The sequence below is a fragment of the Molossus molossus genome, unplaced genomic scaffold (genome assembly GCF_014108415.1).
Source record: "Molossus molossus isolate mMolMol1 unplaced genomic scaffold, mMolMol1.p scaffold_m16_p_21, whole genome shotgun sequence".
Taxonomy (NCBI): domain Eukaryota; kingdom Metazoa; phylum Chordata; class Mammalia; order Chiroptera; family Molossidae; genus Molossus; species Molossus molossus.
Window position 1 is genome coordinate 15,248,962 of NW_023425357.1, and position 66,322 is coordinate 15,315,283.

Consider the following 66,322-nt stretch of genomic DNA (forward strand, 5'->3'; position numbering starts at 1 on the left):
GGTTCAAATCCCAGATCTGCCACTGAGCTGCTGAGTGACTTTGGGGAAATTATCCTTTCTCTGGGCCTCAGCTTCATTCCTCTAAAGGGGTGAGGGGGCTGATAGTACCTCATATGGCTGTTAGGAGGATTGAATGAGACAATACATGTAAAGGCTGTGGACAGTGCCTGGCACTTAGGTGCTTACTTTATTAAGTACTAGCTGTAATGATGGTAAGGATAATATGCATTCAACAGTTACTGTCCTGATTTCGTTTAGTCCTCATAGCGGACCCTACCTCCAATTTCTTCACCACTACCACCCTTCCTTGGCCTAGGTCTGGACGCCTCGCTCCTGGAAAGACTTCCTAGAAATTCTCAGACTGACCCTCAGCGTCCCCGGTCCCGCCCCCGCCCCAGGTCCCGCCTTTCTCAGCACCATTCCCAGGCCGGAACAGAACCGCTCAGCCGCCACGTGGGGGCAGCAACACACCGCTCAGGCGCTGCACGCGCAGTGCATTGTGGGCGCGTAGTCTCGCGGACGTGTTAAGTGGTAGTACCAGCCTGGCACGTGAACTGCATTTCCCAGAAGGCCAGGCGACACCCTCTGCCTCACCTTGCTCAGGTTTGGAAGCGGAGGCCTGGCCCTCTCTAGCGCGCCCCGAGAGCGGCGCGGGGACTTATGGGGAGGAGGGGCTGACCTCTGCGCCCGTAGGAGGGCGATGCTACGCAGGCGTGGGCGGCCTGTCGCGCCCGCTGAACCCTAGAAGGTGGTTCTGGCCCAGGAGGTGCAGCCGCCGGGCTGAAGTTAGGGCCGCGGCGGAGGCTCTGCAATCCTCTACTCCAGGAGGAGCGGGACCCCGCCACTGTGTATACCCTGGAGCCTGGTCAGCCGCCTTCTGGCTCTCCTGCATCTCCACCATCCCGTCAGCTCTCCAGCCTGTTCATGGAGCTCGTCTTAAAAGAAAAAAAAAAATCCCTTTCCCATCTTTCCTCTACACACACACCTTTTTAAAAACCTTATCATGGTAATGTTAAATCGTGCACAAAAACAGAATAGTATAATGATTCTCCAGGTACCCATCACTCTTTTTCAATAATTATCAACATGTGGCCAAGCTTGTTTTATTTTTTCTGCCTCATGCCCTCCTACCCCGGAATTAAATTTTTTTTTATAAGTTTTATTTTTTATTTTATTTTTTTATCCTCCCTCGAGGACATTTTTCCAATTTTTGTTCAGGTAGAGTAGGAGGGGGAGAGAGGAACAGAGAGAGAGAGAAACATCGACGTGAAGGGACACATCGAGTGGCTGCCACCCGCACGACTGACCAGAGCCGGGGACAAACTGCAACTGAGGTACATGCCCTTAGCGGGAACCGAACCCGGGTCTCTCGGGACCGCAGGCCGACGCTCTAACCGCTGAGCCAAACCGGCCAGGGCTTTTTTTAATGTTTCATTGATTTTTTTTTTTAGAGAGAGAGAAACATTGATCCGCTGCCTCCTGCACGCCCCCTACTGAGTATCCAACCTGCAACCCGGCCTGTGCCCTGACTGGGTATGGAACTGGTACCTTTCAGTCCATGGCACTGTGTTCAATCCACTGAGCCACACCAGCCAGCTCCCTCACCCACACCCACCCCCGCCCCTGCCCCCGAATTAATTTAAAGCAAGTCCCAGACATCATATGATTTCACCCATAAATACTTATATATGTATCTCTAAAATATGAAGGTCTTTAAAAAATAACACCTTTAGGCCTGGCTGGTATGGCTCAGTGGTTGAGCATTGACCCATGCACAAAGATGTTGCAGGTTGGATTCCTGGTCAGGGCACATGCCCAGGTTGTGGGCCAAATCTCCAGTGCAGGCAGCTAGTAGATGTTCTCTCTCATTGATGTTTCTATTTCTCCCTTTCCCTTTCTCTCTCTCTAAAATCAATAAAAAGGAAAACAAAATTTTTTAAATAAAAAATAACACCTTTATCATAGCTAAAAATGAATGGTTCCTTACTATTAACTAATATCCAGTCCATCTCCAAATTCCCTGATTGTCTTATAAGTGTGTTTAAATTATCAGCTTGTACAAGCCAGAGTATAAGTAGGATACATTCATTTTGTTGGTACCTCTTTAAGTGTTATTCTATGACAGTTTCCCATTCCCTCTCTTTCATCTCACAGTCTGATTTGGCTGTTTGTACTTCTTGGTGTCTTTTAATATGTTCTCCTGTCCCCTGTGTCCTGCAAACTGGTAGATCTAGGGGCTGGGTCAGACTGAGGTTCAATTTGCAGGAAGTACACTTCATGGGTGATGTCGAGTTCTTCTGTGGAGAAGGCACATAGTAATGTCTGCATGTTTCTTTTTTTGTAATGTTAATATCCAATGTTGGGTATCAGTGTTGTCAGACTGATCTATCCATTATAAAACCACAGCCAAACTTAAGGAAGGCAGTGACTACATGCTCTCCCCTCCACCTCTCTCCCTCTATTCTACAAAAACGATCCTGTGTATTGCTAAAGCCCTTGCATGTTGCTCAACTCAAGAGGCAATTCTCCATCCTCAACTGACTGGTCCTGCAATAACAGGCCTGTGCTGTGCTGTCCAATATGACAGCCACTAGCTACACAAGTGGCTAGTGAGGGCTTAACTAGTGATCACTGAGATGTGCTGTAAGTGCAAAATACACACTGGGATTCCGAAGACTTAGTAAAAGGAGAATGTAAAACACCTCAAAAATGTAAAAGATATCGATAACATGTAGAAATGATAGGATTTGAAATATATTAAAAATAAAATAGCCCTGGCCGGTTTGCTAAGTGGTTAGAGCATCAGCCTACGGACCAAAGAGTCCGGGATTTGCTTCTGGCCAAGGGCACGTACCTCAGTTGCAGTTGGTCCCCAGCCTCCGTTGGGGTCATGTGGGTGAATCCAGGTGAAGGGAGAGATTGGGGACTGTGGCCTGGATGTAGGACGAAACAGGAGGGTATGGAACAGGTCTTGGGGGCAAATACAGCCCAGAGCAGCCTAACGTGGTTTCCCAGTGCTTGGAAATGGGAAATGCTGAAGGATATGGGTGAGGTACCAACAGTGTCCCCTACATCCTGCTTCTAGGGATGGGTCCTCCCTCCTGCTTCATCGCAGTGTTCTCACAGATCCTGTCTTTTTTTAAAAGACTTCATCCCTGCCACAGGTAACATTGATTTGGGGATAGACAGGTAATCCATGCAGAACTAATCTTAGCCCTTTCCCAGGATGATGATGATCTTTTAAACCATGGGACCAGCACAAGCGAGCTATTGATGGCAGAAACTGTGCTTCCAAATGGAACAGAGAGGGCTGAACAAAGCTGGCCCAGAGAAGAGGCAAGCTATGGACAGAGAGTCCTGGAGTCAGTCCAGATCTGTCTGAAGGTCCATCACCCCCTTTCTGCTGATGTTTGGGTGCTTAGGTTTCCCTTAGAGAATGTGTGGATCAACCTCTGAACCCTTACCAACTTCACCCTCTGAACTCAGCTCGTATGACAGAGAGGATATAGATTTGGCTACAGTAAGAAAGTACCCCAAATAATAATACTGTTTATATTGTCTATTGCTTTGTAACAGACCATCCCCAAAAATGTAGTGGCTTAAAACAACGATGTGTTATTTCTCATGATTCTGTGAGCTGACTGGGTGGTTCTTCTGTTCCTACAGTGTTGCCTGGGGTCACTAAGTGGCTACATTTGGCTGGTGGCTGGCATGGCACAGACAATCCAAGATGACGACTTTCACCTGCCTGGAGCCTTGGCACTTGATATTGGCCGGAGGGCCTTGGTTCTCCTCCCCACGGCCTCTTCCTCCCCACCATGTCTCATTCTCTAGGGTCTCTCTGTGCAGCCTCACTGTCCAGGAAGGCAGGTGGACTTCCTTACAGCATGGCCGCTGAGTTCTACGAGAGTGAAAGCAAACGCTGTAAGGCTTCTTAAGGCTGCAGCTCGGAACTGGCACCGCATCACCTCCGCTGCATCCTAGTCAGAGCAAGTCACAGGTCAGCTCAGATTCAAGGGGAGGGAAAACGGACTCTCTACTTTTTGTTGTTGTTAATTGTCACTGGAGGATATTTTTAGGTTTTTTTTTTAGATAAGAGTGGAAGGGAGGGAGGGAGGGAGAGGGAGAGGGGAGAGAGAGAAAGAGAGAAACATCAATGCAAAAGAGACACATGGATTGGTTGCCTCCCACATGATCCCCACCAGGGCTGGGGATTAAACCTTCAACCCAGGTATGTGCCCTTGACCAGGAATCGAACCCCCGACCCCTTGGTCTGCGGGTCAATGCTCTAACCACTGAGAAAAACTGGCCAGGGCAGGACTCTCTACTTCTTTTTTTTTTTTTAACTTTTTTCCCTTTATTGACTTTTTTTTAGAGAGAAAGTAAGGAAGAGGGAGAGAGAGAGAAACATTGATAAGAGAGAACATCAATTGGCTGCCTCCTGCATGCCTCCCACTGGGGATCAGTCCCACAACCTGGGCATGTGCCCTGACTGGGAATCAAACTGGCAACCTCTTGGTGCATGGGTCGATGCTCAAACACTGAGCCACATTGACCAGACATCTACTCTAACCGCTGAGCCAAACTGGCCAAGGCCGGACATCTACTTCTTGATGTGAGTTTGGCATGTGCACATTGGAGGAAGAAATTCCTGGTGACCATCTTTGGAGACTACCTACCATGAGTGGCTTAAACAAAGTAGAGATTCTCTCACAGAACAGTCCAGGGCTGGTGTGCTCCTCCAAGATGATGGGCACTGAAGCTCCTTCTGTCTTGTTGCTCTTTCATCCTTAAGATGGTGCCCTCACCCACTTGTACCAAGATGACCCCTCCCACATTCAAAATCCAGCAAATGAGAAGACCAAAGGAAAGGAGTGGAATGTGCCCTTCCCAAAGGCTGTGACCTATAAATTGCTCACTCGCTGCCCAGGTTGCCCCTCCAGGAAACACAGTCTCTTTCCCAATTACAGTTGCCATTCAGTGTTATTCTGTATTAGTTTCTGATGCACAGCATAGTGGTTAGCAATTGATGTATTTTACGGGGTGGTCCCCCCAATATTCCCAGTATCCATCTGACACCATACATAATCACTAAATTATTGACTATATTCCCTACGCTGTAATGGATATTTCCGTGACTATTCTATAACTACTGATGTGTACTTCTTAATCCCTTCACCTTTTTCACCCAGCTCCCCAGCCCCTCTTCCTCTGTCACATGCAATATGTTCTCTGTATCTATGAGTTTGTAGGAAATACAGTCTCTAGTCTGGTGGCCAGATGCTCTATTAAAAATTCCATAGAAGGCCCTGGCTGGTTTGGCTCAGCAGTTAGAGCGTTGGCCCATTGAATTCCAGGTTCGATTTCAGTCAAGGGCACATATCTTGGTTGCGGTTCATCCCCAGCCCGGGTTGTGCGGGAGGCAACCAGTTGGTGGGTCTCTCTCACATCGATGTTTCTCTCTCTCCCTCTCTTTCCTTTCCTCCCACTCTACCTGATGATAAATGGAAAAATATCCTTGGGTGAGGATAAAAAAGAAATTCCATAGAAGGAGCAGGAGAATATTAGGGTCACTAGCATTCTTATCTGCCAAGTGATTAATTCAAGAATAACTGTGGACATATCTGCCACCTGCAGAGATGAAGAGCCTTGTTTAATCTCTCCTGTTATCGCTGGTGGCCATTCAGTCCTACAGCCAAAGAATGTTTATTGAGCATCTTACCATGTGTACTGGGGACACAGTAGTGAGTAAGATAGAAAGGTCCCTGTTCTCATAGATTTGGTATTCAAGAGAAAGTAGCGGATGGTAGAAATGGGAACACATAAATCAGAGAATTTCAGGTATGACAAATACAGGAAAAAAATAAAATCTGTGGTTGGAGTGACTGGAGCATTGGTGATCACACTCTGTGAGGGTGTGACATTTGAGCTGAAACCTGGAGAGTGAAAAGGGGCTGGTTCTACAGAGACTTTGGGAAAAGCATCATAGGCAGGGGGAACAGCAGGTACAAAGACCCTGAGGTGAGGATGAGCTTGACTTATTCAAGAAACAGCAAGGAGACCAGGGTAGCAAGAGTTGCGTAAGTGAGGGGGCGAGGTCGGAAGGAGGATAGAGAGATGGGCCGATCTTTATGTGAACATTTGTTTTTATTTCTCTTGGGTAAATACCTGCTTCTGTGGAATTGCTTAATTTCTACGTAGTTTAATCTTTTATCTTTATAAGAAACTACCAAACTTCTTTCCAAATTGGTGGTTGTAGTTTACATTTCCACCACCAGTGTATGAGATTTCCAGTTGCTCCTCACCTCTGCTGATAGATAGGGTCAGTCTTTAACTTGAGTCATTCTAGTGGGTGTTTAGTGGCATTTCATTGTGGCTTTCATTTCTATTTCCTTAGTGACTAATGGTTTTGAGCACTTTTTCACATGCTTATCGGCTATATGTACTTCTTTTGTGATGGGTGCTGACAAAAGTCATTTAAAAAATTGGGTTCTAGCCCTGGCCAGTTTGGCTCAGTGGTTAGAGCATCGCCCGAGGACCAAAGAGTCCCGGGTTAGAGTCCCACTAAGGGCACGTACCATGGTTGCGGTTCGTCCCTGGCCCCTATTGGGGTCGTGCGGGTGACAACCAGTCGATGTGTCTCTCTCACATCAATGTTTCTCTCTCTTTCTTCCTCCCTCTCTCCCTCCTGCTCTATCTGAAGATTAATGTAAAAAAATAAATTGGGTTCTATGATTTTTCAGAAAGGTTCTTCTGGTTACTATGGACAGAAATAGGAGGCAAAAATGAAAGCAGGGAGCGTAAGGAGGGCTGGCACTTCTACAGAGGCAGCTTGTCACATGCTCAGCACGTTGCCTGTCTTCCGGGAGTCAGCTTTGGCCTTCTCCAATGCTTGGGCTGCTGCCAGGAGAGACTGAGACACTTGCCTGGTTTCATGGAGAGAGGAAGGATAGCCCTGCTTCCTGGAGGCTGGTAGTGATGGGGGGCACGGGGGTGACACCCAGGCAGCTGAGTGCCCCTCCATCTTAACCTCTTTCTTTACCCAGTGGAGTGGAGATCATGGAGCAGAGATCAGCCCAGGCTGGCATTCTGTGGTCTGGACCATGACATCTAAACTGGTTGCTAATATATTGAGATACTTCTCTTTTGGTTGGCAAAAAGCCTCTACCCCACCTCCTACAGATATCTGTCACCTCCTCAGTCTGTTCCCTTGGGACACCTTGGACTTCCCCACATCTCAGCAACTAAAGGTGGGGGCTCAGGCCTGTTCTAATGGAATGGTAGTTGGGTGTGCCGGCTATTAGATTGAACTCTGGCCCTGGCTGATTTGACTCAGCGGTCATAGCGTCAGCTCATGGACCAAAGAGTTGTGGGTTCGATTCCAGCCAAGGGCACAGACCTCAGTTGTGGTTCATCCCCGGCCCTGGCTGGGGTCGTGTGGGAGGCAGTCAATCAATGTGTCTTTCTCACATGGATGTTTTTCTCTCTCTCTCTCTCTCTCCCTCCCTCCCACTCTATCCGAAGATAGTTGGAAAAATATCCTTGGGTGAGGATTAAAAAAAAGCCCTGGCCAGTGTGGCTCAGATGGTTGGAACATCGACCCACGCACCAAACGATCACAGGTTCAATTCCTGACCAGGGCACATAAACAGGTTGTGGGTTCAATCTCCAACTGAGGTGTGAGTGGGAGGCAACTGATAGATTGAACTCTGGGGATAGCCAGACCTGGCTGGAGCTGGGAGTATCAGACCAGGAGGCTGAGGCTGAGGCTGAGGGATTGAGGAAGGATTTCAACCAAGCTGAGCCCAGAACTGAAGACTTGAAGTACTATAACAACAATGATAATAGTTAACATTCATTGAACATATAGAGTATGCCAGGCAGGCATTATTCTGATAAACCTCACAAATCCTCCCAATAAACCAGAGCCTTGCAGTAGCCTGGCCCCCTGCTCCCCTCCCTGCACCCTAAAGTCTGCTCCCCACACCAAGCCAGAGGGAGCCAATAAACACTGAGTCACGTCGGGGTCCTCCTGGCTCAGAGCCTCCTCTGGTCTCCGACTGTCCCTGGCTGACTCTGCTCCAGCCACCTGGAGAGGTCTGGGGTACCAGCAGGGCCTGTTCTCTCCATGCTCACTCCAGACCCGCTGGTGGTGATGGTGGTGGGGGTGTTGGTTCTTTAGCAATAGGTCTCAGCCAGGCCTGGGCCATGGCAGCCATTAGCAGTGCTGAACAAAATACTTTCACGGCTGAAAGCTTTTCTGGAAGAAGGGTTTACTGAGCCAAATGCTAGCCAGAAAAGGAGCAGGTAATGGGGCGTGCGGTCTCAACCACCAGCAGCAGGGCAAGGTGGAGAAGACAGCAGGCCGGCCATCCCGGGGTTGATGGGGCTCATTTTTTTTATCCTCACCGGAGGACATTTTTGCATTTATCTTCAGATAGAGTGGCGGGGGGAGAAACACCGACGTGAGAGAGACACATTGACTGGTCACCACCCACACGACCTCAACCAGGGATGGGGACAAACTGCAACCGAGGTACGTGCCCTTAGCGGGAACCGAACCTGGGACTCTCTGGTCTGCAGGCCGACGCTCCAACCACTGAGCCAAACTGGCCAGGGCGATGGGGCTCTTTTATATGATGAGATTGGAGAAAATTGTAAGTTGTTGTTAGAGAATTTACATTCGTTACAGAGAAAGAGGGTGGTAGATGTTGAGGCAGGGCTAGTTCTGGGAGAGGAGCAGTGTCCTTCAGGAAGAAATATCTGTTCCTTTGGACTGGTTGTGGACAACAGTTCGAAAAGTTCATGTGTAAACAAGAAGCCGAGCCTGCTGGAAGTTCATTCAACATGTGTCCAGGAATGTAAGCAGTCTTTTGTTGCCTTTGCTGATTAACCTCTCTTGTCTCTCCCTTCCACCCATAGGCTTGCTGTATTTTAATTTAGGATGTCTCAGAATTTTCTCCTTGTCAGCAGCCAGTGTCGCCTGGGGCTGGGCCCCTACTCTCTTCTCCAGACTCAGAATCAACCCCCACATCCCCACACTCACTCCACTCCCTGCCCCAGCAACAGGTCACTCAGTCTGTCCCATGACCAGCATCCAGTTTCCCCTTTTCTCTCCTTAGCCCAGGCCCAGAGAGCTGTGGAGTGTGACGCTGAACTTGGGAGTGGGGCTTCCTGTAGCTGGCCCATCCCCCAGTGCCTAACCTCAGGTTCCTCCTTCCCCCAGCCCCAGCCCTCCTGCTGAGGGCTAGAAGTCCCTGTCTCTTCCTGAGTGGCCTCCCTGGTCCTTCCTCATTTGGGACAGCCCAGCCCAGCCCAGCCCAGTGGTCACCACCTTGTCTCCCACCTGCCTCCCCCCAACCCCCAGTCTTGTGTCTGTGATGTGTGCCTCTGTGTCACTGTTAGTTCCTCTCCCTCCTTCTCTGTCTTACCATCCTTTTCTCCTTCTCTTTAATCTGGGCTCTTTTTGTTTTCTTTCTAAGGGTCAAATATCTGTCTGGTTTCTGGATTCCGTTTCCACCTTTATTGCTATGTGACCTTGGGCAAGTACCTTTACTTTTCTGTAACATGGGGGTAATGAGAGCATCTCTGTCAGTAGGGTATTGTGGGGGTTAAGTGAGTTAGTGCCCGTATTCTGCTCTCTTTGAACACTGGGAACAGCACAAGGTTCTGATGATCGAATAATTACAGCCGGTGCTTATAAAAAGCTGACAAGTGTCAGTCCCTATTCTAGAAACACTGATCCCACAACTCCCGATGAAGTAGGTACCATTTTACTCCCCATTTTATAGATGAGGAAACTGAGGCCCAGAGAGACTGAGTGACTTGCTCAAGGTTGACCAGCCAAGAAGAGGCAGCGTAGGCTTCGATCATAGCCGGTCACTGATCCCGACTGGGGATGGAGGCCGAGGTGATATATGCACCCTTTACCCTTCATGTCCAGCCAGTGGGGCTATAGCATTGCCCCTGGGATGTCTGGGCCTGATTCTTTCTGTCCCTCCTCTTCTATTGTCCCCTCCCTTCTGCCACCACCCACCTCCGACTTCCTCCTTCAGTTGGTTGGCCACATCCCACTGGCCCCTGGACTGTAGTATCCAGCAGTGTCACCTGCGTCATGGGGGGCCTTGGACCCTCCAACAGGCTTCTGCTCCTGCCTCTCCTTCTGACTCTGGGTGGTGAGTTGGGGGCTTCTGCCGCTGCCCCCTGAGTCCCTGGGCTCACCTTGGGGCAAGGCAGGGAGCAGGGTGGAAAGAGAGAACCAAAGGGGAAGGTTGGGACAGGAGCAAGTGCCCAGCCCCCCAAGGCCTATGGGTCGCTCCCAGAACCCGAAACCCTGCTATTTGGCCTCTGGTTGAAACAGAGGAAAGGATCTCAAAGGGTGTCGTAACAGGGCTAGTCGGTGTGGAACTAGCACAGTCCAGTGGCCTTTATGCCGACCACAGGTCCTACCAGAGATTGCTCTCCACCCTTGCCCCCGGGCCGTCGGGACCCACCCTCGTCATAGCTCCACACCCCAGTTTACCCTCTTTTTCTCTCTTCAGGTCTCAGTCCTGTCCAGTCTCAGAGCGGTAGGCCTAGACCCTGAAATGCCCCTCCCTACTTGCGAAAGACCTCCCCATTTCTTCCCTCCCCGTTTCTTCCCAAACCTGCCCCTCCGACACCTCTGCCCGATTCCCAACTCCTACTGACCTCCCCTGACTCCTGTGCTGTGTACATTCCCAGAATGCAGCTGCCCTGCGGTGAATTCTGGGGTGCTGGCGGGTATTGTGCTGGGGGACCTGGTGCTCACCCTCCTCATCGCCCTGGCTGTGTACTCTCTGGGAAGGCTGGTACCCCGGAGGCGAGGGGTTGTGGACGGTGAGTGGGGCTGGAAGGGGATGGGATACTCTGAGGACCTGCCTGGAGGGGAGGGGTAAGCTCTCAAGTCACAGTCATCGAATGGGTTGGTGACGGAGAGGCTGGTTTTGCATCAACCAAATAATCCCAATTTACCACCTTGTCTGCCCCTGCACCCTGTGCCACCCTCAGCAGTGACCCGAAAACAGCACATCAATGAGACAGAGTCGCCTTATCAGGTGAGGAACCCAGCTGCTTCTCCTCCTCTATCTCACTCCTGCCCTATCTCTGTGCCCCAACCCACGTCCCTCTAGAACCTAGACCTTAAAGTCACTTTCTCACAGCAGCTCCTCAAACCCTTGAAGACCAATGGGGCATCTGTTCAAAATGAGTTTCATTCATCAATCATGACCTTACGCTCAGCTTAAAATGCGTGGAGAGAGACCTGGCCGGTTTGGCTCAGCGGTTAGAGCGTCGGCCTGCGGTCCGGAGAGACCCGGGTTCAGTTCCCGCTAAGGGCACGTACCTCGGTTGCAGTTTGTCCCCGGCCCTGGATGGGTCGTGTGGGTGGCAACCACTCGATGTGTCCCTTTCACATCGATGTTTCTCTCTCTCTCTCTCCCTCCCACTCTATCTGAACAAAAAATGGAAAAAATGTCCTCGGGTGAAGATAAAAAATACTTGCATCCCTTTGAAAAGTTGATGAAAGCTAGAGACTCCTCAGAAAAATCCACACGAAAAGTACAATATTATGGTTATAATCTAGGAGTGGTGCAAATATCCTTGAACCGTCCTTAAGAACCACGATAGAGATAGAGGCATCTTTCCATCTCCTGCCTCTGTCAACATTGTTCTTAACCCTTTGGGGGTCATGAGCTCTGTGAATCTAACGGAAGCCAAACAGACCCCTCCCCAAAAGATGTGCACATGTGATTTCAGGGGTTCTGTGTGACGCCTGCCTTTTGGGGCCATAGACCCTTCCTCTGCAACTGTGAGCCCTGTGAAATCAGTTTTACTTGTCCACAACCAGCTTTGCTTTGCCTCACTTGTGATAAAAAGTCTCTCTGTAAAGTGTGAGAATCTCGAGCCTAGCTCTGTGAGTCCAGAAGACTGAAAGGGCTTTCCAGTTCCTGGGGGCAGAGAAATGTTAGGGCAGAGAATTGCTCCAGTTTACTTGTTGAGCACCTATACGTACTACATACTGAGGGCTCAGCAGTAGAGCTTACGTCCTCACTGGGGAAACAGACTTAAAGCAAATGAACAAATAAGATCGGTTTGGGCCCTGGCCGGTTTGGCTCAGCGGTTAGAGCATCGGCCTGTGGTCCAGGGAGACCCCGGGTTCGGTTCCCGCTAAGGGCACGTACCTCGGTTGCAGTTTGTCTCCGGCCCTGGTTGGGTCGTGCGGGTGGGAACCACTTGATGTGTCCCTTTCACGTTGATGTTCTCTCTCTCTCTCCCTCCCACTCTATCTGAACAAAAAATGAAAAAATGTGCTCGGGTGAGGATTAAAAAAGAAAAAAAAAAAAAAAAGATCAGTTTGGAAGGCATCATGAAAGAACAGAGCAGGCTGATGTGACAGTGACTGGGGTGTGGTGGGGGGAAACTACAAATGGGGAAATCAAGAAATGCCTTCCTGAGGAAGTGACATGAGCTAAGACTTAAAGGGGGAGATGACACCATCCATGGGAATAATCAGAGGACTGGTGTTCCAAGCGGAGAGAACAGTATGTGCAAAGGCTCTGGGGCTGGGGCACAGTGATGCAGCAGAAGGAAAAGGGGAACTCTGAAGGTGCCTGAATAAAATCGAGATGTCTAACATGGCTATAAGGTAGAAGAAGCTTCCAGGGCCTTGCAGGCCACTAGGAGAAGGTTCGATTTTGTTTTAAGTTTACTGGGTGGACCCCTTCCACTGATGGTCCCCACCCTGTCCATCCCTTTAGGAGCTCCAAGGTCAGAGGTCAGATGTCTACAGTGACCTCAACACACAGAGGCAGTACTACAAATGAGCTCAAGCCATGGAGGTCAGCAACCTGATGCCTGGATCCAGCCATTCCTGATGCTTACCCAGCACCCTATCCTGACTCCCACCAAGATACAGATCTACAGAGTGTCCTCTCTGAGTTATCAGACTTTCCCCTACCCCTGTCCCCAAATAAACATGGAGCACAAAACACCGTTGAATTATTCCAGATCCCTGGGCTGAGGGGACGGGGATATATGGGGTTCTGGGAGGTGGGTCATGGACCAAGAAACAGCTAACTGGGAGGGAGGCTTTGGGGACTCTGGGTCCTTTGAGGAAGAACTAGAAGTAGAGGTATTTCAGCTGCTTTATTCCAAACCAGATGGGGAGTGGGCTTCCTGTGCCACTATACACAATCCAGGAGGAGAGGGTCGGGAGTGAAAGGTCCCAGTTACAGAGGTCAGCCCCTGCCAGGCATGTTGATGTAGACCTTGCCATCTTCTGAGGGTGAAGGAGAGAAAGCATGAAGCCTGACCACCCACCATCCACCCACAGGTCCACTTCTCTGGGGACCCCCTACTTCAGGGGTTTCCTCAGGGGTTCCCCTAGCAGTACCCCCAGGGCTTCCCCAGAAGCACCTCCAGGGCTTCCCCAGGGGGCCCCCTCCACGGGGACCTCTTCCCTAGGGACATCACCCCCACTCCAGGCCCTGCCCTGTCCCTGCCCTCACCTTGGGTGGCCCTGTCACGTGAGCTGGCACACACAAACACCGTTACCACGATTAGCAGAGACACCACAGCATCAGCCACCACAAGGCCTGCCAGGAGTGGCACCGGGAGGGGCCCACATCCGGAACAGGAACCTGGGGTGGGGGTGGCAAAACAAGAAGTCGGCTGAGGGGGCGTCCCAGGCTTTCAGGGCTGTGCTTTGGGCATATGGACAGAGGAAGTCCCTTAGGGGTGACCCAAATTCCCAGGGAGTTGCAGTTGGAGGATGAAAAGGGAGATGGAGATCTCGAGAGAGTCTGGGGTATCCCAACATAGTGAGACATTTGTGCTTTGGCCATAGTGAGTAATCCTAAAGAGAGGATGGGTGTTGGCCAAGTCCCTGGGGCTTCAGTTTGGTGAAGAGGGCAGTGAGATGGGGATCTGGAGAGGGCTGAAGAGCCTCTGGGGCTCCGATTTGGGATGAGAAGTGAAATGGTGACCTGGAGCCGCTGGGGGTATTCCAGGGTCTCAAGCTATACTCTAGAGATGGAAACAGTACCTGAAGTAGCATGACAGAGGGGAAGGAGTGTTGATTTCTCACCTGGGGTTATCTGAGCTGTAGCCACTGTGGAAAGAGAGGGAAGGTAATCAGTAGGGAGAGGTGGTTCCCAAAATAGAGTGCAGGGAAAGGTGATGTCCTGAGAAGTAAATACTCCAAAAGATCAAATGAGAAAGAGGGGCCAGATGGGAGGGGACCTCCCAGAGGAGCAGAGAGACACAGGAAATCAGAAGCAGCAGAGACCCAGCAGTGAGAGAGAAGTGGAGATTATTAGGTAGGCACTTCAGAACCCAGCTTCCTTCCCCAAAGAACCAGGCTCTAAAGCCAAATGGATCTCCAGGAAGGAAGGGAAGGGAAAGGGAGGAGAGCGGAGAAGCGGGCAGGGGAGAGAGGAGGGAAGGAACACTAGGAGAAGATCTGCCCTCAGCACTCCTCCCTTCAGTTGCCACCCAAGTCACCCTTTTCAAAAATACTCTATCTGCCACCCCCCCACCCCCACCCCCCCGCATAACTGCTGGCTTCACCTGGGAGTAAAAGTAGGAGCAGGATGTTGCCTGGAGGGATCATGGTAGTCTGGGGGCTGGAAGAGGTCCGGCAAAGGGCTTTGGTCCAGAGAGGTTCTGAGGAAGAGTCTGGGAGTAGAGATGTAGCAAAAGCGGATGTTACTCTGCAGGTGGTAAGGCTAACTGTTTCCTGTGTGTGTGGAGGGGAGGGTGGTGGGTCTCTGTGACTAACTTTGGGGACAAACTGTCTCCAAAAGAGTGGCTTGTCCAGGTGGCAGGTAACAGGTGGACCGGGGTGTGGGCACTGGGGAGATTCTGCAAAGATTTCGGAGGTAGAGCCAACAAAACTTGTTGATGGAGTAGATAAGGGTATGTATGAGAGGGAAGGATCCAAGATGACCAAAGCTATGGCCTAAGCAACTGAAAAGATGGAGCATCCTTTGACAGAATGGAGAAGGGGAAACAGATTTGGGGGCAGGGAAGTGGGGAGAAGGTTTGGGCCCACAGAGTTGGAAATGCCTGAGAGAGCTCCATGTGGAGAAGTTGAATGACCACAGCTGCCTCTATGAGGTCGGGGTTAAGTCTCATCTGGAGATGTAAATTTGGGGGTTGATGGCTTTTAAAATCACCAGACAGGATAAAATCACCAAGGAAGTAAGTACAGATGGAGAACACGCCCCCTCCCCCCCCAAAAAAATGGGTGAAAAGGAAGAAACAGCCGCGGAAATATAGAAGGAGCAGCAAATGAAGAAAGAACCAAGAGAGCATGGATTTTTAAAAGCAGGGGGAAAATAGTTGTCAGTGCTGTGGACAGTCACCCAGACGGGAAACTGAGGCCAGCCTCTCCCTGGAACGTCAGTCAGCTTGAGGGTGGGAATTCCTGCCTGCTTAGTTCACAGCTATAACCCAGCACCCAGTAAAGTGCTTCTCCTGCAGTAATACATTATTTTACATGAATCAACAAATGAGAACTGACCTCTGAAAAAAGAGGTGATGTGGAGAAAAGGGAGAAATTTGAGTCTACTTTTATCACTCTTACCTACAGACCTTTCCTCCCTGGAGACTAGAAAGTTCGAACCCCCAGGCCCCTCCTCCCCAGGACCCAACAATATTGCCCCCACTCCCAGCCCAGAGCCCAGGAGTCGAGGTCTCCAGTACCTTGGCCCCAGAAGTTCTGGCCCCCACTGCCTTCCTCCTTCAGGAGTCCAGTATCCCAGGCCCTTTTTTCTCAGACCAAAGGTGGGGAGACCCCCAGCTCTCCGTCTACACAGTGGAGTCGGGCGCCCAAGTGGGTCCAGCCCCTTCCGAGCCTGGGTTTGCTAGAGCGCGACTTGGGGACTCCCGCGCTGTGGGCGGGGCTCTACCCCGCGCGGGCGGGGCCAGGCCCCAGTTTAAAATCTCGCGGCTTGCGGGACCCAAGATCGGGGACCCGGCGGCGGCTCCGCGGGGTAACAGCGAGACTGGAGCAGCGCCGAGGCCGGGGCCCTGGGGGCCCGCAGTCCACGCAACGGAATCCCCGAGGTAAAGGAGGAGCGGTGGTGAGGCCTGCTCGGTCCCGGAGGGGTGAGGGGCTGGGGGTCAGGCTCTTGAGGCCCTGGGTCCTGAGACTGAGGGTCCCCAGTGTTTGTGGGGGAGACAGGGCTCGGATTCCGGGGTCGTTTTGGAGGAGCGGCTGTGATTCTGGACTCCTGCGTCCTGGGGTTAGGGGACTGGTATCGAAATCCTGGCTCCGGGGGTGAAAGGGTCGGGAGCCCGGACCCCTGGGTCCTGTGGGAGGAAGGCGCTGGCGACCCGGAGTCCTTCCCCTAGAAAGCGGGGCGCATTGAGCCCTTGAGGGCGTGGTTGTTTAAAATCAGCCGCGGTCTCCGCGGGAGAGGTCGGGCGCCTGGCCACAGGTCCCCGCTGGCAGTGACTGCCCCCGTCCCAGGACTTCCCGAGGCGCCACCCGTCCACCGCCCGGGGGCCGAGCAGGAATTCCCCGGTGCGGGGATTCCGCGAGCGCCACGCTTGGCCGCGCGCCCCGCCTCCGAGCCGGACACCTGGGCGCGGGGGAGGGGCGCGGGGGGCGGGGATGGAAGATTCCCTTGCGTGTGCGCCATGACGTCAGCGCGGCGCTCGGGCGCTTTCTTGTCCGCCCTCTTCCCCTTAACCCTTCCTCGGCCGGAACTCGGAGGGGTGAGGGGTGAGAGTGCGGACCTACTGGGTCGTGCCTTCGAGGGCGTTTGGAAACTGGGACTACCAGGTCCTAGAGAGGAGGAGGGTGAAGGTCCGGACTCCCGGGTCTCCCGGGTCTTAGGGTGGGGGCTGCTAGGCTCCTGGGCTCCTGCGGGATGGGGTCTGGACCCCTGGATCTCTGAGGAGCGTGTGGGCGATTGACTCGTGGTTACCCCGGGAAAGGCACTGGGGATGCCTGGTTTCCCAAGGAAAGAGTATCAGGGCAGCTTTTTGGGGAGAGAGAGGGTGGGAACCTGGATGGATGTGCGAGGCCAGGATGTGAAGCCAGACATCCCCCGAGGCCTCAGGACCGGGAGGGCTGGAGGGTGGGATTTTTCACGGAAGTCGTGGGGGGATGCGCAGAGGGGCACCCTCCTCCCCCGTCCTCAGTTTCCACGACGCTGGTGGAAAGTTGGCCCAGAGGGGAAAGTGCGGAGCAAAAGGAAGGAAACGGCGGAGGCGGGCGCAGCACCCGAAACCTGAGATTGGCTTTGGAGTTCTCAGGCGGCTTCAATGTGCCAGTTTTTCCGCGCGGGAGGGTGAGGAGGGCGCCCAGATCCCCACCCCCACCCCCAGCTTGGGTCCTGATTACTTCTCTCCTCCATCTCCACCCCTCCCCACCCCTGCAGTGAGCCGGAATGAACGCAACCACTGCCCATCCCAGACAGTGAAAAAGCTCCTGGAAGAACAGAGACGCCGCCAGCAACAGCCTGGCCAGCAACAGCCTGACGCTGGTGGGGCACCGGTGAGGCCCATGAAACCCTGTCCACTGCAGCTCTCAGGAGGACATGTCCTGTTGGGTCTGCTGCGTCCTCAGGGATGATGCGAGATGTAGACTTAGATGCCCTATAGCTGGGACATGGATGCTGAAGAATCTCCAGATAAATTCAACCGTGTTCCTTTTTCCTATGTCTCTACAGGGACAGTTCCCACCTCTCCTGGCCCAGCCCCTGACCCCATCTGTGAACCAGGCTGAGGTTGGTAAGTCTGGAAGCTCACCTGGTTCCTTCGGTTCCCAGCCCCAGCTTCCCTCAGGGCCTCACATCCCAACTCTTAGAACTTTGGGAAACTTAGGAGTCAGGCCCTGATTCTTGCCAGGACTCGGTGGAAGTTTGATCTTCCAGAGGTTTTTGTAGCCTGGTAGTCGATGAACACAGTCCTTTGGTGTCCCAGAGGCCCAGGCTCCCAGCCTTTTGGTGCTCTGGGAGTCTAGGCCCTCAACCCCTCAGCATCCTAGGAGTCAGGTCCTAGAAGTCCAACCTTCCATCCCCTTGGTGTTCCAGAATTCTAGGTCCTGGAAGTACTAGCTTTCAGTACCTTGGGAGACTCCAGGCCCTCGCACAGGTCCTCCAGCCTTGGCTGTAACTTCCCTGACTCTGGTAACCAGGCCTGTCCCTACTGCTCCTTTCACATGCAGGCCATACTCACTTCCCAGCCCACCAGGAGACTGTGGGTTCTGGACTGGGCAATCTGGCCCCTGCCACAGGCTTTCCAGATTGGAACCCCAACACGCATGGTGCCTACACAGACAGCTTCTACTCTTATCCTACTTCTGCTGCTGAAAGTTTCCTGACTTCTGACTTCTGCCCACCCTCGGACCCAGGGCAGCCATATCCATTTCCCATGGGAATGGAGGTGAGATACAGAGTGGGAACATAATGCTGAAGGGCCCCCCAAATTCCCAGTTGCCTTCTTGCAGCATTCTGAGTTGTCTGGGGCTGGGTTAAGATCCCATTCCTCAGATGGGCAAAATTAAGGCCCAAAGGTCCAAGTTTACCTGGCACAGATGGGACACGTAGCCACTCTACGTGGTTAATAATATTACTGCTCCGTGTGTGTATGTGTGTGTGGTGGATTGGGTTGGGAAGAGGGAATCCTCAGCTGATTGGCTCTCCTCACCACCTATACCCTTTAGGACCCCCTGGATACCCACCTTTATCCAGAACCTTCCCTGCCACAGGTGGGATCTTGGAAAGGGTCTGGACTTACCTCAGGACCCCCACAGATGCCTCCTGTGGTCACTGGACCATCCCTGGACACAGCCCGTGCTCATATGGTAGCCTTGGGGCCACAGCAGCTACTGGCCCAGGATGAGGAGGGAGACACGTGAGTATAAGGGAATGGAGTCATTGGGGTCCTGGCCCAGCTGGGGGGTCTGTCCTCACTGTTGTCCCCACCTGTCCTCAGGCTCCTGCACCTGTTGGCGGCTCGGGGGCTGCGTTGGGCAGCATACGCTGCAGCTGAGGTGTTCCAAATGTACAGATATCTGGATGTTCGTGAGCATAAGGGCAAGGTGAGGGCCCGGGGCTTGGATTCCTGAATCTGAGGGCAGAGGGTCTGGGGTCCTGGATTCCTGGTTTTCAGAGGGGGAGGGGGCTTAGGGCCCAGATTGACTTTTCCTTTCACCTACAGACCCCTCTTCTGGTGGCTGCTGCTGCCAACCAGCCCCTAATTGTGGAGGATCTACTGAACCTGGGAGCGGAGCCCAATGCTACTGATCATCAGGGACGTTCTATCTTGCATGTGGCTGCTACCTATGGGCTCCCTGGAGTCCTCTCGGTATGGCTGTGGCAGGTGGGGTGCACTGATTGCCCAGATTCTGGCTTCCAGAACTGGGAGGCCTAGGGAGACCCTAATCCAGCATTCTGCCTTCTCTTCCCAGGCTGTGATTAACTCAGGGGTTCGAGTTGACTTAGAAGCCAGAGACTTTGAGGGTAAGTTGGGTCGTGGACAGGGCTGGTGTGGCAGGTGGGGCTGGGCAGGGTGGGTGCTCCAGATGCAGAGTTCTCACTGTCTCCATTCCGCAGGCCTCACCCCCCTCCACACAGCCATCTTGGCCCTCAATGTTGCCATGTTTCCACCTGACCTCTGGCCCCGGGTGCTGAGTACTCAGGCCCGAGACAGGCTGTCTTGTGTCCAGATGTTGCTACACATGGGTGCTGATCATACCAGCCAGGTGAGCTGGGCTATGGGCAGCCAGCCCCTAAAAGGGCTTGTGGGATGGGGCACCTGGATAACTCTGCCTCTTCCCAGCTATGTGTCTTGGAGCACATTGCTTCACTTCTCTGTGCCCCAGTTGTCAACTGGAAATAATATTACTGATCTTAGCTTATATTTATCAAGCACTGAGTTTCATAGAATGTTGAATTCTCACAAACACCCTTTGATGCACGTGCTGTTATTTTTCTGTTTTACTGATAAGGAGACTGAAGCACAAGGTGTCAAAAATATTATAGTTTGTGAGTGTCAGAGAGGAGATAAAACCCATGTAGTCTGGTCCCAGAATTCAGCTCTTAACAATGATATTATCCTCCTTCCTTTACAAGCCAGCTGAGAGAATTAAACATCCACACACTATGTTTTTTTTTTATTTTAAGTTAAAGAATTTAACAAAGATAAAAGTATAAAAAATAGTATAATGAACTCCACGTACCAAACAAACATCAGTAACAAGCAACGCATAGCCGGTCCTGCCCCACTCCATTCCTCCATTTAGCTATATTATTTTTAAGCAAGTCTAAACATATAAGTTTATCTATAAATATTTGTGCGTCTTTAAAAGAACTCTTGCACTGGCCGGTTTGGCTCAGCGGTTAGAGCGTCGGCCTGCTGGACTGCAGAGACCCAGATTCGGTTCCCACTAAGGGCACGTACCTCGGTTGCAGTTTGTCCCCGGCCCCGGTTGGGGTTGTGTGGGTGGCAGCCAGTCGATGTGTCTCTCTCACATTGATGTTTCTCTTCCTCTCTCTCTCCCTCCCGCTCTGTCTGAAGATAAATGCAAATAAATAAATAAAATAAATAAAGAAAAAAAGTTGTTTAAAAAATATATTGATTTTTAGAGAGAGAGGAAGGGAGAGTGATAAGAGAGATAGAAACATCAATGAGAGAGACACATTGATTGGCGGCCTCTTGCATGCCCCCCACTGGGGATCGACCCCCACACCCCAAGCATGTGCCCTGACCGGGAGTCGAACCAGTGACCTCTTGACCCATGCATAGATGCTTAACCACTGACCCACACCGGCTGGGTTTAAAATTGATTTTAGAGAGAGAGGAAGGGGGAGAGAGAGAGAAACATCGATGTATGAGAAAAACCGATCAGTTTTCTCCACCCAACCGGGACCAAATAGCAACTTGGGCATGTGCCCTGACCAGGAATCAAGCTGGCAACCATTTGTTGTGCAAGATGACTCTCAGCCAACTGAGCCACCCCAGCCGGGGTGCAATGATGTTTAAGTCTTAATCTAGAGTTTCCCATTCCACCTCTGTTTTCTCTTCATAACTTATTTGATGAGCCAACTTGGTTGTTGTGCCTGTATAAACACCTAACATTTAAAATATTTATTATCATTACAAACTCTTTAAAGGCACATATTAAAGTTTCATGGTGGAAAATGGCTTGATGTGCTCCAAAATAGGAAGAGAACTGCTTAAAATGGAAATGGATATAAGCTTAGTTTAGTTCACTGATTAAAGTTGCTCAGCTCTCATCCTTGTAGTAGATCAAGTACAGTCCATGTGGGATGTGGGTACTTTTACTGTGCATAACAGAGGATAGGGTGGTCGGGGCAGCTGCTAGCCCAGAGAGTACCTTGGAGGATTAGGAAAAGAGCCTTTTTCTCAGACACTTGGGCTGGAAAATTATCTTAATAAATGTAAAGTTCTGTGATTTGTATGATGCGAATGGCACCCCCTCAAACGTGGTGTTATGGTATAGCGCACAGTCCATACAGCTGTAGAAGGCACCCTTGGGGGCTTACAAAGGAGAGGCAGGATCTCTACCTGCTCTCGGGCTCCTTGGCAGGGTCCTGAGTGTGAGGACTGGCCTGACCTCTGCCGTCCCCCTCCCACAGGAAATCAAGAGCAACAAGACTGTTCTGCATTTGGCTGTGCAGGCCGCCAACCCCACCCTGGTTCAGCTGCTGCTGGAGCTGCCACAGGGGGACCTGCGGGCCTTTGTCAACATGAAGGTGGGGCCCTGGGCTAGAGTGTGGAGATTGAGAAAGATGGCAGAGAGGGCAGTGGGATGTTGGGAGTCCTATGGGCTGTGACCACGGAGGGGACATTGTATGGGACCTGGATGGGGACCATACAGGATGTGGCCATAGACAGAGGTGATGTGTAGGACATGGACAGGGGTGTGTGGGATGTGGATGTGAACGGAGAAATATGCACCGTGGATGTGGCAGAATGTGAAGTGTGGTATTGAGGGCTTGGGCCAGCTGAAACTGAAACCTTATTAGCCCTTCCTGCACTGTCCCCAGGCCCATGGGAACACAGCCCTCCACATGGCAGCTGCCCTGCCCCCTGGGCCACCCCAGGAGGCCATAGTGCGGAGCCTGCTGGCAGCTGGGGCAGATCCAACACTGCGCAACCTGGAGAACGAGCAGCCTGTCCACCTGCTGCGGCCTGGGCCGGGCCCTGAGGGGGTAAGCACTGAACCCATCCTGACTACAGAGTGATCTCTGACCTAGCTGGGTGAATCCCTGACCCTGCACATTCCTGACTTTAGAGGGTTACTTGTAATCTCAGAAGGTGATCTTGACCCCTATTCAACCCTGACTTCAAATGTGACCTCTTACCCCAGTATTTGATCCCTTGCCTTGTAATGATAACTCCTCCTAACCTTCTACTTCAACCCTGACTTCAAAGTATGACCTCTGCTTTCAACCCTAAATCCTGAGGGTATGACCTTTGATCCCCAAGTATGACCTCTAATCTCTTGCCCCTAACCCTGAGACTTGACTTCAGAGTGGGACTTCTGACCCCCAAATGGGACCTCTAATCCCATGTCTCTACCATGGAGACTGCCAGTCTGTAATGCGAACCCAAAGGTGGGAACTCCCAACAGCTTTCCCTTCATCCCCAGTTCTGGCTCCTGAGCTTTTTCTCTATGTGAACCCAGACCTTCACCTCCAACTCCAAATCTTGACTCTCAGCCTGTAATCTTCAAACCCAACCGACCCCACTCCACTTTTCTTTAACCTCCAACTTCACCAGCTGTGCCTCCACCACCTCTTCATGCAACCTCCAGATCATCGCCTTGCTTTGTCTCGTTCACAGCTCCGGCAGCTACTGAAGAGGAGCCGTGTGGCACCCTCAGGCCTGTCCTCTTAGGACTCAACCCAGAACCTGGACTGATTTTTCCAGTCCCCACCGTCCTGTGGGACAGTCAGCGTATGCCAATGTTGCAAATCCATGATAATGTATGTGGAATGTCCTGCCATTGGGGTCTTACATTAAAACCTCAAAGTGGCTGCTTGGGGGGGTGGGTAAACAGTCCCCAATATTTGGGGTGGTATGCTATTCCTCCCCCACTCACAAGGAGCCCCCTTAATGATTTTTGTGAAATCGAGGCCCCTTGATTGTTTCTGTGAAACACCCTGGACTCCCCCTAACCCTTTCCCCACTTAGCTCTTCACACTTGGAAACTGAGATGGAATTCCCCTACATGGTACTTGGGGCATCCCAAAACAGCTCCTGGTATCATCCCAGTAGAATTAAGATGAACCCCCCAACTTCTTTAGGTCCTTAACCCTGACATAGGAAGGACTCTGCTAGGTTAGAATCCCCTAGGTTCTACTGCTTTCTAATTCAGAACTAACCAGGCCCCTGTCCCAGACATCTGCATTTCCAGTGACTCCCTCCCTGAAATTCCTTATTAAACTTAATTCAGACTAGAACTGTTGTCATCTAATCTCTGGAGGCCCTGGTGTGGGGGAGTGGCTGTGGTGCCTGGCTGACAAGTAGTGTTTGGATGAATGTGCCTGGGAGGGAGCATGTCACAGATACTGTGGGTGCCGAGTCTGTATCTTGTCACCCTTCCCCTATCAACACGTGGTGGTTTTACTGCCGGTACCAGCACATGAAGCTGTGCCTGTGGGCATCCTCAGACCACTGGTGCCCGCTCTGCTCCAGATATGAACATGGCAAGCCTTCAATGCCAGGGAGTTCATGCAACTTCCCACTCTAGCAGCCCTCAACCAGTGATGGATAGGAGATGGTGTATAAATACTCCAGGTTCCGCCCTGGCCAGTTTGGCTTGGAGGTTAGAGTGTTGGCCCACGGACCAATGAGTTGTGAGTTCGATTCCAGTCAAAAGCACGTACCACAGTTGCAATTCGTTCCCAGCCCTGGTCGGGTTGTGTGGGAGGCAGCCACTCGATGTGTCCCTCTCACATTGATGTTTCTCTCTCTCTCCCTCCCACTCTTATCTGAACAAAAATGGTGGAAAATCCTAGAGTGAGGATGAAATAAATAAATAAATAAATACTCAGGTCCCTCAACTCTCTATTGGGATAACTTGGAAGTGTGTGTTGTACATGGCTCTCGGAGTTCCCCAACAGAAAAATAAGCTCTATCAAAAGCTTCTGCACAGCCAAAGATACAATCATCAAAATGGAAAGGCAACCCACTGTATGGGAGAGCATAATTGCCAATGATATATCAGATAAGGGGTTAATTTCCAATATATATAGAGTGCTCATACAACTCAACAAAAGGAAGACAAAGAACCCAATTAAAAAATGGGCAGAGGAACTAAATAGACACCTCTCCAAACAGGACATACAAATGGCTAAGAGACATATGAAGAAATGCTCAACATCACTAATCATCAGAGAGATGCAAATTAAAACAACAATGAGGTATCACCTCACACCTGTCAGAATGGCCGCCATCAACAAATCATCAACACGTGTTGGCAAGGGTGTGGCGAAAAGGGGACTCTAGTACACTGCTGGTGGGAATGCAGACTGGTGCAGCCACTATGGAAAACAATATGGTGTTACCTCAAAAAATTAAAAATTGAACTTCCATTTGACCCAGTGATTCTACTTCTAGGAATATACCCTAAGAAGTCTGAAACACCAATCAGAATATATGTACCCCCATGTTTGTAGCAGCACTATTTACAATAGCTAAGATCTGGAAACAGCCCAAATGTCCATCAGTAGACGGATAAAAAAGCAGTGGTACATATACACAATGGAGTACTATGCAGCTGTAAGAAAGAAAGATCTCATCCTTTGAGACGACATGGAGGGACCTGGAAAGTACTTTCCTAAGCAAAACAAGCTTAGGATAGACAAAGACAGAGAAAGCAGAGAAAGCCAAATATCACATGATTTCACTTATTTGTGGAATATAACGAACAAAACAGTCCGAGGAATGGGGTAGTCCCAGAGACGTGGAAGTGGGGTACAGAATGACAATCTCCTGAACAGCATAATTGCAATGATATATCAGATAAGGGGTTAATTTCCAATATCTATAGAGTGCTCATACAACTCAACAAAAGGAAGACAAAGAACCCAATTAAAAAATGGGCCTTCTTTTATTTTATTATTATTATTATTTTTTTTTTTTTTAAGGAATTGTCCCTTTGTTTTTTTGTTTGTTTGTTTGTTTTTTAATCCTCACCCGAGGACATTTTTCCATTTTTTGTTCAGGTAGAGTGGGAGGGACAGAGAGGAACAGAGAGAGAGAGAGAGGGAAACATCGACGTTAAAGGGACACATCGAGTGGCTGCCACCCGCACAACCGACCAGGGCTGGGGACAAACTGCAACCGAGGTACGTGCCCTTAGCGGGAACCGAACCCGGGTCTCTCCGGACCGCAGGAAAAATGGGCCTTCTTTTAAAATTAAATGTATTGGGGTGACATTGATTAAAAGCAGTATGTAAGTCTCAAGTGTACAATTCTATAATATTCATCTCTAAATACATTGTGTGCTCATCACTCAGAGTCCAGTCTCCATCACCATACAGGGTGGGGCAAAAGTAGGTTTAAAATTGTGAGTACGTCAAACGGTTTATTCTTGTATCATTCTTTATAAATTTGTGTATTATTTTCCATATGAACAAATGTAAACCTACTTTTGCCCCGCCCTATGTATTTGAACCCCTTTACCCTCTTCCTTCTCCCTCTCTGATAACTTTCATACTGTTGTTTGTGTCTGAGTTTGTTTTGTTTGTTACTTTCTGATTTATATCCCACATGAGGAAATCCTATGATTCTTGTTTTTTGTTTTTTTAAAATTTTTTTTCTTTGTTGGTTTTATTTATTTATTTTTATTTATTTATTTATTTATTTAATCCTCATCTGAGGACATTTTTCCATTTTTTTGTTCAGACAGAGTGGGAGGGAGAGAGAGGAAGAGAGAGAGAGGGAAACATCGATGTGAAAGGCACACATCGAGTGGCTGCCACCCGCACGACCCAACCAGGACTGGGGACAAACTGCAACCGAGGTACGCGCCCTTAGCAGGAACCAAACCTGGGTCTCTCTGGACCGCAGGCTGACGCTCCAACCACTGAGCCAAACTGGCCAGGGTGATTCTACTCTTGATTTTTATTATTTTCTTCCTTCTAATGACTTGGGACTTTGTTCTTTTTCTAGTTCTTTAAGGTGAAATGTTAGGTTATTTTTTAAACATTTTTTGTTTTGTTTATTGAAGTAGACTTGTAAACTTTCCTTTTATTATTGCTTTTTCTGCATCCCAAAGACTTTGATATGTCATAATGTCATTCTCAATGATCTCTATGTATCTTTTGATCCCTTCTTTTATTTCTTCTTTGACTCAGTAGTGTTCAGTAGCATGTTGTTTAATCTCCACATATTTGTGTTTTTTCCAGCTTTCTTTTTGCAGTTGATTTTCAGTTTTAAAGCACTGTGTCAGAGAATATGATTTCAGTCTTTTTGAATTTGTTGAGGCTAGTTTTATGCCCCAAAATATGGTCTATTCTAGAGAATGCGTCATGTGCGCTAGAGAAAAATGTATATTCTGGTGCTCAGGGATGAAAGCTCTGTAAATATTGATTATGTCCATTTGGTCTAATATGTCATTGGAGGCTGATATTTCTTTATTGATTTTCTGTTTGGATGATGTATTCATTGCTGTCAATGGGGTATTTAGCTTCCCTACTATAATTGTATTTTTGTCAGTTTCTTCCTTTAGTTCTATTAATAATTGTTTTATATATTTTGGTGCTCTCAGGTTGAGTGCATATATATTAATAAGTGTTATGTCTTCTTGATGTATTATCCCCCTTATCATTATAAAATGTCCATCTTTGTCTCTTGTTACCTTTTTTATCTTTAAATCTATTTTGTCTGATATAAGTAAGGCTACATCTGCTTTTCTCTGGATGCTATTTGCTTGGAGAATAATTTTCAAGGCTTCACTTTGAGTCTACATTAGTCTGCAGGTGAGATGGGTCTCCTGAAGGTGACATATAATTGAGTTTTTGTTTTTTTATCCAATCTGCTACTCTGTGCCTTTTAATGGTGAGTTCAGCCCATTTACATTTAGGTTGATTATTGATGTATGAGGATTTCCTATAGCCATTTTGCCTTTTGTTTTCTGGTAGCTCTATGACTGCATTGTTTCTTTTCCCTTGTATTTCTGTCTATAATTTTAGTTTGGTGGTATTCTATGATTTTCCCCCTCCATTTCCTGTTTTTTTGTTTTGTTTTTTAATATTATGTGTCTCTTTAGTTTTGTGGTTACCATTAGTTTTATTTTTTAAAAGTTTCACATGTACAATAGTTCTTTTTATTCTGATTGCATCTTTTTTTTTTATCCTCTCTCAACAATTTTTCATCTTTTGTTCAGATAGAGTGGGAGGGAGAGAGAGGAAGAAAGAGAGAGAGAAACATTGATGTGAAAGGGACACGTCGAGTGGCTGCCTCCCTCACAATACAACCAGGGCCAGGGACAAACTGCAACCAAGGTACATGCCCTTAGTGGGAACCGAACCCGGGTCTCTCTGGACCGCAGGCCAACACTCTAACCACTGAGCCAAACTGGCCATCTTATCTCCATTTACCTGTGTAAGTCAGTCTTACCCCATTTTATGTTTTGTCACAAATCATCCCTTTTTATGCTGTGCATTTATTTCCAAATTGCAGTAGCTATTGTCTTCTCTTTTTTAAGTCCTTTTATCTCCTTTAACCTTTATGTTATATGTAAGTGTTTAACACCCTATTATGAGCAAGAGTTGCGATTTCCTGCCTCTGTCTGTCACCTTACTCATGATTCTGTGTCCTTTTGTCTTTTCGTTTCGGGTAGAAGAGCACCTTTCAGCATTACTTACAATGTGGGTTTTCTGGTAAATTCCCTCAGCTTCTGTTTGTCTGGAAAAGTCTTTGTTTCTCCTTCTCAGATCTAAAGGATAAATGTGCTGGATATATTTTTCTTGGTTGGTGGTTTCTCTTTCAATATTTTGAATGTATAATTCCACTCTCTCCTAGTTAGCAGAGTTTCTGCTGAAAAAATCTGATGATAATCTCATGGGGTTTCCTTTATAGGTTACCATCTTCTTTTTCCTGGCTGCCTTGGGGAGTCTTTCTTTGTTAATTTTTGACAGCTTTACTATAATGTACCTTGCAGAAGGCCTGTTTGGATTGAGATAACTGGGTGTTCTATTAGCTTCTTGGATAAAAGGGTTAAGTTTTTTCCATAGATTTGGTAAATTCTTGTTGATTGTTTGAATAGTTTCTCTGTTCCTTTCTCCCTCTCTTCTCCATCTGTCACATCCATTATTTAAAATTTTTTATTTCTAAATTACAGTTTACATTCAATATTATTTTGTATTAGTTTCAGGTATACGGCATAGTGGTTAGACAATCATATAGTTTACAAACCTTCCCTTTGAGGTTTGTCAGCCTAACAACCAATTTTTACTTCTTAATCCCTTCACCTTTTTTACCATTCCCCCAACCCTCCTCCCATCTGGCAACCAACAAAAAGTTCTCTGTATCTATGAGTCTGTTTCTGTTCTGCCTGTTCATTTTGTTTGTAGATTCAGTTGTTGATAGATATGTATATATTGCCATTTTATTATTCACATTTTTTATCTTCTTTTTCTTCAAGAAGACCCTTCAATATTTCATATAATACTGGTTTGCTGTTAATGAACTCCTTTAGCTTTTTCTTGTCTGGGAAACTATATGTCCATGGTTTCTATATATTAGCTTTGCAGGATAGAGTAATCTTGGTTGTAGGTTCTTGCTTTTCATCACTTTGAATATTTCTTGCCACTCCCTTCTGTCCTACAAAGTTTCTTTTGAGAAATCACCTGACAGTCCGGCTGGTGTGGCTCAGCGGTTGAGCATCGACCCATGCACCAGGTCTCTGGTTTGATTCCTGGTCAGGACACATGCCCAGGTTCTGGGCCCAATCCCCAATGGTGGGCATGCAGGAGGCAGCCAATTGATGTTCTCTCTCATAGATGTTTCTATCTCGCTCCCTCTCTCTTCCTCTCTCTCTCAAATCAATAAAAGAAAGAAAGAAAAAAGAGAGAAATCAGCTGACAGTCTAATGGGAGCTCCCTTGTAAGTAACTAACTGCTTTTCTCTTGCTGCTTTTAAGATTCTCTCTTTGTCTTTAACCTTTTGCATTTTGACTATGATGTGTCTTGGTATGGGCCTCTTGGGGTTCATCTTGTTTGGGACTCTCTGTGCTTCCTGGACTTGTATCTCTATTTCCATCACTAAGTTAGGGAATTTTTCTGTCATTATTTTTTCAAATAGGTTTTCAATTTCTTGCTCTCTCTCTTTTCCTGGCACCCCCATGATGCAAATGTTGGTAAACTTGAGATCCTTTTTTATGCTCTTGAGGTCCTCACTAAGTTCACTGAGCATCCTTATAACTAGTGTTTTGAACTCTGCATCAGGTTGCTTATCTCCATTTCATTTAGTTGTTTTCCTGGAATTTTGTTCTGTTCTTTCATTTGGGATGTATTTTTTTGTCACCTCATTTTGGCTGCTTCTCTGTGTTTGTTTTATGTATTAGGTAGAGTTGCTATGTCTCCTAGGTCTGGTAGGGTGGCCGGCTGTAGTAGGTATCCTGTGGGGTCCAGTGGCCCAGCCTTCCTGATCACCCCATCTGTGCCCTCAAAGTGTACCCCTTGTGTGGAATGTACACTCTTCTGTTGTAATTGAGTCTTGATTGCTGTTGACACATCAATGAGAGGTATTTACTTGGGCTGATCAGCTGCAAGAACTGGCTGTGCCCACTCACTGCCCACTGACCTCTGACTACATTGGAGGATCAACTGTGCAGAGGCCCACCACAAAGAGCAAGACTTACTTCAGCAGGGCTCTGTTACCCACTGAGTCCACTCCTTGAGTGTGTTGCTTGTGAGGTGGTTGGGTGGTGGTGCTTTGCCGTGATCTGAAGCTGTCCACTGGGTGTTCTGGCTCTGGGGCAAGGTTAGCCACTGCCTGTGTTCTACCCGGGGCCACCAGGCATAAGCTACAGAGTGATCTGCAGATGGCTGCTTCTTGTGCTGGGCTTGGAGGTGCTCAGGCAAAGCCAAGTTGTAAACCAAGGCTGGCTGCTCCTAGTGCTGGGCCTGGGGCCACTTAGTGAGAGCTTTGGGGCTTGCTGAGGCCAGATGCTGCTTGTTTGAGAGAGTTTAGGAAAATCTGAAACAGGAGCTAAGACAGGCCAATCCTATGGTAAAGCCACTGGAACAGTTTGGGTGGGCCTGAAATTTGGATGGGGCAGGGTCTCAGGGAATCACCAGGGTGGGGCAAACAATATGAGCCAGGTTGCTGGAGTCCCAGATACGGCGGCCGTCTGCCTACTCCATAGGGGAAGGGTTCACCAAAGGAACAATGGTGTCCACCAGCATGTCTGTCTGGGATAAAGCTGCCCTACATCTCTCACCCCAATGCCAGACAACTCAGTTCTTCCCCGTATGTCTCTAGTACCTTTCAAGCTGTCTCCCCAACTCTGGAACCTGGAGGGTGTGAGTCCTAGTAATTCCATGTGTGGGCCCTTTAAAAGGAGCTGCCTGGGGCTCTAGAAGCCTCAGCCTCCCTCAGCCTCAGTTCTCGCTGGTTTTTCCAGCCAGAAGTTATGGGGTTTTCTCTTTCTGGCACTGGAACCCTGAGCTGGGCACCTGGTGTGGGAGGGAACCCCTCATTCCTTAGGGAGGACCTTCCCAGCCAAGGTCACCCTCCAGATTTTTACCCACCACACATGCGTGTAGGACCAGCCGGTCCACACCTCCGCCCCTCCTACCAGTCTCCATGTGGCTTCTTTAATATCATAGTTGTAGGACTTCCATTCAGCTCAGTTTCAGGTGGATCTGAATGATGGTTGTTCTGTAGTTTAGTTGTAATGTTGATGTGGTTGTGGGAGGAGGCGAGTACCGTGTTTACCTACGCAGATGCCATCTTGACCGGAAGTCCCAAGACTATTTCGTAAAAACCAATTTGTACTTTGTAATCTCTTCACTGTTTTCACCCAGACCTTAATGCCCCACCCCTCTAGCCACCATCAGTCTGTTTTCTGTGTCTATGAGTCTGTTTCTGTTTTGATTGTTCATTTATTTTGTTTTTTAGATTCCCCATGTAAGTGAAATCATGTGGTATTTATCTTTTACTGACTGACTTATTTCACTTATCAGAATAATCTCTAGGTCCATCCATGTTGTTGTAAATGGTAAGATTTCAATTTTTTTATGGCCATGTAATATTCTATTGTATATATGTAGTGCAACTTTTTTATTCACTTGTCTGTTGATGGGCATTTGGGTTGCATAGTGTACACAGGGATACATACAGTCTTTTGAATTCATGTTTTGTGTTTCTTTGGATATATACCCAAAAGTGGAATCGCTGGTTTATAAGTACTTCTATTTTTAATTTTTTAAGGACCCTCCATACTGTTTTCCATAGTGGTGGCACCAATCTGCATTTCCACTAACAGTGCACATCCTTGCCAATGCTTGTTTGTTGATTTATTGATGAAAGCCATTCTGACAGGTGTGAGGTTGTATCTTATTGTGGTTTAATTTGCATTTCTCTGATGTGTAGTAATATTGAGCATCTTTTCATATGTCTATTGGTCATCTGTATGTCCTCTTTGGAAAAGTGTCTATTCAGGTCTTTGTTCATTTGTTAACTGAAATTTTTTTTGGTGTTGAGTTTATAAGTTTTGGATATCAATCCATTTTCAGATGTATGATTGGTGAATACGTTTCCCATTCAGTAGGATGTCTTTTCATTTTGTTGATGGTTTCCTTTTCTGTGCAAACATTTTTTAGTTTGATGTAGTCACAGTTGTTTATTTTTTTACTTTTATTTCCCTTCCTGAAGGTTATATAGCTGAAAAAATATTGCTAAGAGAAGTTTCAGAGTTTATTGCCTATGTTTTCTTCTAGGGGTGTTATGTGTTTGAGACTTACATTTAAGTCTTTAATCCATTTTGAGTTTATTCTTGTTTATGATGTAAGAAGGTGGTCTAGTTTCCTTTTTTTTTTTTGGCATGTATCTATCCAGTTTTCCCAACACCATTTATTGAAGAAACTGTCTTTACCCCATTGTATGTTCTTGCCTCCTTTGTCAAATATTGACCATATAGGTGAGGGTTTATTTCTGGGTTCACTATTCTGTTCCATTCATCTATACTTCTGTTTTTATGCCAGTACCATGCTGTTTTGATAACTATAGCTTTGTAGTATAGATTGATATCAGGTAGCATGATACCTCCAAATTTGTTCCTTTTTTCTCAAGATTGTGGCTATTTGGGGTCTTTTGGGGTCCATATACATTTTGGGGCTATTTATTCTAGTTCTGTGAAATATGCCATTGGTATTTTGATATGAATTGCCTTGAATGAATAGATTACTTTGGGTAGTATTACTTTAATGAGCATGGTATTTGTTTCCATTTATTTGTTATCTTCTTCAGTTTTTTTCTTCAGTATCTTATAATTTTCTGAGCACATGTCTTTTACCATCTTGTGAAGGCATCCAGTTCAGGACTTTTGTTTGTTGGGAGTTTTTAAATTACTACTTCAACTTCAATAGTTGTAATCAGTCTGTTCAGGTTTTCTATTTCTTCTTGATTCAATTTTGGAAGATTGTATGTCTCTACAAATTATCCATTTCTTCAGATTGTCCATTTGTAGGCATATAATTGTAATATTTTCTTATAATTTTTTGTATTTCTGTGATGTCAGTTGTTACTTTTGCTCTTTCATTTCTTATTTTTACTGTTTAGAACTGTATTTTAATGTCTAAAATTATTTTTCCTGCTGGAATTTCAATAACAGTATTTTAAAATTAACTATTCCAAGAATTGCCATTAAAATGTAAACACAATTAAGGAATCAGGCACTGAGCATATTGAACAAAATGGCTTTTTATTTTCTATCCCACCTAATTAGAGCTCATTACCTGCTGTTTGCCTGTTGCTCACCCTTGGCTGTCAAACCACAAAGGCAGCTTTACCTCCTGCTTGTGGTGCTAGTCAAAGATTTCTGCTACAGCTGTCTAAGGATAACTAAAAGTATAACCAGTATCCGAATGATACTGCAAACCGGATTCTCTAATGAAGTTGTGGCATCGTATCCAATTTGCATCATGTAGGCATCTTCCTTCTAATACCTACCAGGTTTATATTTTATATACAGGACTGGCATTTACATGTATATATTATGAAGAGCCACTGTGAACTCATAGGTCCTTTGGGATAAATAGAAATAGGTGCTCCCCTCCCTAAGCCATCTGTCAGAAGTGTTCTGCGGACATTATAACAGCACATGGCATGTTACTGCCATCTGCTGGTAAGGTGTCATAAAAATGCAAATTTACAATGTCTGGGAGGTGAAAGGTATTGATTGGAATTTTGCAGGGCATAACCTGAATACCATATGAGACGGCCACAAACTGTTACACAGTAGGTTAGCAAAATGGCCAAGAGTATGGGTGCTGAAGCCAAGATGACGGGGTTGAATTCCTAAATCTGACCTTTCCTAAATGGTGACCTTAGAAAAGTGATATAACTTCTTGCCTCCATTCTTTATCTAGAAATAAAGGTTGTCATAGTACCTACTTCATGGGTATAAGAAATGATGAAGTGTGCCAATATATATAAAGCCCTTGAGCAATGCCTGGCACAGAGTGAGTGCCATATGAGTGTTTATTGCCATACTGTTTTAAGATTTATTCAACAAATACTTGCAAAGTATCAGGCACAGTTCTAATGTCTCCACAAATATTAATCCTTTTGGTGCTCATAGCAACCCTCTTGCGACAGGTTAACAACATATATAGAGGGGTAACTACAACATGTCACAAAATAGGCACTTGCAGATACCACATACCCTCTCTGGGACATGTGATGAAAATTTCCACACCCCAGGGAGATTCTTATCTTCTCCCCAAGAAGGCATGAAGACTTGGAAATGGGAAGAGTGGTTCGAGATTCCCAGGCCTTCATCAGGCTAATAGGTTGGAGGTGGAGGTTCTGTGTGTGACTGTGTAAGAGAGAGAGTAGGGAGGTGGAGGCTGTGTGTGTGACTGTGTAAGAGAGACAGTAGGAGGTGGAGGCTGTGTGTGTGACTGTGTAAGAGAGAGAGTAGGGAGGTGGAGGCTGTGTGTGTGACTGTGTAAGAGAGAGAGTAGGGAGGTGAAGGCTGTGTGTGTGGCTGTGTAGAGAGAGAGTAGGGAGGTGGAGGCTGTGTGTGTGACTGTGTAAGAGAGACAGTAGGAGGTGGAGGCTGTGTGTGTGACTGTGTAAGAGAGACAGTAGGAGGTGGAAGGCTTGTTGTCTGACTGTGTAGAGAGAGAGTTAGGGAGGGGAGGCTGTGTGTGTGACTGTTTAAGAGAGAGAGTAGAGGTGGAGGCTGTGTGTGTGACTGTGTAGAGAGAGTAGGAGTGGAGCTGTGTGTGTGAGGTGGAGAGGTCTGAGGTGGAGGCTGTGTGTGTGACTGTGTAAGAGAGAGAGTAGGGAGGTGGAGGCTGTGTGTGTGACTGTGTAAGAGAGAGAGTAGGAGGTGATGCTGTGTGTGTGACTGTGTAAGACAGACAGTAGGAGGTGGAGGCTGTGTGTGTGGCTGTGTAAGAGAGACAGTAGGGAGGTGGAGGCTGTGTGTGTGACTGTGTAAGAGAGAGAGTAGGAGGTGGAGGCTGTGTGTGTGACTGTGTAAGACAGACAGTAGGAGGTGGAGGCTGTGTGTGTGGCTGTGTAAGAGAGACAGTAGGGAGGTGGAGGCTGTGTGTCTGACTGTGTAAGAGAGAGAGTAGGAGGTGGAGGCTGTGTGTGTGGCTGTGTAAGAGAGACAGTAGGAGGTGGAGGCTGTGTGTGTGACTGCGTAAGACAGACAGTAGGAGGTGGAGGCTGTGTGTGTTACTGTGTGAGAGAGAGAGTAGGAGGTGGAGGCTGTGTGTGTGACTGTGTAAGAGAGACAGTAGGAGGTGGAGGCTGTGTGTGTGACTGTGTAAGAGAGAGAGTAGGGAGGTGGAGGCTGTGTGTGTTACTGTGTGAGAGAGAGAGTAGGAGGTGGAGGCTGTGTGTGTGACTGTGTAAGAGAGAGAGTAGGGAGGTGGAGGCTGTGTGTGTTACTGTGTGAGAGAGAGAGTAGGAGGTGGAGGCTGTGTGTGTGACTGCGTAAGACAGACAGTAGGAGGTGGAGGCTGTGTGTGTTACTGTGTAAGAGAGAGAGTAGGAGGTGGAGGCTGTGTGTGTGACTGCGTAAGACAGACAGTAGGAGGTGGAGGCTGTGTGTGTTACTGTGTGAGAGAGAGAGTAGGAGGTGGAGGCTGTGTGTGTGACTGTGTAAGAGAGACAGTAGGAGGTGGAGGCTGTGTGTGTGACTGTGTAAGAGAGAGAGTAGGGAGGTGGAGGCTGTGTGTGTGACTGTGTAAGAGAGAGAGTAGGAGGTGGAGGCTGTGTGTGTGACTGTGTAAGAGAGAGAGTAGGAGGTGGAAGCTGTGTGTGTGACTGTGTAAGAGAGACAGTAGGAGGTGGAGGCTGTGTGTGTGACTGTGTAAGAGAGACAGTAGGAGGTGGAGGCTGTGTGTGTGACTGTGTAAGAGAGAGAATAGGAGGTGGAGGCTGTGTGTGTGACTGTGTAAGAGAGAGAGTAGGAGGTGGAGGCTGTGTGTGTGACTGTGTAAGAGAGAGAGTAGGAGGTGGAAGCTGTGTGTGTGACTGTGTAAGAGAGAGAGTAGGAGGTGGAGGCTGTGTGTGTGACTGTGTAAGAGAGAGAGTAGGGAGGTGGAGGCTGTGTGTGTGACTGTGTAAGAGAGACAGTAGGAGGTGGAGGCTGTGTGTGTGACTGTGTAAGAGAGAGAGTAGGAGGTGGAAGCTGTGTGTGTGACTGTGTAAGAGAGAGAGTAGGAGGTGGAGGCTGTGTGTGTGACTGTGTAAGACAGACCGTAGGAGGTGGAGGCTGTGTGTGTGACTGTGTAAGAGAGAGAGTAGGGAGGTGGAGGCTGTGTGTGTGACTGTTTAAGAGAGAGAGTAGGAGGTGGAGGCTGTGTGTGTGACTGTGTAAGAGAGAGAGTAGGAGGTGGAGGCTGTGTGTGTGACTGTGTAAGAGAGAGAGTAGGGAGGTGGAGGCTGTGTGTGTGACTGTGTAAGAGAGAGAGTAGGAGGTGGAGGCTGTGTGTGTGATTGTGTGTAAGAGAGAATAGGGAGGTGGAGGCTGTGTGTGTGACTGTGTAGAGAGAGAGTAGGGAGGTGGAGGCTGTGTGTGTGACTGTGTAAGAGAGACAGTAGGAGGTGGAGGCTGTGTGTGTGATTGTGTGTAAGAGAGAATAGGGAGGTAGAGGCTGTGTGTGTGACTGTGTATGAGAGACAGTAGGAGGTGGAGGCTGTGTGTGTGATTGTGTGTAAGAATGAGTAGGAAGTGGAGGCTCTGTGTGTGATTGTGTGGCAGAGAGTAGGAGGCAGGGGTCACTTACAGAGCCCAGGCTCCTGAGTTCACCCAGGGACCCAGCAGATGGAGGTCTAGAAGTACCAGCCCATTCAGCACCAAAGGACAGCTCCAGGGTGGGCACAAAGAGCCTATTCTTGGACTCTGGGCCTTCCCCACCCCCACCCCGGCCTTGCCTGCCCAGATTTAAGGATCCCTGAGTAGGGATTCACAACAGCATCCACAGCTATGAGTACTCACTGATTCCCCCCACAGAGATGCAGGATGGCCTGGTGGGGAAGAGAACTTTATTGGTATGTTAGTGGGCAACACGTGGGAGGGGGTGAATTCCAGGGATCAAGCTGGTGGTCACCTTAAAGAACAATAAATTAACTTACAAAATAAATTAAGGTGAAGAAGTCCCAAGCAGGGAGGCAGCTGGGAATACCTGGGGATTTCTTAGGGATGGCATTTGGAATTGGAAAGGGGAAATAAGAATTTCCAGTCCTCTCACAAGGGTGTGAAATTAACTTTTTCAAGACCCTTTGTACAGTCTGGGAGTTGGGGTTCTGGGGTTCCAGGAAGAGGAGAGGTCTGGGTTCAGCTAAAGGGTAAAGGGGAATGGTTCAGGGTCATTCCTCCAAGAAGCGGTAAGTGGGGTTCTCATAGCCATGACGCTGCAGTTCACGCAGCTGCTGCTCCTCCAGGGTCAGCATGGGGTCCACCTGCAGCAGGGCAGGGGAGGGAGAGTGGGCCTGGGACCTGACCACAGATCTTACCGCCCCTCGGACGGAGCTCTGGAGCTCCTCCCACACCACACCTTTCTGTCTCTCACCTCCACCACTCCATGGCTGATAGCCCCGTAGGGCTTCTTCCTGCGCAGGAGCAGCATGGACAGGATGATCAGGGAGCCCCCACCTGCTCCCATGATCAGCAAACCGGACACGGCCTCTGGGGACACTCCTGTCCCAGCGGGTGCCTGCAGGGAGAGGAGGTGAGGCGGGGTCATCTTTGAGGCTCACCAGAGCCCAGTGTGGCTTTCAAAGTCACAGACGAGCCAATGACCTCTGACCCCTCCACCTAAGTACCCACAATATTCCTCCTCTTACCAGCTCATCTCTCTGAATCTCTGATGAGTGGGAAGGAAAACCCCTTGGAACAGACACATTCACCTGGGGGAGTAAGGAGGTGTCAGGGACCCCGGCACCTGGGCCCCAGCCTCCTCCTCCCCTGGTGCGAGAGGGCATCTCCCAGCCCTCTGCTTCCCTACATCCTGAAGTCCATGTCCCCAGGTACCTTCCCCTTGGTCAAGGAATCCAATCCCTTAGCACCGTCCTCCTTCAGACCTTTGAGTCCAGGTCCCATCCCCAGGCCTCCCTCCGGAGCCCACAGGGCTGACTAACTTACCTTCCGCTCATACTGTTCCAGGGGGGACAGCTTCTCTTTCCCAGGGGGTGCAGCATCTTGTTCTGTGGACCCTACCCCCCAAGTCCTAGCTCATTCCTGAGAGTCCAGAGTGGTGCTGCCCCCGCCTGAGGAGGGGGTCAGAGGGGCACCAGACTCCACCCCAGGAGGTTTGGGGTTCCCAATATGTGGACCCTTTTCCATTTGGGGCTTGGAGACTCAATGGGATTTGGCGGCGGGGGTCTACTCTGTGAGATACCTTTTGGAAGGGCCACGGGGGAGTTCGCCGGGAGCCAGAGGAGGCAGGGGAACAGTGAAGAGAGGAGGGCTTCACTGAAGAAATACCCTGCCAGGGTCCAAGGCGGGAGGACCAAAGATCCTACAGAGGCCTTCACTACCTTAGACATTCCTTGACATTCTCTCCCATGCACTGTGGGGGCTGAGACACCCCCAGACTTTGGGAGATTAGAAATTAGGTTGAGGGGCCTGTCTCCCAAAGTCTGATGTTATCTAGATTTGGGTTATCTCACCATCCTTGGAATCCAGAGACTGCAGCCCACCCTTGTCCTCACTGCTGCTCCTGGGGACAGGGACTTCCAATTCACTGGGACTCAGGTGTTCAGAACGGAGGAGCTCCTCTGAGGGGAACGTGCAGAGAGGTGGTTGAGGTTGTGAGCAGAGGGACTCCACGCAGAAATCATTGTTTTTAAATGGATGAATAGATGGCACCTCAACAGTAATGTGATTGGGGGTTGCCATAAGTGTGATCTGGGGAAGAGAGGAGCTGGCTGCAGGCAACCCTGGCAGGGAGGGTAGAGGTTGAAGTTGCAGTGGCCTTAAAGAGCAGGAGAGTCAGGGTTAGGTGTGGGACATGCAAAGCAAGTCACAATAGATCTGGGGGCCGTGCTCTAAGTCACACTTTCTGGTATTCGTGCTCTTGTGTAGGCTCCTCCCCTTGGATCTTGCCTGGGGTTGTGACTTGCTTTAAGCAATAGAATGTGGGTCCAAGCCTTGGCCTGTTTGGCTCAGTGGTTAGAGCATCAGCCTGAGACTAAAAGGTCACGGATTTGGTTCCTGGGTAAGGGAATGTGCCTGGGTTGCAGGTTCGATCCCCGCCCCAGTCAGGGTCATGTGGGAGGCAACAGATCGATGTTTCTCTCACATCGATGTTTCTCTCTCTCTCTCCCTCCCTCCCTCCCTTCCCCTCTATCTAAAAATCAATGGAAAAATATCCTTGGGTAGCCCTGGCCAGTTTGGCTCAGCAGTTGGAGCGTTGACCTGCAGACCAGAGAGTCCCGGGTTCGGTTCCCGCTAGAGGCATGTACCAAAAAATATATATATATATTTGGATGAAGATTACAAAAAGAATGTGGGCCCATGTCTTAAGAAGACTTGGCAGCTTCCACTTTCACGTTTGGGGAGCCTCAACCACCATGTAGGAAGTCCAGGCACCCTGCGGAGAGACGACATGGAGGGTCTCTGGAGAACAGAGGCCTTGAGCCTACATGGAGAGGGAGAGAGGCCCACTTGTGCCAAAGTCCCAGCCCCTAGCTGATCTGCTAGCTTGACTACTGACAAGACCAGCAGAGGAAGCACCCAGTAGAACCCAGACTAGACAGCAGAATCCGGAGCAAAGAAGATGGTTGATTTAAGTTCTGGTGTTTGTTACACAGGAATAGCTATCTAAAGAGTGTGTGTGTCGGGGTGGTCAAAGACTGGGGGTCAGGATCTGCCCTCAGAGATCTGGAATGGGAAGCAGGGGTGGTATGTACTCACGGATCTGGGGCCGTAGCTCCTGAGCCAGGCGGGGGTTCTGGTCAAGCAGCCCCAGGCTCTGATTCATCCTTTCCTCGATTACTTGAAGGTGGGTCTGCACCTGTCGGGGAGTGATTATGAAGGATGCACTGGGCAATGTAGGCTAGAAATGGGGAAACCGAGGTAGGGTGAAGAAGGGGGAAGGAAGGACAACAGGGTTCAAGGAAAAAGTAGCACATACAAGTGACAGGAAGCAGGATACAAGGGCCAGCAACTGGGCCACAGGAAGAAGGACACTGAAGGAGGAGAGCAGAATACAAAGAAAAGGAGAAGAAGTACAGAAGGCAGAAAGGGAGAGGCTTGGGAGAGGAGTCGCCAGGAGGAGCGGGGCGCAGGAGGCACGGTGAGCACAGCGCACGGGGACATGGTACAGGAGACAGGAAACGCAGGCACGTGGGCTGGAGGGGCAGAACAGAGGATCTGAGGAATAGAAAGTGAGGTCTGAGGGGGGGGGTTCCAGAAAAGCAAGTAAGATCGGGGTGTCGTATAGAGACGATGTGGTTCAAGAGCAAGACTTGGAGCCCAAGAGCAGGAAGAGAACATCCAAGAAACAGGAATTAGGATCTGAAGGCACAGGAAGGGGGTTCTAGGAAAGAAAGAAGACATCCAAGGGACAAGAAGGGTGTCAAAGACACAGGAAAGCGGAGGCAGCGTTCCAGGGTCAGGGAGTAGGGATCCAAGGGACTGGAAAGGGTCCCAGGGCACAAAAGAGGGGTTCCAGAGATAGAAAGACAGTTCAAGGGACAGACAGAAGGCCCGAGGGACAAGAAAAGTCTGAGGTAAGGGGGTCCAAGAGACCGGGGTCGGAGGGCTAGCAGGGTATTCGAGAGCTGGGAGAATCTGAGCACCTGGAAGCTCATCTGCTGGGCCTTCTCAGGCTCCACGGCAGCCACGTGCTGGTAGTGTCGCAGGGTGTGCCTCTGCTCCTTCTGCTCGGCACGCAGGTAGCGTTGCAGGGCCAGCAGGACGCGCTCTGGCTGTGGAAAGGATGAAGGCTGCCTAGGCCCGCCCCAGCCCTCTTCATCCTCTGCCCTCTGCCCCTGCAGCTCCCACACCTGAGGCGGATCTCCCTGCAGCGCTGCCAGGAAACCTTCCAAGGCAGCCCGGCGCTGGTCGTTGATAAGGGCGATGACTCGAGTGGCATGGGTCTCCACCAAGCGCTGTCGCTCACCGGACACCTGCTCCTCCAGGGTCTGCAGAATGGACTGGAAGTGCTATCAAGGGGGTGGGCACAAGATCAGAGAAGATGGGTGAAAGCTTAGGTCAGTGGCATTCTGGAAAGGCGAGGATATAGGATCAAGCAGGTGGGTGCAGTGGATCTAGGTCTGGGCAGAGTCAGCCTGGGGTGGGACAAGATCACAGGATACTGACTGCAAGGGGTGGGGATACAGGGTAGGAGCAGGCCTCCTGGGAGCCGAGCTGGAGGTGTAAACTACTGGGTAGGAGCAGTCTAGGAACAGAGTTGGCCTGTGTTGAGGGAAGGAGTGTTGTAGTAAAGGTAGAGCTCTAGGCTGGGCAGGGCGAACTGGAGACTAACTGCCTAAATGAGACTGAGGCGGGGGGACAAGAGTCGGGGAATGGGCTAACCTGAGTGGGGACTCTAAGGGATGAAGTTAAAAGGTGGGATGGAGAAATATGAAGCTGGGCCTACTGAGGAGGGATTGAGTAAAAGTGAGATTAGAGGGGCAGGGCCAAAGTCAGGGGGCGTGGCCTCACAGGAACAGGGATGCAGCAACGAGAGGCGGAGAAGGACCTGGCTGTATCTGCAGGGGCCCAGCTTGGGAGAGGACTTCAGAGCCAGTCCTCAGAGGTGAGAATAAAGTTAAGACAGGGCAATACATGGTCAATTTGAGAACAACGTCAGGTCTGACACAGGCCAAGAGAGGGGGAACTAAATGTAGGGGTGGGGCCAAGAGAGGCTGATGTAAGTAGGAAGGGGCGGGACTGGTTGAGGCTGGGACATGGCCTGAGCCAGGCTGAGGCTGGATGTGCCCCAGACAGTGAACGGGCATAAGTGAGTAGGACGCGCTGGAGGTTGTCCTACCTCGTTCAGGGCCTGTCTGTCAGCTTTAGGCAGATTCTTGGACTGGTTATCCGCCATGGCCCATTCACGCATCACCTGGGGGCAGGGGAACTTCAGCATTTTAGAATCCACCCTGCTCCACCCAGAGTTCCCCAATCCTTCTTCAAGACTGTGGAGGCTCCAGATAGATCCCTTAAGTCCCATTGGTTCTTGGGTTCCCAAGAGAGAAGGCTCAGAAGAAACTGAAGCTATCATGCATCAGAGTTTCCTTAGAATCTGGTGGCATCTCAATGGGATTCTATGGGTTAGGGATTCCTGGTCATTTTAGGGGTGGCGTTGAGGGCTAGGGATTGATAGGGGCTGGGGGAGCTTTTGGAGGTAGTCCCAAACTGTCACTGGGGGATTTCCTTATATTTAAGGAGCTCTATGTGGTGGGTGATCCTGGGATGCCCCATTATCATCACCTCGTTAATCTGACGCATCCTTCGCTCCTCCAGGTCCATCTTGGCCCGCAGGAAACCCTCGTGCTCACTGATTTCTCCAGGCATGCCAAAGTACACATCCACACCATCTGTGGGCCTTGGGGTGGGAGTCACTGCAACACCAGGAAGCAGGGGGTCAGCCTGAAGATGATCTCCAGGTCACCTTTTCTACCTGGAGAACATTTCCCAGAGTGCACTGGAAACAGTGTGTCCACTTTAGCCATGGCTGCTGCCTAGCATCATGGGACTGGGCCTGTTTTGCAAAGCTTAGGAATCCATTACACCATCCTCTAACCCCAAATAATCCTTAGGACTTACCAAATGGCTCCTCCACTTCCAGGAACCCCCAAACCACCCTTCATTCTTCACAGGCCAGGGCTTCCACCTCTACTTTATCCCAAACTGCTCATCCTGGCCATTCCCACAGTCGGACCTCTCCTTCATAGGTCCCTCCCAAAGATGGTCCTACACCAAGACTCCCCAAATCATCCTCCCTCCAGGGTGGAGGAGACTCGGAATTCAGAAATGGCCTCACCTTTGCTGACCCCTGCAGGGGAATGGGAGCTTGAAGGTGGGACTCTTTCCTTCTCTTCTTCCTCTTCAGCCTGTAGGGGCTCCACAAAGTAATCATCTACTGGCTGTAGGAAGGATTCCTCCTCTTTCTCATCCTCATCCCCCTCTATTCTGTCCCCCAGGGGCCAGGACCGGGTGGAGGGGTCACTGAGGGAGCAGAAGACACAAGGCAATAAGAACCCTGGCCCAGGCCCCCAGGCTTCCACTTCCTGCCTCAGAAGCCTTGGGATGGGCATGGAAGATTCCCTCCCACTCACCCAACTTCTGTCCCAGACGGGTCGGGGGTCACTGGAGGGGGGCAGCACACATACTCCACACCTCGGAACTGATCCATGCCACAGGGCAGAAGCATGCCCGAGCCATGCAGGATGAGGCCCTGGGAGCTGCAGGCCTGTAGGAAGAGTGGGTCCAGACGCCAGGATTGTGGGGTAGGAGAGGGTAAAGGTGGGGCCTGGATTCCTGGTTCTGTCCTGGTGTGAAGAAGGGGCTGAAGCCCAGACTCTTGGGTTCTGCAGGAGGGGGGTGTTTGGGGACTGGACTCCTGGGTTTTGGGAGTGAGGATGGATGGGTCAGGGTTCTGACCTCCTGTGCTTCCTGATGCCTCCGGGTTGAACTCTCACACTGGTCCATGCGCTCCTGGTGCTGGAACTGGCAGCCTTCGGGCACCAGTAGGGCCTCACTCACAAATTCACCCGCTGGGGAATGGGGGCACCAGAGTGAAACCCTCCCATAGCCATTAGCCTCACCCTCTTCAAAATCCAGATTTTTTTATCCTCAGACACTTCTCTTCCACACTCAGGACGCAGGCATCTAGCTCCCTAATATGAGTCTTGAGACCAAGGCCCAGAATCTTGACCTTTATAGACCTCCCACCTCCATTTCCTTCCCCCAGCCTATGACTCACGCAGGCAGCGGAAAGGCACAACCTGGTGGTACGGGTGGGCACAGCGGCCACCCTGGGCACCTCCGCACCAGCGCTCCATGGGGATGGCCTGTGTCGCCTGTTCCACACGTGCAATCTGCAGCTCCGGGTACATCTGGGGGCACCGGATGGGGTGATCAACCCACTGTTCCACCCCTACTAGCCTCGCTTCTCTTCTGGCCATGTTCCTTTTCAAGGTTCCAGTGTTCATAAGGCATTCTCCTCCTTAGGTCCTGCTTCTCCATAGAACTAGCCTTAGATATGTAAATCTGGTAGGCCCATTGGCCACGCCCCTAGTCACTCTCCGTTAACCCCGCCCCTATCTCTAGTCCCCTCCCCTTTGCCAGGCCAGTTTCTTTACAACGGTCTCTCCATGTGCCCATAAACTCTGTACCGCAGGCCGACGCTCCAACCGCTGAGCCAAACCGGCCAGGGCGTGTGCCCATAAACTCAATTCTTCTAAACCTACCTCTCTCCTGGTCACCTTGCCCCCACCCCCTTCCCCAATCAGGTTCATCTCTCCATAGGCTCCACCAACCTTTAAGTCTCACCTCTTTCCCTGTTTGGCCTCTCTGTAAGCATCCCTTCTCTTTGTATTAGACCTTCCTTTTCATAGCCATACTTCTAGCTTCCCACTCTTTCAGTGGGCTCCACCCCTTTTCCTATCTTATCTGTCCCTAAGGTCTTTTTGGCATAGACTACCCTCTCCTTTGGCCACGCCCACCTATACACCTGCTCTTTAAGGAGCCCACCACTTCACTGGTGGATACCTTCCTTAGCCGATCTTTGCACGGTTCTCTTCCTTCCTGACCTAATTTCTCTCTCTTTCTTTTTTCTTCGTTTTGGTCTACTTTGTTTTGTTTTGTGACCTTTTCTGAAAACGGTCCCGCCCTAGCCTAACTTCACCTCTGGCCATGCCCCCTAGCTTCCCAGCCTTCCTAGATCCCCGGTCTCCAGGCTTCCCCTGCGCGACTCCTCCGCATCTTTGACCCGCTTGCACGCCCCTCTCAGTAGGTCACGCCCACCTGTCTGCAGTACTCCAGCACCCGTTGCGGGTCGCGGAGACAGCGTCGCGAGCGCTGCGCGTCTGGTTCCCAGCGGCCAGTGCGCAGGTCCCGATGAAGCGTTAGGTGCCCGCATAGTCCCGCCACCTGAGCCGACCCCCGGGCCTGGGTGTGTGGGCGAAGGGATCAGTGAGTGCCCGGGGGACGTTGGCACGCTGGTCCCTCGGTCCTTTGCTCCCTGGGACCCAGATATTTAGACCCCAGAACCAGCCCCCTCCACCAAGCACCGAGCACCCGCCTCGGTTTCCCGGGATACAGCTCCTACTGGGCGGGGCGCCCCAGCTCTCCTGTTGCTATGGCGACTCGGGTCCCCCAGGATTCTCGCGGCCTTGTTGTGGCCGAGACACGATCCACGCCCACCCCGGCGCAGCCGCACTAGAGTCGGAAGGGGTTAAACCTGAATCGCCGGGGAGGAGGTCAGAACCCAGGCGTTCTGGCCCCTCCTCCCTCCATCCCTAGCTCAGGCTCCCATTCTTGGGTGCAAAGATGACGGACAAGGCCAGGCTTCAGGCCCTGCAGGCCTGGACACCAAGCCCTTGAGGGTTAGAGAGCTACCTCCTAGATCGGGGGGCGGTGGCTAGAGGCCTAGACTCCTGGGTCCTGGGAGGCTGTGGGGCCCTCATATGGGTCCAGAGGAACCGATTCTTGGTTCTAAGTGTCTTACTGCTTGGTGGGTCCTATGTTCAGGTGGGAAGGGTCTGGGGCTGAGTCACTTAGGTCGAGAGGGTCTGAGGGAGCTGGATTTCTGGGACCAGGAGCTCTGGAAGAGCCAGTTCCTATGCTAGGGGCGGGAGGTGGCTGGGACGACACAAGATGGGGAGCTGGGGCCTGGACTCCTGGGTTCGTGAATGCCTAGTGCCTTTAGGGGCACCTGGGGGCCGGCCGCCTGGCTGGAAAGACTGCACTTTTCGCCCTGGACACGTCCGCGTCGGGGTCCAGAGGCCGGGTCCCGCCCCTCCCCCCATCCCCCAGGACCCGGCCGGGCCTCACCTCGGCCGCGCCGGGGCTCCCACCGGCCAGGCTCCCGACGACGAGCTGCGCGCGCAGAAGCAGCAGCAATAGTGGCAGCAACAGCGGCAGCGGCGGCGGGGCCCGGCCGCGGCCCAGACCAGGAGTGGCGGGGCTGATGTGCCCCATGTCTGGGCTCTCGCGCCCTCACGTCCCTTGCACTCCCGCCCTGCCCGGTCCGGCCCCAGCGGTGACAGGAGCTCCCAGCGCCACAGCCACCGCCTCCTCCTCCCGCCGCCCCGCCTGCTGCGCCGGCTCCGCCAGCCCCGCCCCACGCCGGCCCCGCCTTCCCGGCCAGAACAATAGCGTGCCAGCTCTGCGCAGAGTGGAGCAGCTCCCGAACGAACGCCGAACGCGGGTGGGAGCGTGCGTAAAGCCCCCGCCTCCTTAAGATTACATGTGTCCCACCCCATGCAAGGGCCTAGCCGGGAATCTGGGTCATGGACTCCGGGGCTGTGGATTTTGTGCCCTTCCTCAGACTCTCTTACAAATCAGCTTCCTTCTCTTCCAGGGATTGCCAGCATTGGAGAAAACACCCCCCTCCCCACCTCCAACTTCTCTTGAGTTGCCAGGAATACATGCCTCCAAAATTTCCCCAATCAAGAACACAGCAGTTGTACCCCAGTTCTCTTCTCCCTCAGATCCTGGAGCTGGGCCCCTGTCACCTTTCCTATCTGGACCAGAGACCAAGACCCCAGCCCTCTCCCCCTAAGATCCAAGAGTCCCAAGTCTTCTGCTCTGCTTCCCTAGATTTCTCTCTAAAATCAATAAAGGGTCTCAGGTGACTGGAACTTTAATTCCTAGGTCTAGGATCCATGACATGAAATTCCCAGACCCCTTTTTGAAAGATGATCCGAATCAGGTACCCAGCACCTTAGGACAAGGATCTGGACCCCCATCTTTGCTCTAAGGACCAGGGAATTTCTATTTCCCTACCTCTAGCCTCTCCCTCCCAGCTTCCCCTTCAGGGCTTACTGCTTTGTCTCCTCCAGTGACAGTGTAGAATACTGTCTTCCCCAAGTCCAGTGGGGTAGCCCTGTCATGTGTGTGCATCTGTGTATGTATATTTGTGTGTGTACACACACACACACTTATTTAAATATGTTTTTATTGATTTCAGAGAGTGGAAGGGAGAGGGAGAGAGAGAGAAAGGAACATTGATGAGAGAGAAACATTTATCAGCTGCCTCCTTCACACTCCCTACTGGGGATCAAGCCCACAATCCAGGCATGTGCCCTGATGGGGAAATGGAACAAGCAACCTTCTGGTGGATGGGATGATGCTCAATCAACTGAGCCACACTGGTCGGACTGTATAGATGTATATTGAAAAAGCCTAGAGTGCCCGGCCGGTGTGGCTCAGTGGTTGAGTGTTGACCCATGTACCAAGAGGTTGCCGGTTTGATTCCTTGTCAGAGCACATGCCCAGGTTGTGGGCCAAATCCCCACTGGGGGGCATACAGGAGATGGCCAATCGATGTTCTCTCTCATCAATGTTTCTATCTCTCTCTCCCTTTCCATTCCTTTCTCTCTAAAATCAATAAAGGAAAAAAAAAAAAAAAAGCCTGGAGTGCTAAATGGGTGCAAGGGGCTTGGGGGTGGTTCCTGGTTTTGCTCCTACAGTCACTTCATAGCCTAGGGTTGAGGAAAGGCCTTGGGTTAGGCTAGATGAGTATCTTCCCTGATGGAGGGTAAAAATGCCAAGAGAATCCTGAAGACAAATTTTTATTTTTAAACTTAAACATATCTTCTCACTTCCAGATTCTACCCCTACCCCCTCCAGTGACAGATCTCACCCTGTCCTCACTCCTTGACCCCAATTTTTCCAGGGCCTTTAAGGAAGGTGGAAAAAGTCAAGATGGTGGCTATCTTGGGTTTCCAAGGAGTGAACTGCCATCCTGGCTTCATTTCCACTGGCCAAGCAAAGTGTACCTCAGGGAGAGCCAGGACAGGGCCTGGTCTGGTCTTCGTATTAATCTGCCCTATGTTACCTTTCTTCTCAATGCAAGTGGTCATCTTGAAATACCTTCTTTTAGTGTCTAGAAACAACTTCCATATCTGCCTCTAACTCCCATCACCCCTTGTCCCTATTCCTCTGAAAAGGGACCATTTAGCATCTTTAATCTCTTTTATACAAGGGAATAGGTGGATATAGTAGCCATCTTGCTCCCACTTGGGGCATCCCCTTTGGCTGAACAAACTGTTCATCAATGACCCAGGCAATAATAATGATCTATCCCTCCCCTCAATGCTTAGTTTTGGAGGAGTAAGGTCGCTAACTTGTTCTGGTTCTTCAGAAATCAGGACAATCCATTATGGCAAGTTGAAGATCCCAGCACTTTTCAGTTGGAGAGATGTTACACATGAGTTTGGAGACGTGGATGGCTGGCTGTGGGGAAGGCAGCATATGGGAAGGGGGGAGTCCTGGGGGCCAGATCTGGAGGCCCAAAGGATGTGGGTTTGATGTAACTGGCAAAAGCTCGAGAATGGGGTGTGGTGAGATAACCTGCCTGGGCTCTATACAGTTTGCAGGGGGGAGGCATGCCCAGGTGTGAGTTGAAGTCATAGAATGGAGGGGTACCCAGAGGTCCAAGGGGGGAAGAGTGTGGCAAAAAGAGGTCTCCTCCAGGGGTTTTGCCAAGGCTCAGGCTCACACTGACTCCTCGGACCTTGTAGTAACCGTTGGTTGGGTCCTAAGGAGACAAATGGAATGTTTGAGTATGTAGATATACAGGAGGGTGAGAAATCACTGATAGAGATCAAACCAGACCTAGTGAGAGACAAAAGACAGAAACAGGAGCAAGCAGAGACAGAGAGACAGACATGTAGACTGATAGGAAGACAAAAGAAGACAGAAAAACAGTGACGAAAGACAAAGGAACAGGAGATGGACAGAAAAAGAGACAGAAGGATATAGGCCTGTTGAGGGGTGGTGATGTGGAAGGAGATGCGGAGGGAACAAGAGAGAGAGATTGAGACCAAGATATTTATTCATACATCTGCCCAACAGCCCTGCAGCTTTGATTTTGTGTAATGTCCTGTGCTGCTGCTGGAGAGACCTGGACCTGTGCTCATGGAGATACCAGGCCAAAGAGGAATAACAGGTCACCAGATCCCAGAGGGGTCAGGGCTGTACTGGGTGAAGTATAGGCAGAGTGACTGGGACTGTGATGATTGGGCTTTATGGGAAAGCACAGACAAGATGCTCAGGGCTGTGATGGGGGAACCTTCAGCACAGTGACCAGGCTGTGATGGAGAAGCCCAGATCAGAGTGATCCTGGCTGTGACAGGCAAAACATGGACAGAATGATCAGAGCTGTGAGGAGGGAAGCGTGAGCTTTCTAGAACAAGACATGTTTGAGCTGAGACTAGAGGAATTGAAGGAGAGAATTAGGTAGGTATGGGAAGGAAGGTAGGAGTGTTTTAGGCCAAGAGAATAGCGGAATAGCATGTGCTAGGTACAGAGGGGAGAGAGAAGGGACCCTAAAAGTGGGGCAAGCCTGGGGAGATGTAAGGCCTGTGTGGGACCTGGTAAATGGAAGGGGGCTAGGGGAGGCACCAGGGGGAGGTGTCCAGGGGGCCTGAAACATGGGAAAGCACAGGCAGAGTGAACCCTGATCTGGAGCTCAAGATGGAGGCCAAGGCTAGGACAGACATGTGGGCAGAGTCAGCAGAGTCAGCAAACTGAGGCTGTGAAGGTAGGTGAGAGCCCAGGAGGCAGGAGAAAGAGGACAGAGTGGGCTAGGTCCCTGATGTTCGGTCAACAGAATAGAAAGGAAGGGGACACAAGCAGAGCGAGAGATGGAGACACAGAGAAGGGACCCCTTCCCCTTCTAACACTCACCTTGGTCTCCAGAGCCCCCTCCTCATCCAGAACCAGGTCACTGCTGTCCGTGTGCATGATGGGGCCCTGGAGTAGGGTGCTTAGTGAGAGGGAGTGGTCAGAGGATCCTCCTGCCCCAATGCCTGACCCCAAGGGCCCTCAACTGGACAGTGGAGGCCAGGCAGGAGGGTGCTGGGGTCTAGACTCAGAAAAACAAAGGGCCCTGGGGACATATTGGATCTAAGGAATAACTTGGTCAGGGGCATATTTGGATTTGGGGGATATTTGGCTTTGGCATCAATGTTGGGACTAAGGCCCAATTTGAGCTTAGGGTCCTAATTGGGACTAGGTTACTGTTTGGGTTTAGTTTAGAGGTACAGTTAGGTCTGGGGACCCTGGCTTCCTACCTGGTCTTCATTGCTGCCTGTCTCCTCTTCCTCGGGGCCCTCCAAACTGGAACCATGGCTGCTGCCTGGAATTCGCACCAGGTTCTTTTGCTTAGAGAAAGAGGCTGAGGCCAAGGACCGTGGGTGGGGGTGGGGAGGAAGGAGGCAGAGGTAAGCAATGAGGCAGGTCACAGTTTGTGAAGACCAATGAGCAGGAAGAGAGAGGACTGGGGGGATCAGGTTAGGAGGCTAGGAGCCAATTAGAGCCCTGGTCTGGGAGGGCAAGGAGTGTGACCTTGAGGAAGTGGAGTTAGGGCTTCAGGGAGAAACCAGGGCCTGAAGGGGAGCCAAACCCCACCAGGGGCTAGAGAGGCAGCACTGGGGCCAGGTCCCAAGGCTGGGCTTGTCAGCAGGGCAAGTTCTGTGAGCGTGTGTGTGTGTGTGTGTGTGTGTGGGGGGGTGTTGGGTAGGGCTCAGGTACTGACCCTTGCCTTGGCACCAGCAGCAGAGGGCCACCCCAGTGATGACCATAAGGAGAGTCATGGCCGAGGAGGCCGCTCCAGCCACAATCGGCACAGTAGGCAGCAAGTCTGCAGGGAGAAGAGGGATGGTCTGAGGAGGTTGAGGGGAAGACTGAGCAGGAACTGGGAAACAGGGACTCAGGGCTTGGGGTGGGGTCTCTGGGGTCAAAAAGTCACCAGGTTTGGGGATACCCAAGGTATATAGTACCCAAACTTGGGGTCTCTGACTTAAGGGCTGGTGAAATTGGGATTCCACAAGTAAACTCCCTGGCTTTGGGGAGTCTTAGAATTTGAGGGATGTTAACTTTGGAAATTCCCGTCTTTGGGGCACTGGAACGTGAGGGGTGTCTCAGTTTAGGATTCTGTATTTGAGGGAATTTAATTCTTGGGAGGGGGGGTCTCAGGAGTCAAGGGACTTATAGTTTTGAGGCTCCCAAGGTTTGGGGGCCTCTGCATTTGGAAGTGCTCAGTTTGTGAATTGTGTTTTTTTGGGGGGTTGGGGTCCTCAGATTTGGGGGTCTTCAGGCTCCAGGTCTCACCTCTACGGCCCAGGCTGACCCAGGTACCTCCCTCACCCAGCCGGTTCCGGGCACTGCAGTTGAAGCCCCTGCTAAAGTCAGACTCCTGGGTTGCGGAAATGTGTAGCACAGAGATCAGGCCTGGACCTTGTCCAGCTCGGCCCTCCGGGGCCGGGAACGTTTCCACCAGGAACCGACCCCGCGATCCCTTCTCCAAGAAGCCCTCATCCCAAGACCAGACCTTGGGGCACAAAAGGAGGTGGTCAGAGGAGACTGGGGAGGAAGGGAGGGAGCGGGCAGGGTGTTGGGAAAGTCAGAAGTAGTCGCGCAGTTTTGGGAGTAGGGCTGGGAAATCAGGGATCACAGCCGGGGGGTGGGGGTGGGGGAGCATGAGAGCAGGGACATTTCCTTACCACGGCTTCTGGGGCGGGTGAGGCGAAGACTAGACACTGGAGGCGGGCGGGGCCCCACAGGAAGGCAGGCGCTGAGTGCAGGGCAGTCACTACTGGGGGAGCTGGTTTGGAGATTGTGTTTCAAAGAGAGGAGAGGCCCCTCCCTCCCAACCAAAGCCCGTTTTCAACAAGGCTGGGCCAGGCACTCCCCACTAACCCCAACCAACCAGGCCACGCCCCTCAACAAACTCCGAACCCCGGGAGGCTGCCTTCATAGGTCCCTCCTGTACCCCCTGGCCCCGCCTCTATAAAGCTTTTCCTCTCAGGCCACGCCCACTCTGTTAGACCTCTCCCCCTAAGCCCATCGCGGTCCCAGGACCTGCCCAGTCCTCTAGGAAGCACCGGTTTCTCACCGTTCACAGTCAACCTAGCCTCTGCTGCGCCGCCCCCTAGGCCGGAGGGCCCCGGCTCAGCCTTGCACACATAGTCGCCTGCATCCTCCGGCCCCACCGACGGAAGACGCAGCGTGGGCCCGTAGCCCAGCACCTGGGATATGAAGGGGCGTCAGGGGCAGAACCTTGGAAGGAAGCTCCGTCCACTGCCTTCCAGTAGCACTAGCCCCAGACACGGCCTTACCTGTGCGACCCCGTGACGGGTCCAGGTTACCCGTGGGAGCGGGTTCCCGCGCCAGGCACAGCTAAAAAAAGCGTCTTCCCCCAGGTCTACAGACATGGGCTCCGGCTTTGCAAGCAGAATCGGCCCGACTAGAGGAATGACAGAGCCACATGACCGGGGAGGGCTGCAATTTCTGACCCGGGATCAGCCACTCAGAAACAGCACCCTCAAGGACCCAAGTATAGGCCCCTGTTCACAATTCCGCTCACAAGCCCTGACCCCGCCCTCGCCCCGCCCCTGCTCCAGATTGGCATTGACCCAACACAGCCAACGTTGCCTACATCTTTTGCCCATCCCACCTCCTTCCACAGCCCGTCGCAGCCACGCCCCACTCTAGCCCGCCCCCCTTCACCCATTTCTGCGGGTCCCACTTTGCCCACATCCACGGCCTCGCCCCGGCTCACACTGTACATCCAAGGCGGTGCTGCGGTTGGCGCTACCCACTGCATTGCTGACTTCGCAGGACACGGGCGCAGTTAGGAATGAGGCGTCTGCCACCACCTCCAACATTGGCCCTCGGGCCCCCAGCACTGGGGAGCCCCCCTTTGCCCACCTGCGGAGGTGGTGGGGCTGTTAGTGTTGTCTCTGCTTCCCAAGCACACCTGCTCATGTCCCAGCCCCAGCCCTTCCCAAGACTGTGCTTAGGGCTTGGGGGGGTGATCTTCGTCCTCACCGATAGCCCGTTACAGGAGGCTGGGCCCTGGCCTGGCATAGGAAAGTGACCTTCTCTCCCTCCTGCACAGTCTGTGGTTCTGCAGACAGAGTGACCACTGGGGAGTCTGTGGAGGTGGGCCTTTAATCAGCGGTGGTCAAGGACCTGGAGTGTTTCCATTGATGACCTAGGAGTCCAATTCCCAGCCCCTCCACCCCAGGAGTGTGGATCTCCAGTTCCTCTTCCCTTTGAGCTAGGAGTCCAGGTAGGCCTCCAGCTCCACATTCCCTCAGGAACCACAGGTCCACAGCCGCCTCCTTCTTCATACCTTGGAGTCCAGGTCTCAGCACCCTATTTCACTAAGGACTGCAGGCTCAGGGGCCAGTGTCCAGCTGCACTTACACTGCAGGTTTAGTGTGATAGCTGTGTCCCTTCCCGCAGGCAGGGCCTGGCTCCGAGCCCGGCAGACCAAGGTGGCTCCATCATCATGGCTGGAAGGGGTCAAGGATAAGATGCTCTCCACAGACTCAGCGGTACCTTTCTTCAGTAGGGTCTGGAGGTTATGAATAATAATAATAATTTTATCTACCTCTTACATGGTGCTTACTATGTGTCAGGCTCCCTTCTAGACACTTAGAACTATTGCTTTATTTAATCCTCACATTTACCCCATGAAGTGCATACTACTATTATCCTCATTGTACAGATAAGAAGACTGAGGGACAGAAGAGGTTAAGTTACTTACTCAAGATCAATCAACTAACAAATGACTGAGCCAGTTAGTCCAACAAGGGTCCCAACCCTTGAACCCCTGCCCTCCCATGTCCTTTTCTTCTCTGGATGAGCCTGTGGTCTGAGTGAATCCCCACATTTCCCTGAATGAGCAAGGACTTGCATCTGACCTGGTAGGAGGTGGTCCCATCCAACCGGACTCCATCTCGAAACCACAGCAACTCAGGGGTGGGTCGGGCATCCCCACGGCTTTGACAGGTCAGATTTGCAGGAACCCCAGCAACCAGAGACACAGAAGGGCCGCCCAGCACATGAGGGGCTTCTGGGGGCACTGTGGGTGGATCTGGGGTTAGAGCTGGATCCTGGGCCCAGAGACCCTGATCTTCCCAGCTCTAACTGACCACTCCTCTGTACTCCCTAGAATCTGATACTCCCAGCTAGGACTGGCTGTCCCTCTGGGCAACCCTGGGGAGATATGTGGGCTGGATCCTCACCCAGCACGTGCAACTGAGCTGGTCGAGAGCGGAGGCCTGCCTGAGTAGCCTGACACTCATACGATGCTTGATCCTCTAGCTCCACAGGCCTAATATGGAGGTCGTGCTGGCCACTGGCTGCATTCCCTGATATCCAGTACCTGGACCACCCTGGAATCAAGGAAGAGGCTGTCACACCACGGTTCTGAGTTCTGGCCCCATCCTAAAAGCAGGTGCTGGGCCAGGGAGACACTAGCCCTCTCCCAATCCAGAGTCACTTCAAACTTGGGGGTAATAAATTCAGAAAGAAAAAAAAAAAGCCGGAAAACAATTGCTATAACATTCAGGTTAGATGCTACCTCTGGGGTAAAAAGGGAGTGAGCCATGATAGGGGAAAGGAATAAGAAGGGCTTCTGGACCTGAACAGTGGTTACGTGGGAGTCTACATTTATGCAATATTTTACAATAAATCTCCAAACCCTATGGGTCACCCCCAAAGTATAAACTAAAAATTCAGTCCACCCAAAGGTTGACCTGAGCCCATTAATTTCCCAAACTTGCACATGTCAAAATAGATGCTTCAGTTACAGCCTAAGCCCAGCATCTCCACCCTGGAGTGGAAGCCAGTCCTCCCTGAGAACAGTCTCACCTGGTAGGTCCCTTTCACCCCCCAGAGCCAGCCCATCCTTAGTCCACTGAACCAGCCCCGAGTATGTGCCCAGGGCGCAGGGCAGCCGGGCCTCCTCCCCTAGCAGTACCACCAGGTCCTCTGGCTGTTGCAGAAAGTGGGGTGATAGGCCTAGGAGAATGGAGGGGGAAGCAGAGCTGAGTTTGGTACATTCTAGAGTTCCTTCATTCATGACCCAAGAGTTCAGTCCCCAAAGCCTTCTTCCCTCAGACCCAGGAGCTCAGGCTCCCAGACCTCTGCAGATCCAGGAAGCCAAGCCCTCAGCTCCGTTCACCCCAGTAAAGCGGCAGCTGGCAAACAATCCTTCCCCGCATTTACCGCCTACCCCGCCCTTCGCGGTACCTGCACGCCCTCTGAGGCAGAATAAGAGGACGAGGAGGGCGGGGACCGGCATCCCGAGTGTGTGTCCCCCCAAGATCCAGCAGACTTTCTGTAGCACTGGCTTTCCAGCTAACTGCTTTCTCGACAGCACACCTCCCACCACTCTGGCCTGGAGCCCTCTGCGCCCGACTCTTCACCTCGGGCTGGGGCGCCCCTGTTCAGCCGCTGGCTCCGACGCTCTGAAACGCCGGCGAATTCCGCGCGCTGCGTCTCTGGGAGACCCCAGCCGGGCCTGATCCCATTCGCCGCGCCCCGGCGCGCCCCGCCCCCTGGGGGACCCGCTCTTTCCATTAAGAAACTCCTGCGACCGACCGAAGCGCCAATGAATGGGGCAAGCCGGGCGGGGTTCTCCTCTTGGGCGGGCACCCCAACCCAACTGGGATATGGGAGCCGGAACACCTGGATCGAAGGAGGGGGCTGCGGCTGGGTTGGACACCTGCATCCTGCTGGGGTTGCGGGGACACGGGGGTGAGGGGGAGGGAGGGGAAGGAGTGGAAGAAACGTGCTCAGCCCAGGTTCTAGAGGGACCGCGCTCAGTGGAAACCGAGCTATAAATGGGAACCCCTGGGGCCTCGCTAGTTTCCGCGCTCTGGGGAGGCGGGACTCGGGGCTCCCCTGAGCCTGAGGGTCAGAAAGAGAGCACCGGGGTGGTTGGGGGACAGTTGGGACCCCCGAGAAGAGGGGAATTCTGTTCTCCCCACCTCAAAACCCTTCCTCAAAATATCCCTCTGCCTGCCTAGTTACCGCAGCAAACCATAACACGTCGTAAGATCCAGGAATCCAGGATCTTTCCCAAGACCCCGCAGTCCGGACTCAGCCCCTTGCCCCATTCGGCTGTGGCTGTGGTTGCCGGGCGACAGCTGGGAGGCGGCGGTGCCCGGGCGGGGCTGGCGGGGAGTCTGGGAACCTCGCAGCTTGTCCTGACGGCTGCCTGAGGCCCAGCTGGGGCGTTCCCACGCTGCACGCCGGCCAGTGCGCCGCGCAGCTGTCAGGGCAGGTGGGCGGGACCCCCAGCCGGCTGAGGGGCGACTACGGGCTTGGGACCCTGGGTCTGACATTCCTGAGCCTGTTGGGACTGTGGTCCACACTCAGGTTTTCCATTGTTCCTGGGCTCAGATTCTTGTGTCCCTCCCTAAGTGGCAGGGGCTTGGACGTCCAGGATTCTAAGACTGGGCATGCAGACCTCTGTTGACTGAGAAGCTCTGCATTTCGGAGGAGCTGGGGATCAACTAGGTCCTCTGCCTGCAGCACAGTGTAGTTGGGAAGGGATGACAGGGGGCCAGAAAATCTGGTCTTAAGTCTTAGAATCAGTGGATTTAAGCACCAATCTCTCTCCTACTCCCTACACAGGCCCAGGAGGAGGATTTGAAAATCAACAGTGAACATCTGCCCTAAGTTTTGTGTGTGTGTGTGTGTGTGTGTGGGGGGGGGTTAGGGTTAGGGTTAGGGTTAGGGGTGGAGGCCTGATCCCTTGAGAATTTGGGGAGACGGCGCTTCAGGTCTGGATTCTTGAGTGTGAGAGGGGTGGATCCTTGGGGTCCAGACCTGTGGGTCCTTGTGGTCCAGACTTCTGGGTCTGGGGGTCTGAACTCCTGGCTTCTATTTTGGGGATCCAGCACCTGAATTTTAAAATAGAATGAGTTTGGGGCCAGCACTCCTGATGCTTGGGGGAGAAAGTCAGGTAGTAAAGCTGTTTTTCCAGACACCTGATATCACTTCCCTTTCCTGGCGCTCTGGGGCCACCAGCACGGAAAGATGGAGAGCCTGAAGTCCCAGGAGCATCCAGAGAAGGAAAGCAGCCAAAGTGGAGGGTGAAAAGTTTGTGCTAATTAAAGGCCCCAGAAGCTGACAGCTCTACACCTGGCCTCAGTGGACACCAGCTGGTGAGGGCCCTGTGACAGAACCTCCTGCTCTGCATCCAGCCCATTTCCCAGGAGACGTGGGAGGCAGTTGGGCGAGAAAATGTGGGAGGAGTGCACGGAGTCAGTATGGGAGGGAAGAAGAGACTAGAAGCAGCGTCAAGGATGGAGCTGTGTGGGCTCAGGCCAGATGCCTCATTTTGTTCCTGGAGGAGGACCAGACAGGGAGGTCATGGGGAGGAGGGGAGGAGGAGCAGTTACAATTCCTGCAGGAGATAAGCAGGCAGAAGAAGCTTATCCTATGCGAGCGTGTATGAGCACACTGGGGTGGGGAGGGCAGACCAACCAGCATATGGTTATAAAATTCAAAGATGTGGCAGTCAGGAGAAACAAAAGAAAGAGGTATAGTCAAAGGATGACTGAGAACAAACATTTATTGAACTCCTGGTGTGTGTGAGAGAGTATGGAGTTGGGGAGGGGGCGAGATAGAGATGAGAACAGAGACAAAAGAGAAAAGCAGAGACGCACAGAGGCATATATACATATATATAGAGAGACAGTGGTATAGTTCAAAGTTGACTGAGATGTAACCACCTAATGGAGAGAGAGAGAAGAAGCAAGAAAGACATTGAGACAGGAGACTCAAAGAGATGGGGAAAGATAAATCGAGCCCTGGCCCAAGTGGTTCTGTTGGTCGTATATTGTCCTGTACACCGAAAGGTTGCCGGTTCGATTCCTGTCAGAGCACATGCCCAGGTGGTGGGCTTGATTCCTATTAGGGGGTGTGCAGGAGGCAGCCAATTGGCATTTCACTCTCACATGGATGTTTCTCCCTCTCCCTTCCTCTCTCTCTAAACAAAAAATCAATAAAAAAGAAAGATAAATTGAGATGGGTAGATGGAGGGAGACAGACACAGAAGGGGCAGGGAGGGAGCGAAGCTATGTGAACTAGACAGAACTCACAAGGCCCTCGCCAAAGGGCTCCTCGCTGGGCTCAGTGCTATCCTCACACTTACTGTTGGTGGTCTTGGACACTACCTCCCCACCCCCCCGACTGCCTTGCCCCCTGCACACTCACACCTTAGACACGCACACACTCAGCACATGCTTTCACAGGTCACAGTTCACTCTCACCTTCCCCACACTCACACACGTGCTCACTCACATGCACTTCACACAAATGTGCACACAGATGTCTGCACTCCCCCAGCTCTCATACACACTCCCCGGCAGACATCCCTAACATCACTGAGGGGGTGATATTTACTCCGGGAAGGAAGGGACTTGCCAAGGTCATGTATCAGGGCAGGGAAGAGCTGGGGAGTCCTAGCCTCATACCAGGCCCATCTCTCTGCTCCCCATGCTGAGCTGGGACTGCCTGGGTCTGACCTGCACCCCCTCATGTCTAGACCAAGCCAGGCCCTTGGGGTCATGGTGGCCGGGGAGGCACCGAGGACTATGCCCGGCATGTGCTGACAGGGGATTTCACACTCCAGCTGGGCCGGGAGGAGCCTGCTGCACAGAGTCTGGAGCTGGAGACTCCAGAGGGTGTCTCAGGGAGGTAGCAGCAAGGGTAGGGTCAGGCTGGGTCCAGAACAAGGCTCAGCTCTCCAGTGACCTCATTGGCCTCATCGCTTTCCTTGGCTCGGGGGGCCTGCCGGACTCTGAGCAGCGGGTCTTCCCTGGGGAGCTGTGCGTGGTGAGAGAAAAGCAGGGATTGGGGTGGTAGGAGAGAAGAAAGACAAATAGAGATTTATGGGGAGGGAGAGAGAAACTCAGAAAGAGCGTGTGGCTTACAGAGAGAGCTAGAGAGAGAGACAGGAGGAGATAGAGGGCAAAGAACGTAGGGCAGGAGGAGAGATAGAAAGACTGAACAAGAGAGGGAGAGAGAACGCGGGGGAGAGATAGACTCATGGGAAGGAAGAAAAACAGAGGAAGAGGAGACGGATGGCAAAAGACAGGCAAAGAGAAAAGCAAGAGACAGAGACATAGGGAGAGGGACCCAGAGAAAGCCAGAGGCAGACGCAGGAGGCAGGCAGTGGGCACTGCAAGAGCCACAGGCGGAGGACATGGACTGGCCCTGAGGGTCCCCATCCAGGCTGCCCTGCTCCTCGTGGGGCTGCTGACCACAGGTGAGTGGGATCCTGGCCTTGTGACCTAGTGTTAAGAAGCCCTCATTTCCTACTCACATTCTCCAGACAGACCCTCTGCCCACTCCTCTGAGCTTTCTGTGTCCTCAGGCCTGGCGCAGTCGCAGATCTCTGCCTCAGGCTCCAGAGGCTTCTGGGCTCTACCTGAAAACACGACGGCGGTGGAAGGGGCTGCCGCTGAGCTTCGGTGTGGGGTCAGTGCCCCTGGCAGTGCGGTGCAATGGGCCAAAGATGGACTTCTCCTAGGACCCGACCCTAGGATCCCCAGCTTCCCGCGGTACCACCTGGAAGGCGACCCTACTAAAGGTAAGGGACCAGAGCCTGAGACCATGAGCCACCAGCAGAAGCTGCCCGTGACCCTGACCTTGGTCCTACCCGCAGGTGAATTCCACCTGCATATTGAAGCATGTGACCTCAGTGACGACGCAGAGTATGAGTGCCAGGTCGGCCGCTCAGAGACAGGGCCTGAGCTTGTGTCTCCCAGAGTGATCCTCTCCATTCTGGGTATGGGTGAAAGACACCCCCCCGCCCCCCGCCCAGGACCCAAGAGTCTACCCAAGAGTCTGGACTTCTAGCCCTCTCCTACCCAGGACCCAGGAGTCCAAGCCCCCAGCATCTCCTTCCTCAGATCCAGGGTGCAGAACTCGTTTCATGAGCAATGAGACCCAAAGCCCAAACCCTCATATTCTTCTCTGCGGTGGTGGCTTACCCCAGACCCTTTCTCATCAGTGCCCCCCAAGATGCTTCAGCTAACCCCTGAGGCAGGGAGCACAGTCACGTGGGAAGCTGGGCAGGAGTACGAGGTCAGCTGTGTGTCTGGGGATGCAAAGCCAGCACCTGACATCACCTTCCTTCAGAGTGAGTGTGGGGGAACTGCTGGGCGCAGTGTGAAGCCCCTGCAGTTGGGAGGGGGTGTCCCTGCCCAGGGCCCTCCTTGGGGCCCCAGAAAATATGCCATTTCTGAGATGGAGACACAGGCTTAGGGAAATGCTGAGGCCAGCATGGAATCCGGTGGATGGGAGGAGACATCCAGGGCAAGGCACCAAGGAGATCACGGGCTGCTGGTCTGGAACTCAGGGACTGGCTGAGGCTTCAGACAGAGACACGGTGTCATCTGTTCAAAAATGGGAAGCTGAGTAATGGGTATAGGTGATAAGCCCAGCAAGGATGGGAGGGGAGGGGAGAGGCGCCGAGAACTCTGGGACTCAGGAAGTCTTAATGTGTGGAGGGAATGTAGCTAGTGCATTTCCTTCAGTACCGGGAGGGAGGGGCAGTCCGTCCACCCTGATGACTTCCAGGCCATGATCCCCAAGATCCACCTTGGGGAGAACCTGGCACCCTTTCTGCCCTCTTGTTACCCCAAGGTGGACAACTAATTTCTGACATCACTGCTAATGTGAATGAGGGGTCCCAGGAGAAACTCTTCACCACAGAGGCCACAGCCAGGTATCGGATGTGGGATGCCCTACCCTTAACCCGACCTCCAAATTTCTCCATGTAAACCCCAAGTCCCAGGGATTCAGGCATGAAAACCTGGGTCAGGTATGAATATCTGGGACTCAGTTCTTCACCCTGACACTCCAAAACATCTTCATGGGAACCCCAGTTCCAGAGTATCAGAGATTTTGGCCATGTGTGGGTCTCTGAAACCCCAATTCTCATTCCTGATTCCCCCCAATATTTTTTTCATGGAATTCCAGATCCTAGAGGAAATCAGGCCAGGTGTGGGGACCTCCTCACCTTAAGTCCCCAAATTTCAGTTAATGACTCTGAGTCTAGAACTCTAACTTTCTCCCTAGGGTGACACCCCAGAGCTCGGATAACGGGCAGTTACTGGTCTGTGAGGGGTCCAGCCCAGCTTTGGATACCCCTCTCAAAGCCTCATTCACCATGAATGTTCTGTGTAAGTGGGGTACTGTGTGAGCTGTGGGCACTGGGGACAGGGAGCAGGAATTGGGGGTTCTGGAGGAACACAGGGATTATGAATTGTTCTGGCTCTTTTTTTTAAAGAATTTTTTTCTTTATTAATTTTTAGAGAGAAAAAGGGAGAAGGAGAGAGAGGAAGAAACACTGATGAGAGAGAACATCAACTGGTCACCTCCTACATGCCCCCCACTGGGGATCAGGCCCACAACTTGGGCATGTGCCCTGAGTAGGAATCAAACCGGCGACCTCTTGGTGCATAAGTTGATGCTCAACCACTGAGCCACAATGGCCAGGCTGGTTCTGGCTTTTAAAGAGAAACATAAGGGTTCAGAGGCAGACTGTGGGACCTGGAAAGAATGGATGGGCTCCCCAGGCCCACTAAGTGACTGCTGCTCTCCAGTTCCCCCAGGACCCCCTGTGATTGAGTGGCCAGGTCTGGATGAGGGGCACGTGCGGGCAGGGCAGAACTTGGAGCTGCTGTGCATGGCCCGAGGAGGGAATCCACCAGCCACACTGCAGTGGCTGAAGGTGAAGGCAGAGGCAGACATGAGGGTGGGGAGCAGGGCGGGGACCAGGAGCTGATTCTGAGCTGGTCCAGGTCTGTTCTTGTCTCCAGAATGGCCAGCCCTTGTCCACAGCGTGGGGCACAAAGCACACTCAGGCGGTGGCCCGAAGCATCCTAGTGATGATTGTCCGGCCAGAGGACCATGGGGCAAGGCTCAGCTGTGAGGCCCACAACAGTGTATCCAAAGAGATCCAGGAACGCGGGGTCACGCTACAGGTTACCTGTGAGTCCTGGTGCCAGCTTCCCAGCTGTCTGTGCATCAGAGAACCATATGCTTGTGTCCCCAAATCATGCCTGTCTAATGTCAAAGACCTCGTCATCCATCCCCAGTTCCCTGTTCGTCTGGGCTGGTCTGTGAGGCAGCCAGTCCAGCTTAGTGTCTCTCTTCTGCCCATGATCCCTGCAGTTCCCCCCAGTGCCATTACTATCCTGGGATCTGCATCTCAGTCTGAGAACAAGAATGTGACGCTGTCCTGCATCACCAAGTCCAGTCGCCCACAGGTTCTGCTGCGGTGGTGGCTGGGCTGGCGGCAGCTGCTGGCCACAGAGGAGACGGTCATGGATGTGAGGCAGGGGCCAGGCTTCTGGGTCCGAGGGAGGAGGGAGCTGAGGGCATGGCTCTTGGCTGTGGGAGAGAATGCCTTGGTCCTTGGGGAGCATGGACTGGGGCCTGGACCTCCTGGGTCCCTGCAGGAGTATAGAGTGGACTGAGGCTTCTGGTGCATGGATGAGGGTGCTCTAGTCCCCAGTCCTGAATCTCTTCCCTGCCAGGGCCTTCATGGTGGCCACATCTCCATGTCCAACCTGACGTTCCTGGTGCGACGGGAGGACAATGGTCTGACCCTCACCTGTGAGGCCTTTAGTGAAGCCTTCACCAAGGAGACCTTCAAAAAGTCACTCACTCTGAATGTGAAATGTGAGCCTCCATCCTCACCCCAGGGGGTGCCCCCTGCCTTAGAGACCCTGCCCTTAGGCCTCAGGCCAGAGAGAAAGCCACTCTTCCTGGCTCTCCCCACAGACCCTGCCCAGAAGCTATGGATTGAGGGGCCCCCAGAGCAGCAGCCCCTCCGGGCTGGGACCCGGGTGAGGCTGGTGTGTTTGGCCATTGGAGGCAACCCAGACCCCTCCCTCACCTGGTACAAGGTCAGTGCCAAGGAAGGGCTGTGGGGTGGCCAGGAATGTGGGGAATGGATGAAGCCCTCTCTCTCCTCCAGAGTCTTGGGAAATCTTGGAAAAAAACTGAATTTCTTGAAAAAATAGTAGAGATTTCAAGTTTTGGCAGAGAATTGGAAAAGACACAAATGCCATAGCAAGTACATGGAATCCAAGGAAACTCCTGGGAATTCTGGGAAATCAGTGAGAATCCTTAGTTTAAATGAAGGAATTCTGAATCAGGATTGGGAATTCTAGAGAAAAGGTAATTAATTTAATTAAAGGAAATTCTGGTGAATTCTCAGCATTCAGGTGAAATGGCAGAGATTTGGGGGAAAGACTAAGAATTCCAAGAACAAAGACAAAGATGGGCAAAGGCTAGAAATTTGGGGAAAGACTAGTAATTCCACAGAGCATTAAAAATTCATTGATTAAGCCCTGGCTAGTGTGGCTCAGTTTGATCCTTGGTCAAGGGCACATACCTGGGTTGCAGGTTTGCTGGTTTGATCCCCGGCCTAGTTGGGACATGTGCAGGAGGCAACTAATTGATGTCTCTCTCTCTCTCACACATCGATGTTTCTCTCTCTCTCTCTCTCTCTCTCTCTCTCTCTCTCTCTCTCTCATTCTCCCCCTTCCTTCCACTGTCTCTAAAAATTAATGAAAAAAAAAAAATCTTTGACTCAGCCAGTGTGGCTCAGTTGTTGAGCATCAACCTATACACCAAGAGGTTGCTGGTTCAATTCCTGGTCAGGGCACATGTCCAGGTTGCAGGCTCAATCCCCAGTTGGGGGCATTTAGGAGGCAGCCGACTGATGTAGCTCTCTCCTTGATGTTTCTATCTCTCTTTCTCACTCTTTTCCTCTCTCTCTAAAAGTCAATAAAAACATATTTTAGTCTTGGCTGGTTTGGTTCAGTGGTTAGAGTGTCGACCCATGGACCAAAGAGTCTTGGGTTCAATTCCCAGTCAAGGACATGTACCTGGATTGCAGGTTCCATCCCCAGCCCTGGTCAGGGTTGTGCGGGAGGCAATCAATTGATATGTCTCTCTCACATTGATGTTTCTCTCTCTCTCTACCTCTCTCCCTCACTTCCCCCTTCCACTCACTCTAAAAATCAATGGAAAAATGTCCTCGGGTGAGGATTAACAGAAAACAAAACAAGACAAACATATAAAAAATATCCTTGGGTGAGGATTAACAAAAAAATTAAAATAAAATAAAACATCTCTCTTTAAAATGTTTTTAAAAATTGATTATTTAGAGAGAGAAAGGGAGAGAGATAGAAACATTGATGTGAGAGAGAAACATCAACCAGCTGCCTCCTGCATGCCACCCATTGGGGGTTGAGCATGCAACCCTGGGCATGTGCCCTGACTAGGAATCGAACCGGGACCTGTCAGTCCATGGGACAACACTCAATCCACTGAACCACATTGGCTGAGCTAAAAAAAAAAAAAAAAATATATATATATATGAAAATACATTAATTAATATTAAATTAATTTTTTAGGATTTGGGGGTAAGTGAATGAAATTCTGGTAAAATTAAAAGAAATTCTGACAGCCTGGGTGATGTGGCTCAGTGGTCGAGTGTTGACCCATGCACCCAGAGGTTGCCTGTTCAATTTCCCACCAGGGCACATGCCTGGGTTGGGTTGTAGGATTCCCACTGGGGGGCATGCACGAGGCAGCCAATCGATGTTTCTCTTTTTGGTCGATATTTCCATCTCTCTCTCCCTTCCTCTCTCTCTAAAAATTAATAAAAACATTAAAAAAATAAATAAAAGACATTCTGACAGATTTTGGAGCAGTTAGGGAGCTAATGGAAATTCTAGGGGAAAAACTAGGAATTATAGGGGTGAAATGGACCTTCATTTAATTGGATGGAATTCTGGGTAAAGGCCAAGACTTTGGGCCACACAAAGGATTCTAGTAAAAGACAAGGATAATAAGAGAATATTGGAGAAGGATTCAGAAATCTGTGCAAAGGCAATTGAATTAAGGAAATGACCAAAGGAAATTTTGAAGGAAAGTGGGAATTTTAAGGAAAACAACAAAGGATAGGAAAAAGTGAAGGAATTCTGAGAAAGATGGGAATTCCAAGGGAGTTTCCTGGAGTTTTGTAAATGTAGCTGGATTGGATTTTGAGGAATGTGCCTAAGGGTCGGCAGGGGCACTGACAACCGACAATCGCAGGCCTCGGGAAGGCAGAGGAGGCGGGGCGTGGGGTGAGGGGTGGAACTGGAGGAGGGATCAGACAGCAGAACAGCGGGGTACCGGCTCCAGGTTAGGCAGGAGAGATTCCGGGTTGGGGGTGCTCAGTTCCAGTCTCTTCCAAGCCCTAGTGAGGTGCCGGCGGAAGGGGGCGCCTTTTCCTCATCAAACAAAGGCTTTATCTGGGCTAGTGGCTGCCAACCCAATGGGGGCATCTCAGGGGGGGATGGCAGGACCACCTCGGTCCTCTAGTCAGTCTCAGCCCTCAGGACTCCCGCACGGTGACCGAACCGCGGCAGCCCCAGGAGCCACGGCGGGTGCAGCTGGGAAACCTGGAGAAGTCGGGGAGCACCTTCTCCCGCGAGCTGGTGCTGCTCACGGGTCCGTCGGATAACCAGGCCAAGTTCACGTGCAAGGCGGGCCAGCTCAGCGCGTCCAGGCAGCTTGTGGTGCAGTGTGAGGGCTCCCGTGGCCGGGTTCGCGGGGGGCTAGGGGGTAACTGAGCCAGAGCCCGTTGGGGGAGCGGTGGATGTGCAGGGCGGGTCAAGGGACGCGGGGCTGGGCCGAGCCTGGGGTCAAGGCCCGGGCCTCCTCTTCACCCCTGAGCCTCACTCGTCTGACACGTTCTCGAAGTTCCCTCAACGAACTTGACGATCCTGGCCAACGCGTCGGCGCTGCGCCCCGGGGATGCCTTAAACCTGACGTGCGTCAGCATTAGCAGCAACCCTCCGGTCAACCTGACCTGGGACAAGGAAGGGGAGAAGTGAGAGTGAGAGTGGCCTCGCCCCTCCCTTGATCTGGCCCCGCCCCCTCGCCTTCCCAGTCCTGCCCAGTGTTCACCCCATCTCTGGCTGTGCTCCAACCCCGCGCCAGTACTGACCTGACTCCACCCGCCCTGCCCTGTCCACAGGCTGGAAGGCCTAACCTCACGGCCTCGGAGCGCCCCATTCAAAGGCTCTGCTGCCGCCAGGAGCATCCTTCTGAGGATGTCATCCGGTGACCACGGGCACCGTGTGACCTGCCGCGCCCACAGCACCGAGCTACGGGAAACCGTGAGCGCCTTCTACAGACTCAACGTGCTGTGTATGTGCGTGGGCCTGGAACCACTGTTTTCCTCCTAACGTGGGTCTTCACCTTAGTACCGACCTCTATCCTAAACCTTAGAACTTTCCTGACCTTTATCCTGATCCCAGTCATGCACCAACTCCTATCCTGCCCAAACCCCTCTTGCCTTTGTTCTCTGTCCTAACCCCTGGGCATCACCCCCATTCTGAACACCTTCTCCATCCTTAAGCCTGCCTCTGTTCCCTACCCCTGTCCTAAACTGGAGTCTATCCCCCAAGCTCAATTCTGTACTTAACTGTTACCTTGTTCACAACCTTGAATCTAGTTGCAACCCCAACTTTAACCCTGTGTACCTGTACCTGATCTCAAATTCCTCCCAGTCCTTAACAATCTTGATTCCCGATGGCGCCCCCTCCACAGACCCTC

The 66,322-nt window shown here is 51.4% G+C and overlaps 6 protein-coding genes across 10 annotated transcripts in view; 3 read left to right on the top strand and 3 right to left on the bottom strand.

Annotated features, from left to right (window-relative positions):
- The first annotated feature begins 10,059 nt into the window (after positions 1-10,059).
- On the top strand, positions 10,060-13,165 carry LOC118638652 (transmembrane immune signaling adaptor TYROBP). 2 transcript variants are annotated; one of them, XM_036274734.1, is made up of 5 exons: positions 10,060-10,175; positions 10,542-10,568; positions 10,723-10,857; positions 11,029-11,075; positions 12,777-13,165. In XM_036274734.1, exons 1-5 carry the CDS (start codon positions 10,115-10,117, stop codon positions 12,840-12,842), a joined length of 336 nt encoding a protein of 111 aa, XP_036130627.1. In that variant the 5' UTR covers positions 10,060-10,114; the 3' UTR covers positions 12,843-13,165. The 2 variants fall into 2 exon arrangements, with proteins under 2 accessions (XP_036130627.1, XP_036130628.1); XM_036274735.1 differs by having other exon boundaries at positions 11,032-11,075.
- Positions 13,001-15,895, bottom strand: HCST (hematopoietic cell signal transducer). 2 transcript variants are annotated; one of them, XM_036274751.1, is made up of 5 exons: positions 15,724-15,895; positions 14,587-14,694; positions 14,105-14,128; positions 13,527-13,658; positions 13,001-13,294 (listed from the first exon to the last, which is right to left on the bottom strand). In XM_036274751.1, the coding sequence occupies exons 2-5, from the start codon at positions 14,627-14,629 to the stop codon at positions 13,257-13,259; spliced, it is 237 nt and encodes a 78-aa protein (XP_036130644.1). In that variant the 5' UTR covers positions 14,630-14,694; positions 15,724-15,895; the 3' UTR covers positions 13,001-13,256. The 2 variants fall into 2 exon arrangements, with proteins under 2 accessions (XP_036130644.1, XP_036130643.1); XM_036274750.1 differs by having other exon boundaries at positions 13,001-13,297.
- An 828-nt stretch (positions 15,896-16,723) lies between these two features.
- Positions 16,724-23,449, top strand: NFKBID (NFKB inhibitor delta). Of its 3 annotated transcripts, none has more exons than XM_036274668.1 (11): positions 16,724-17,524; positions 17,700-17,760; positions 18,197-18,414; positions 18,740-18,885; positions 18,967-19,072; positions 19,192-19,338; positions 19,442-19,493; positions 19,587-19,735; positions 21,633-21,749; positions 22,044-22,208; positions 22,843-23,449. In XM_036274668.1, exons 1-11 carry the CDS (start codon positions 17,135-17,137, stop codon positions 22,894-22,896), a joined length of 1,605 nt encoding a protein of 534 aa, XP_036130561.1. In that variant the 5' UTR covers positions 16,724-17,134; the 3' UTR covers positions 22,897-23,449. The 3 variants fall into 3 exon arrangements, with proteins under 3 accessions (XP_036130561.1, XP_036130562.1, XP_036130560.1); XM_036274669.1 differs by having other exon boundaries at positions 18,785-18,885; positions 22,843-23,027; XM_036274667.1 differs by having other exon boundaries at positions 18,695-18,885; positions 22,843-23,026.
- Positions 23,450-36,734: 13,285 nt separating this feature from the next.
- Positions 36,735-45,922, bottom strand: APLP1 (amyloid beta precursor like protein 1). The gene is made up of 16 exons (XM_036274646.1): positions 45,710-45,922; positions 44,681-44,824; positions 43,638-43,770; positions 43,316-43,428; positions 42,991-43,124; positions 42,696-42,880; positions 42,143-42,273; positions 41,700-41,774; positions 40,711-40,869; positions 40,504-40,632; positions 39,617-39,716; positions 38,371-38,478; positions 37,844-37,914; positions 37,546-37,608; positions 37,272-37,415; positions 36,735-37,161 (listed from the first exon to the last, which is right to left on the bottom strand). The coding sequence occupies exons 1-16, from the start codon at positions 45,854-45,856 to the stop codon at positions 37,069-37,071; spliced, it is 1,929 nt and encodes a 642-aa protein (XP_036130539.1). The 5' UTR covers positions 45,857-45,922; the 3' UTR covers positions 36,735-37,068.
- A 2,111-nt stretch (positions 45,923-48,033) lies between these two features.
- Positions 48,034-54,980, bottom strand: KIRREL2 (kirre like nephrin family adhesion molecule 2). Its single transcript, XM_036274653.1, has 15 exons — positions 54,929-54,980; positions 54,548-54,697; positions 53,920-54,069; positions 53,596-53,756; positions 53,096-53,246; positions 52,715-52,820; positions 52,446-52,594; positions 52,003-52,130; positions 51,780-51,912; positions 51,388-51,488; positions 50,996-51,215; positions 50,421-50,525; positions 49,957-50,060; positions 49,571-49,636; positions 48,034-48,419 (listed from the first exon to the last, which is right to left on the bottom strand). The coding sequence occupies exons 1-15, from the start codon at positions 54,978-54,980 to the stop codon at positions 48,084-48,086; spliced, it is 2,112 nt and encodes a 703-aa protein (XP_036130546.1). The 3' UTR covers positions 48,034-48,083.
- Positions 54,981-58,738: 3,758 nt separating this feature from the next.
- The window catches only part of NPHS1 (NPHS1 adhesion molecule, nephrin), a 21,839-nt gene continuing 14,255 nt past the window's right edge, over positions 58,739-66,322 (top strand). The window contains exons 1-15 of the mRNA XM_036275093.1: positions 58,739-58,958; positions 59,067-59,282; positions 59,358-59,480; positions 59,706-59,834; positions 60,341-60,422; positions 60,776-60,879; positions 61,303-61,430; positions 61,519-61,690; positions 61,874-62,031; positions 62,239-62,383; positions 62,486-62,610; positions 65,101-65,287; positions 65,465-65,594; positions 65,742-65,914; positions 66,317-66,322. The exon at positions 66,317-66,322 is cut by the window's right edge and continues 135 nt beyond it. Of these exons, the coding sequence (XP_036130986.1) occupies positions 58,739-58,958; positions 59,067-59,282; positions 59,358-59,480; positions 59,706-59,834; positions 60,341-60,422; positions 60,776-60,879; positions 61,303-61,430; positions 61,519-61,690; positions 61,874-62,031; positions 62,239-62,383; positions 62,486-62,610; positions 65,101-65,287; positions 65,465-65,594; positions 65,742-65,914; positions 66,317-66,322 (2,098 nt within the window). The remainder of the gene's footprint in view (positions 58,959-59,066; positions 59,283-59,357; positions 59,481-59,705; positions 59,835-60,340; positions 60,423-60,775; positions 60,880-61,302; positions 61,431-61,518; positions 61,691-61,873; positions 62,032-62,238; positions 62,384-62,485; positions 62,611-65,100; positions 65,288-65,464; positions 65,595-65,741; positions 65,915-66,316) is intronic.

Excerpts from the sequence above, each read along its gene's own strand:
- KIRREL2 (XM_036274653.1), bottom strand. The coding sequence starts at position 54,980 with ATGCCGGTCCCCGCCCTCCTCGTCCTCTTATTCTGCCTCAGAGGGCGT. Across the intron at positions 54,698-54,928 it reads CTGCCTCAGAGGGCGTGCAG|GCCTATCACCCCACTTTCTG; the intron begins GTACCGCGAAGG and ends CCATTCTCCTAG. Across the intron at positions 51,913-52,002 it reads CCCGTCACGGGGTCGCACAG|GTGCTGGGCTACGGGCCCAC; the intron begins GTAAGGCCGTGT and ends TTCATATCCCAG.
- LOC118638652 (XM_036274734.1), top strand. The coding sequence starts at position 10,115 with ATGGGGGGCCTTGGACCCTCCAACAGGCTTCTGCTCCTGCCTCTCCTT. Across the intron at positions 10,569-10,722 it reads TCCTGTCCAGTCTCAGAGCG|AATGCAGCTGCCCTGCGGTG; the intron begins GTAGGCCTAGAC and ends GTACATTCCCAG. Across the intron at positions 10,858-11,028 it reads GAGGCGAGGGGTTGTGGACG|CAGTGACCCGAAAACAGCAC; the intron begins GTGAGTGGGGCT and ends TGCCACCCTCAG.
- NFKBID (XM_036274667.1), top strand. The coding sequence starts at position 17,135 with ATGCGCAGAGGGGCACCCTCCTCCCCCGTCCTCAGTTTCCACGACGCT. Across the intron at positions 19,339-19,441 it reads GGCTCCCTGGAGTCCTCTCG|GCTGTGATTAACTCAGGGGT; the intron begins GTATGGCTGTGG and ends TTCTCTTCCCAG. Across the intron at positions 22,209-22,842 it reads CTGGGCCGGGCCCTGAGGGG|CTCCGGCAGCTACTGAAGAG; the intron begins GTAAGCACTGAA and ends TCTCGTTCACAG.
- HCST (XM_036274750.1), bottom strand. The coding sequence starts at position 14,629 with ATGATCCCTCCAGGCAACATCCTGCTCCTACTTTTACTCCCAG. Across the intron at positions 14,129-14,586 it reads GCTCCTACTTTTACTCCCAG|TGGCTACAGCTCAGATAACC; the intron begins GTGAAGCCAGCA and ends CTCTTTCCACAG. Across the intron at positions 13,659-14,104 it reads TACAGCTCAGATAACCCCAG|GTTCCTGTTCCGGATGTGGG; the intron begins GTGAGAAATCAA and ends CCCCCACCCCAG.
- APLP1 (XM_036274646.1), bottom strand. The coding sequence starts at position 45,856 with ATGGGGCACATCAGCCCCGCCACTCCTGGTCTGGGCCGCGGCCGGGCC. Across the intron at positions 42,881-42,990 it reads CCGTCTGGGACAGAAGTTGG|TGACCCCTCCACCCGGTCCT; the intron begins GTGAGTGGGAGG and ends CTGCTCCCTCAG. Across the intron at positions 37,162-37,271 it reads TCAGCCATGGAGTGGTGGAG|GTGGACCCCATGCTGACCCT; the intron begins GTGAGAGACAGA and ends GCCCTGCTGCAG.